General features: G+C 34.1%; 3 protein-coding genes across 9 annotated transcripts; all 3 read right to left on the bottom strand.

Moving 5' to 3' along the window:
• Window positions 1-16,113: 16,113 nt before the first annotated feature.
• LOC149541556 (uncharacterized) lies at window positions 16,114-45,592 on the bottom strand. Its single transcript, XM_089795625.1, has 8 exons — window positions 45,447-45,592; window positions 45,183-45,260; window positions 22,265-22,368; window positions 21,973-22,175; window positions 19,224-19,292; window positions 18,164-18,224; window positions 16,355-16,429; window positions 16,114-16,259 (listed from the first exon to the last, which is right to left on the bottom strand). Exons 1-8 carry the CDS (start codon window positions 45,590-45,592, stop codon window positions 16,114-16,116), a joined length of 882 nt encoding a protein of 293 aa, XP_089651751.1.
• A 3,232-nt stretch (window positions 45,593-48,824) lies between these two features.
• Window positions 48,825-51,667, bottom strand: LOC149541555 (uncharacterized). Of its 4 annotated transcripts, XR_016355143.1 has the most exons (4): window positions 49,978-51,667; window positions 49,567-49,887; window positions 49,358-49,428; window positions 48,825-49,093 (listed from the first exon to the last, which is right to left on the bottom strand). XR_016355143.1 is itself a non-coding variant. In XM_089796082.1 (3 exons), the coding sequence occupies exons 1-3, from the start codon at window positions 50,389-50,391 to the stop codon at window positions 49,875-49,877; spliced, it is 321 nt and encodes a 106-aa protein (XP_089652208.1). In that variant the 5' UTR covers window positions 50,392-51,667; the 3' UTR covers window positions 48,825-49,874. The 4 variants fall into 4 exon arrangements, 1 of the variants encoding a protein (XP_089652208.1); XR_016355141.1 differs by having other exon boundaries at window positions 49,358-49,887; XR_016355142.1 differs by having other exon boundaries at window positions 48,825-49,428.
• Window positions 51,668-61,591: 9,924 nt separating this feature from the next.
• On the bottom strand, window positions 61,592-68,335 carry LOC149541554 (disease resistance protein Roq1-like). 4 transcript variants are annotated; one of them, XM_089796768.1, is made up of 6 exons: window positions 67,579-68,335; window positions 66,716-66,794; window positions 63,970-65,110; window positions 63,609-63,872; window positions 62,503-63,489; window positions 61,592-62,386 (listed from the first exon to the last, which is right to left on the bottom strand). In XM_089796768.1, the coding sequence occupies exons 1-6, from the start codon at window positions 67,670-67,672 to the stop codon at window positions 61,721-61,723; spliced, it is 3,231 nt and encodes a 1,076-aa protein (XP_089652894.1). In that variant the 5' UTR covers window positions 67,673-68,335; the 3' UTR covers window positions 61,592-61,720. The 4 variants fall into 4 exon arrangements, with proteins under 4 accessions (XP_089652894.1, XP_089652895.1, XP_089652892.1 ...); XM_089796769.1 differs by having other exon boundaries at window positions 63,609-63,866; XM_089796766.1 differs by lacking the exon at window positions 66,716-66,794 and having other exon boundaries at window positions 67,579-68,240.
• Between the last annotated feature and the right edge of the window lie 3,754 nt (window positions 68,336-72,089).

Here is a 72,089-nt window from a genome sequence, read left to right as displayed (position 1 = left end):
TGGAGAAGTAGCTACAAGTGTTTGAAAATATTCCTTGAGCTAAATTCAGTCAGTTTGGGCAAGGGATATTACACTGGTATTAGAGCTAAGTCCTACCATCTTGACGGTTTAGAAATCACAAGCCACTTGGGGTTGGCTCTCATAGATTTTTCACTATCAGGAAAGCTTTTTTGATAGGGAACAAGTTTTTATCAAGTAGCCAGACACCATGGGTGACAAGAAAGAGCATAGCCCACCAAGAAACAATAGGAATGGGGATTAGGAGATAAGAGAATTTTTTAGAGCAATGGTTATAGGACAAGAGTGAATGATATAGGCTTTGTAGGCACTCACCACCATGGTTGAGTGCATGGACCCATAGGACAAATGGAATTAGGAACAATGGGATAACATGAGTGCAGTGGGATAACCTAGAGCTCATAGAACTCTTTCCAGAATAGTAGAAAGGCCCATGCATCCTACCTTTGTTAGAGAGGAACTAGTATGGGAAACAATGGAGGAAGTTAAGGATGAAACATTTGTAGATATCCTTATGGCTGCAAATGATGAATGAAAATTATTGGCACCATAAGTTCAGGAGAGGATGACCTTTAAATGCTTTGTGAATCAGAGGAGAGAATATTATAGGTCACTCAGATAGGATAGGAGGCCTAGGGGTCAAATAGTGAGCTGAAGAGGGCTACAAGAAATATTACTATGCCAAAATTTGATGGGAGTGGTAAGATGACAACTCAAGCTTAGATTCATAAGATTGACACGTTCTTGGTACTAAGGCCAATGATAGAGATTGAAGATATCAAATACACCACTTTGCATTTGGAGGGAGTAGCACATGATTGGTGGTACCATAGTTTGGTAACACTTCAGCATAATCAGGTGACAGAGAACCAAGACTTTGTGGATAGCTTGGTTCAAAGGTTTGACTAGAAAGTTCCAGAGGTTTATTTTTGGGAATTAGTACAACTGAAACAAACAAGAAAATTGAAGTATTTTGTTGGTGAATTTTAGTAGTTGATAGTCATGGTGCCAAATATTTTAGAGTGTAGATTGATAGTTCTTTTCATTGAAGGCCTATCTAAATCACTGAGAGGTTGAATAAAAGCATTTGATCCCATTTCTCTATAAGAAGCTATGAAAAAGGAAAGAAGTATGGAACATGTAGTCCCAACAAACAAATTTCAATCCAAATGAGCATCTTCTAGTAAGGGAAAAAAAACATTTTATAAAAAAATAGAGAGGACTGATTTTTAAAATGATTTGAAAGATAAAACTCCATCACCTTTTGATAGGGAAACATTAAATGATTTGAGGAAGAAAAAATGACATTTCTACTATATGGGACCCTATGATGCACACCATGACTATCCTCTTAGACCAAAGGGAAAAGCTAATAGAGTTATGTGGGCATACTATGAGGAATCAAAATTAGATAATTTAGACTACCAATCTGATATAGAGAAAATAGATGGTGAAAAAAAGGAAGACAAGGTTGAAAACTTGTATAAAATGGAGTTCAAGGATGGGGAAGGAGATGGGAAACTTAGGGAAGCTTGTCTCACTAGTATTAAGAAAGAAGGATCATTTTGAATGAGAGGAGTACTTGCTGGATAGTGAGTTATAACTTTGGTTGATACCAGTGTCACTCATAATTTCATTGATTATAGGCTGGTGGAGAGGCATGACATAAAAACAAAGGACTTTGGGGGAATTAGAGTGAGGGTAGCTGATGGCTATGTCCTCAATTGTGATAGTAAGATCACTTAAATTCCATTGGAAGTTAATAATTATGCCTTTAATGCAAATTTCTATGTTGTTCCTATCAGAGATACAAATATAGTCCTTAGGACGAGTTGGTTGCATGATATTTTTGAATTCACTCTTAATCTCAAGGAGATGGAGAAGAGGTTTAAAGTGAATGGGAAGACACAGATTCTTAAGGCAATCAAGGATAGTGATTTCAGAATGGTCTCTTTCCAAAGGTTGCCTAGATTGATTCGACATGATGAGGTAGAGTGGGCAACAAAGTGCATGTTAATGCCACCATAGGAGGGACAATAGAAGACTAAATATCCTCCTAATATTTAGAAGCTTAGAGTTAAACACTCTAAGGTGTTTAGTTACATTCCACCAAGTAGACCACCAGACAAGGGTATTGAGCACATCATTGAGTTAGAGGAGGGGGCTAAGCCCATCATGATTACACCTTACAAGCATTTGAAGAGGTTGAAGGATGAAATCAAAAAACCCATAAAGGAGTTACTTTCTATGGGCCACATTAGACCAAGTAAGTCTCCTTTGGCTTCTTCAATGGTCTTGGTGGAGAAGAAAGATGAGACATTAAGGATGTGCATTAATTACAGGGTGCTTAATAAGACTACAATTAAAAATAGGTACCCCATTCCCAAGATCAATGAGTTGATATATAAGCTTCATGGAGCTTGCTTCTTCTCAAAAATAGATTTGAGATCAAGTTATCACTAGATCAGAGTTAGAGAGAAAGACATCAAGAAGATAGCCTTTAGATGTCATTGTGGCTGTTTTGATTTCGTAGTTATGCCATTTGGACTAACTAATACACCTACTACTTTTCAGGCAACAATGATAAGGTTTTCCATCCTTAGTTGAGGAAATTTGTACTTGTCTTCTTCGATGATATCTTGGTGTATAATAGATCTTGGGAGGAGCACTTGGTTCACCTTGACATGGTGTTGGATATATTGGGTAGAGAGTCCTTATATGCAAAGGAGTCAAAATGTGATTTGGGTATGATAGAGTTGTTGTATTTGGGTCACATCATCAGTGTAGAAGGTGTATGCATGGATCTTAAAAAGATTCGTGCCATTGCATAGTGGCCTTCACTGATGAACCTTACATAGTTGAGGGGCTTCCTTGGATTATGTGGTTTCTATAGGATGTTTGTGGATGGATATTCTAGGCATGCAGCACGCTTGAAAAATTTGATGAGAAAGGGAGCTTTCTTGTGGACTCCTGAGGAACATGAATGTTTTGAGAAATTTAAGGAGTTCATGACTTCTTGTCCAGTGTTAGCATTACCAAATTTTAGCAAACCTTTTAAGCTACACTATGATGCTTTTGGAGAGGGTATTGGAGTAGTGCTTATGCAAGAGAAGCACCCCATTGCTTATGAGACTAGGAAATTGAGAGGTCCAAAGTGGAGCTTCAGCATATATGATAAGGAGATGTTAGCCATCATGCATGATTTGGCTAAATTCAGGCAATATTTGGTAGGTAGAAAATTGTGTATCAAAATAGACCATAACAACCTAAAACATTTTTTGGGGTAGTGAGATCTCAATGATAGGCAACATAAGTGGGTGAGCAAGTGATAATCCTATGACTTTGATATTACATATTTTAAGGAGACACAACATATAGTTATTGATGTTTTATCACGTAGGCCCCATTTGAGCTTATTGACAAAAATATCAAAGGATTGGAGACACTTGATCCTTATAGAGTATGCAAAGGATGTGTGAATAGTCAGCTTCATAGATGGAACTATTCAAGAAAGCAAATACACTCTTGTGAATGAGCTCATCATTTACAAAGGGTGAATATTTTTGGTTCTAGGCTCAATATTGAGGAGAATGGTTTTGAAATATTTTCATGATTCACCTATGGTAGGACATCCTAGTTCCTACAAGACGTACAGACAAATTAGAGAGCACTTCACATGGAATGGGCTCAAAGTAGAGGTATTTCAATATGTTAGGGAGTGTCCAACTTTCCAACAAAATAAGTAGGAACATTCCTATCTAGCTAGTTTAGTTTAGCCAATTCTAATTCCTGATAGGAAGGAGTGTTTATCTATGAACTTCATCATAGGACAACCTAGAGCCCAAGGCAAGGACTGCATATATGTGGTTGTGGATCACCTTACAAAGTTTTCACACTTCTTTCCAATCACTACTACATACACTACTATATAGGTGGCAAAGTTGTTCTTCAAGGAAATATTTAGATCACATGGCTTACATCGGAGCATTGTGACATAGATAGAAAGTTTATGAGTCATTTTTGGTAGGAGCTATTTAGGTTGTGTGTGACATAGCTCACTCTAAGTACTACCTACCACCCTCAGATAGAGATAGTGAATAAATGGGTGGAGGGATGTCTCAAAAATTATATCGTAGGGCATTAGAAGGCATGGGTTATCTCTATGAGTATTTCTACAATACCACTTATCACATGTCTATTATGATGTCACCCTTTATGGCCACGTATGGGTATGAGGCACCCAATTTTATGGATTTGGTTTTGAGTGATAGTAGAGGGCCCACTATAGGTGATTTGTGACAAGAGAGTCAAGACATTATCATAGAATCAACAGAAGTAGTATGCAGACCAGAAGAGGACAGAGCAAACTTTTGAGGTTGGAGATATGGTGTATCTTATGTTGCAACCTTATCATCAATCCACTCTCAAGAAGATTGGTGCCAAAAAACTTAATCCTTGATACTATGGCCCATTAAATATTATTAGGAAAGTGGGAGAGGTGGCTTATGAGTTAGATTTGCTGACAAAGAGCAAGGTGCACAATGTTTTTCATGTGTCATGCCTCAAGAAGGTGCTAGGACATCATATTGTTCCTTCTACAGTGCTCCAACCCTTGGATGATGAGGGAAAATTGATATTGGTGCTAAAGGCTATCATTGATTTTAGGGAAAGGAACTTGAGACAACACACTATAAGGGAGTATTTGGTGAAATGGAAGGACCTACCAATAGAGGATGTGACATGGGAGAATGAGGAGATTTTGTAGCATCTAGACTTGAAGTTGCTCGAGGACAAACAATTTCAAACAATTTCAGGGAGGGTGGACTATAATTTCTCCATATTTTTAGCATCTCAATGGAGTTCTTAGCCTTGACATTCTCTAAAAGCTAAGTGGAAACATAAGGAGACATTAATTAAATTAATTTCTTATAAAGTCATTAATTAAAATAAAATAAAAAAGTTGACTTTATATTTAATTAAATTTATTTTCTAGAAAGTACATTAATTATTGGAAAGGGGGAAGCTTTTAGAGAATGCAATTATTTAATATTTTATTTCCTTCTAGAAGGGTGAAGGAAAAGAATAAATAGAGGTGAGAGATTCATTGTTTATCATCTATTATTGTGAATTACATTTGATAAGAACTTGGGAGAAGAAACTAAGGTTTCTCATTTCAGTTAGCCATTGGAGAACATCAACTCTTTAGTGTTGCAACCATTTGAGATGGTGAAATATCCATTGAATTTGGTTTCGGTACAGCTTCATTCTAGAGTTCTATTTTTTCTTAAATTGGAGAATATTTTTTGGTTGCTACGATACGCATGCACAATGCTGTACTACAGTATTTGTGTTTGATTAATTTCCATTCTTGGGCATCACTATTATTAGGTTCCTCTTTCAGCTATTAGTAGTTATCATTGTAATTTCCAAGCATATGATTTTGTTGTGATAATTCAGAATCAAATTTTGGAATTACTGTAGTCATTATTGTAAGCCCATGAGAATGAATTCAATAAAGAAGATACATGTTACATACCATTTGTTTAATGGAATGTCCATTTAATAGAATATATGATCAGCATAATAGTTGTATGTCAATTGCTTGTCAAAATGTCAATTGGCTATAGGTATGCATTTCATATCTAGTTTCCATGTATATGCATTGAAAATACTAAAAGAATTGCACTTGTATATTAGCTTATTATAAGAGGCATTGTAATATCATTCTAAATTTTTTAGCTTGGAGAAGTAGCATACAAGTGTTTGACAATATTCCTTGAGCTAAATTTAGTCAATTTGGGTAAGGGATATTACACTTTGTTACCTTCATGGAGAGTGTGTGAGATATACAGTTCACTAAAAGAATCAAGAAGCTTCCATATTTGCTTGAAGATATAGGCAACCTACCAATTATATGAAATCCTCTTAATACATGCATTAATTATAACCATGGAATCCCCTTCCAGTTGAACATATTGAAAACCATCTTGCTTAGAGAGAATGAGACCTACAAATAATGCATGTGCTTTTGCCATGTTATTGGTACCAATAGAGAGGTGAAAGCTTTGATGACTAACACATATCCTCGATCATCTTGAGTACAAACACCTAAACTTTAAATACCTAGATTTCCATGTGAGGCATTGTCAAATTTGATCTTGACCAAGTTGTGTGCTCGAGGAATCTATTTGATAGATGCTCTATCAGCTGACCTTTTAACTGAACAACAATAGACCATCCAATTAGTGTATGGATACCTTTCCAATCACAAAAGATAAGCAATCCCAAGTGGAGAAGATTGAATGCTTCATGGTTTTACAATGACTAGCATTGACCACTTCTGAGATTTCCTTTTCTATCTTGACAAGGACATTGTCTATGGAAGAGGATTGGTGATGGAAAATCCTTTTGTTTCATTCCCAAAAAATAGCCCAAACTACTAAGGCTAGTGTACAGTGCCAAATACATGCAAAAAGAGAATTTTAATATAGAAGAGGCCATGAATGAAAAATATCACATAAATTTTTTGGAAGGGGCATGATAAAATGTAGCTTTTTTAGAACAAACATTGAGCACTCAAATATGAATGAGCAATTTACAAAGAGGTGATCAATATCTTTAGGGACTTTGCACATAACACACAATTGAAGGGTTGGAAAATTTGAAGTTCGACCAATCGATCACTTGTTAAGGGCCTTTTTCTAAAGCAAGCCATGCAAAGTAGCCAACTCTAGGCAGTACATTGTAGTTCCAACAAAGGGAAAAAGCCTAAGAGGGGATCTTAGTACATTGATTCCTACTACTGTAGAAGCTAATAACCATCTTTAATATTATACTTACCATATTTACTAGGATCCCAAACTAGTTTATCTTCTTTCTCAAATAGAAAAATAATTTTAACTGCAAGTATCTTGGAGAAAGTTTATTTATCTTGATGAGATAGGGGAAAATTAGAAGGGTCTTTCCATAATACTTTCATAAAAAATATAGACAAAAGATACATAGTCCACAATGTGGCTACCCCAAATATGCTTTGAAGTGAAAACAATATCCTATGATTGAATGTATTTGTAAAGAGGAGTGCGATTTCGAAAATCCCTCCAAAATTTAGCAGTAAAACTGTTATTTACTTCCCAAGATGCATACTTCAGAACAATATCCATAGAAGCAACCATGAAATCCCAAATTATGGAACCTTTAAGAGAATCAAACATAGAAAAGACTTGTTATGTGCAATTGTTATCCATGTATTTCTACTACATAATAATTGTTGGAAATACAATAGCGAAAGTAAACTCTAAGAAGGGGGGGGGGGGGGGGGGGGGGGGGGGGGGGGGTGGTGGTTGAATCAGCACATAAAACTTGAACCTCAAAATCATTCATCACACATCCCTCTCACGATTTATATATGTAAACTGAAATATCAAATTAAGCATATACATCCATACCATGAAAGTAAAATATTCAACAGATGTATGACACAAGATATTTGGTTACCTAGAAACCCTCCAAAGAGAAGGTAAAACTAGGGTGTGGATGACACTCGCAAATCTCCACTATTGCGGTAATAAAGTATATTCAATGAAGGTTATGATGTTTTGATCATGAAACTTGATCTACTCTATGAAAGGTCTACCTTGTTAAAGGCTTACATGATTGTTAGATCTTATCATGTTAAAAGATTTCAACATCCTATTAGAAGTGTGCCTGGTAAAAGGACTTTAACTTACAATAAAATAAGCACCCTATTAAAGGAATTACAACAACCTATTAAGACTACTCTATTAAGGGATTTAATTGATTACCTATTAGAATGTCTCAACAATGATCCTTCAGTTAGAACTCTATTGCTTGATGAATAGATCACCTCTTTCCTGATGTGAACTTGATCCTTCCAAATCAGATGTATCTTTGTTGTCTTCTAATTCCTTTCCTTTGTTCTCCTCTAATTTATTATGTTATTTATCTCAAATCACAACTCCTTAGCCACCATAAATGCTCTATTTGTGCATGCAAACTTCTCTCTTTTCTCCTTTCACATTCATAAAAACTTTAGGGTTTATCCTCAAAAATACCTAGGTGACTTAGGGTTAGGTATGAATCAATGACTGTGATTCATCCATATTTCTGCTTAATCCTTCCCTTTTTCTAATTTTCTATATGTAATTCCTAGGTATTCACAATAAAGATTTGTTCTTAACATCTAAGATCACAAAACAATCATTAAGTTGGCTAAAAAATGGTTTACATAGAATTTTGTGATATTACAAAAAACTATTTCAAAACTGTATTGATCGACACTTGAAGTCCCTAATGCTTGGCATCAACTACAACTTCAATATTGTAACTCAACCTTTGAATGAATCAACATCCATTGATCACTCAACATCTGAATAAATTGGCACATACTATCTGCTTGGCACTTGAGTGACTCACCACTTACTAGTTACTCAGCACATACTAAATATCTCTTGCTTGGTATATACTATCAGACAAATTATACTTGGCAATTATTACTTATTCGACATGAACTAAGTAAACAACTTAAGTATATTGTCACTTATATGTCAAGACCAATATGAGATCAACAATCTCCCCCTTTTATATGAGTGGCAAAATACTTGGTCATGCATGAATAACCTTAAAGCCTTTCAAGCATAACTTTGATAATATCCACTTACATACGAAATTTCAAAACTTAAATTTTTTGCAAAAACTTATGACTCATCAGTCATACCTCAAAATTCAATAACTCCCCTTGAGTTAATTGTGTTGTTCTATATTTGAACCAATTTCACTCCTCCTGTTGAGTAGATTTGCATAACCTAATTTGTGTACTCTGTTTCTATCATTCACTCCTCCTTTCTCAAAAAATAGTAGCTTCCCAAAAAATATTATCTCTTCCATACTTTTTTTTTCTCTTATTTCTCCCCCTTTTTGCCACTTATGTCAAAGGGTTATATGCTTATAGTGTGTTTGTCTAGAAAAGTTTTATGGACACATAATTTTCAAAGCAACATCCCAATTGTCACAAGCTACCAGAGCTAATGATTTGATTTGGATGGTTAGCTTGGCAGCAAGGTGTACTAAGCCTTCATGAGTAGAAAGATGCATATATTTCTTCATGATTGTTTCAAAAAATGCTAGTTCCTTGTGAAATATCTCCATATGTGGAGTCAGTATAGATTGGATGCTAATCAGTTTAACCTTTATGTTTGCTTCATCTACATGTAGCAATTCTAATTGACTTTGGGAGTTCAAGAGATTCCTAACATGTTTCTCACTCTGGGCTAGAGACCTAGGTAGAGATATGCCAGCTGATTGCATAAAACTCTCCAAATTTATTATGTGGCCCCTATCTTCTTGTGTGAAAAGTGTTGGATTGCACAATTTGGTGTATAAAGTGAAAATGTTCTCTAGTACCTTTTTCACATTGTCAACTTTGGTTGCTAACTCAACTTGTGATAGTGAAATAGCACTTGATATCTTTTCATTAACCTTATTTTGAAACTTTCTTTCAGAACATTTAAGTAATTTCACATTTGAATCTAGGTCTGTGTCATTAACCTTCTCAACTAGGCTAGTTAACTGCTCTATGATAGGCTTTTTTTCTTTTGGTGTTGGTAGGTTGAATGCATCAGTAAAACTATCCTTGATGTCTTGCAATGCTTGGTCCTTCCTAGGATCCTTTTTGAGTAGTTCTTGTTCTTTTTTTCTTGCAAGTGAATCATGTAGTATGCCCATCTGTTCAATAGTAATAGTTGCAAGATCAAACTTTGGAAACTCAATCAGATTATCCAAGTTTACATCACCAAATGATGTAACTTCATCTACCTTGGATATGCTTGGACTTGGCCTTCATGATTGTAAAGGTTTAGCTTCTATACTTGGTCTATGAAGAGTTTGATTTGGAAGAGTAGTGGTTTTTGGAAAAGTCACCAGTGTTTGTATTTCTCGTTTCTCCTTAGGTTTTGTAGTCAAACCTATCTCTTTAGTCCTATCCTTTTCTTTCTTTACATTCTCAATTGCACCTTGATCTTGTGTTGTAGGTGCAGGAGTAACATCCTATCCTGTTTGTGCTTTTGTTCCTTCATTCTCTTCTTTTTCATCATTTTCTCTCCATTTGTCTCATCCTTGTCATTTGCTTTTTCCTTTTCATTGCTTGAGACTGGAGAACTTTGTACCAATATAATGAAAGTAGAAGTTGTTGTCTCCTTTCTTTGATATGCTATAATAGGTAATGTATCTTGTACCATGGTGTATTAAGGAGGGGATGTAGATGTCTCTTGTGTTTGAATTTCCTCCCCTATAGATACCTTGTCTGGTATATGATTTTCACAAAGTTTTTCCTAGGTAGTGGATTCTATCACTATCTTCTTCAATTCTTCCTCTATAAGGGGGTTGATGTTCTAAGTGATAGTATCAAAAATATCCTTAATCTTTATAGTATAAGTTTCTATATTCAACTCATGTTGAGGATTGGAACTTGGCACTAGTGTATCTAGTACACTCTATTATGTCTACTTCTCAACCTCAGCTAGTGCCTATGTGTCTATGTTCATTTCAATGCCTTCCACAACTGTATCTTTTTTAGTTTCTTCTTTGGTAAACTCAATTAATTTTTATTCATCTTTTTCCTCATCTACCTCAATAGGTGTCTACCCTATTTCATTGGGTGTTGTCAAACCATATAATGACTTCCACAAATGGCTAGACTTCTGTACAACATCCTTAATATTATTCTGCAATATGCTGAATGCTCTATATTTAGGTGCAAATTTCCCTATGTTCTTCTTTATTACCTTTGTCATTGTCTCCCTATCCAATTTTGGAATCACTTGTGAAAGTGGAATCTATCTAATTTTCTTTCTATATTGAGAATATATTGCCACTTTTGCTCAACTCTATCATATAGATCTTTTGGTAATGAGTTGGAAATTTGAATCAAAGTTTGTTTGAATGTTTCCATCATGGCATATATTGACTCCTCTACTTGGTTTATCTTAATTTTTCCAAGTTTATTAAACTCAATATGTGTGAAATCAGATAAGTTAGCATTATTCTTTATGTTTTCACATATATTGTCTAAATCTGAGGAAGGACTATGAGTTACCACTTTGAATTGGTTGTTGTCATAAGATTTTGTCCTCTCTTCATCAAATTCAACTGAAGCTATGTACTTTCTCCTTGGTCTTTTCTTAGGCTCTTCTTCTTTACTAGCTGATCTATCCCTCTTCTCTTTTGGCTTTTCTACTTCTTGAAGCTTTTTAGTAGCAACTCTTGTGCAAGTTTGAGTAGCTAGAATTGTAGGCTTAGGTTTTACAACCTTCTTTGGTTTGCTAATTGTTGGAGCTTTAGCTTTCCTTTTCTTTTCCTTAGTGGCTATAGGTGCTTCACTAGATTCTTCTCCCTCAAAACCTTCTTCAATTTCTACCTCTTCTTCTTGGTCTTCACCTTGACCTTGAGTGATGGCCAATGGTGATTGGGTAGGTACATCTTCACCTTCATCATCATCATCATCATTATCATCTTCTTCTTCTCCTTCACCAAATTTCTCCTTGAGTTTCTTGATTATTTTATTCTTCTTTCTCATAACTAAGGTAGTCTTTAAATCCATTGTAATCTTAGATTTAGCCACATCATAATTTCCAAAGGCAATAGCCCTAGTATCTACTTCTTCTACAAGAAAAGCTATAATTTTTGTAGATGCCTCATCTACATTGATCTTATATCCTAGAGGTCTTAACCATCTTACCCTTGGAACAACAATTTGAACATATGTGAAATCAGTATCAACTAGAAAGAAAACATAATCAAAATGTTTCTCAACTAGTGACAATGGAATCCTTAGTCTTTTCTTCATTGTCTGGTTAAAATCTTCAAAGTAGGTAGTCATTATAGGCTCAAAATTTTCTCCAAGTTGCTCAATAAATTCACCTATTTGCATTGCAATTGATTTGTTTGTGTTCCATGAAATTTTACCAAAAGTAGGCACTAATACATTTGGCATCAATTTGCAACGGCCAAGTGTCGAAATTGCGATGCAAATGTGTTGCCACGGCGACGGCAGCAGACGTCGTTATTTTTTGGTCACAAATTACGAAGTCTATTCTTGGAAGTCACAATTTTGACGCCTATCCATTGCAAGCTCAACATTCTATCCCATCATTTCTCCCGTCGCAATGGATGTGGTTCCCATCGCAATTCTGACATCTTCACCACGCATTGCGACGGGGTGGCATCGACATCTGCCCACGGGTTCGCTGAGGCGGGAGCCTTTACAGTTCTTCCGTGGGCGTTGTACTTGTGACGTCCATGGAAAATTGCGATGGTGCTATCGATGCCGCTGGCCATCGCAATGTTTGTGAATGTGTCGCAATTGCGACGCAAAATCATCAATTGCGATGGCATCGCTATGCACGCGACACTTATTTCATTGCAATGCACATGCGGATGTCACAATTGTGATGTCCGTGGTTAGCAATATGGCGGGGCCACTGTGGTGGCGACGCCAAATGCTAGCTCTAGCAATGTGTTTGCAGTCATGTCGAGCAGTTGTATTGCTCCTTCATCAAATGCGGTTGCCCATAGCTCCCTAGTGTGGTCTTGCAATTATAGGCAGACCATGTAGCTATAATTGCATTTCGTAAACTGCTTGTTGCATTTTTTACCGTACCATTCTTCATTTGCATTTTTAGACAACTTTTTCTTGCATTGCTTTCCTGTTACTTGGTTGGGGCAAGCTGGGTAGGATAGCTTGTCTGTGTTGACCTCTATAATGGTTTCTTTCACGATGCACTTTATAGCACAAGTACAATGCACAGTTTGATCATGTATGTCATGAATTTTCATTCTCAATACTGCAAGAGGTTGTGGGGTGTAGCTAATCGATGGCTCAACGTTGTCCTTAACATCGTCATCGAACCATGACTTTAACTCTGCTATCTCTGGAATTTGGAGATTGATCATCAGTTGTGTATTACCTATGGTGTTGAGTACTCTTCCATTGAACTCAGTAACATGGCCTCCCTTAACCACTAGAACTGTAGTGTCTTGCAAGTAGTAGCTTTGTTGCAATTCACTTCCCACTTGCTTAGCTGCTGAGCCCCAAAGCATCAGATCATGCCTATTCTCAATTCCTATGCCATTCCTATTCCCAATATTACATGCCTATTCTCAATTCCTATGCCCGTGACCAAACGGGCCCTAAGTTCATTGGATTAGTATAGAATTAGTTTAAGGTTAAAATTATCTTCATAAACCCTACTCTTTTACACTTTGTTTCAGAAATCTTTGTAAGCGTTAAACCCACAAAATTTCAAAAAAACAAAAAAGAAAAGGGAAATTCAAAAGTTAAATGATCAAATCTTGAATAACCATGTAAGTATCCTTGGAGGTTTTCAACAAATCATCCTACTATGATAGTCTATCCTGGACATTAAAAACACACACATTTGGAACCTTGGAGTTGTCTTTGTGATCACACAGTTCATTTGTTTAGAACATAAAGATTTTGATCAAGAGAGGATAAAGTACCCCTTGGTATTTTATTTTGTTTTGTCTGTCATAAAGCTCACACCAACAAGAAGCCTATACACATGTCAGAATGGTTATTTAATCAAATTTATTACATTTGTTTCTGAGGCCATAAAAATCTTATCAGCTTTTAATATCTAGCATTTGTATGATGAATATTCACCATGTTGAATGATGAATATTCACAGTAATTATCTGGATAGATTGATCTGTGCCTACAATAAATAAATATTGACACATCTTCCCATAGTGGAGGTTTAAATACAACATGAAATAGCATAGGAAATTGATACCAACAACAGTTGGGAATACGGATGTGTGAACTGAAATATGTTGCCTAAAAAAATATTTTCTAGATGGAAAAAGGCTTCTTGGCTTTCATTACTGATTTCCTTAGCTATCAAAAAAGATAATGAAAACAAGAAAAGGTTATTGTCCTACAAAAATTGTCATGACAGCCATTTCCAACCATCCACTACAAAAAACTTCTGGCAGCTACTACTTGTTCAATTTTTTCTATAACCTCATTGACGGTCATCATTCCCAGTTCTCCACCATGCCTTGAACGAACAGTTAAAGTTTTACTCTCCACCTCCTTTGGCCCCACAACAGCCATTAATGGTATCTTCTGTGTTTCTGAATTCCGAATTAGTTTGCTAAGACGCTCACTATATGATATTTCTGCTCTAATATTTTTTTTCCTCATCATTTCCACCACTTTCTGATAGTACGGTACCTATTGAATTCCAATATTAATTAGTCAACCTGAAACCCTTTGTAGGAAAAACAAAATATGAACATGCAATCAATCTACAGACTTGGGTGTCTGTTACAGGTAAAAGACGGGCTTGTACTGGAGATAGCCACAAGGGAAAATCACCAGTGTAATTCTCTATTAATATGCCAAAGAAGTGTTCAAGAGATCCTAGGATAGCTCTGTGAATCAACATAGAATAAATCAAATCGCTCAGGCAAATTAAAATCCACCTGCATACAGATGTCCACAGTATTATTTTGATTAGAAAAATCAAAGTCAACTCCCCAAGATTATACTAATTAAAATTCATGAGTATAGGCCAAATATGTTTACCTGAATTGTTGAGCATTGCCACTTTCTTCCAAGGGCATCTTCAATCTTAAGATCAATCTTTGGACCATAAAATGCACCTCCTCCTTCATCAACATAATAATCCCAACCCTTGTCTTGAAGAGCGTCTTTCAAAGTAGAAGTCGCTTTCTCCCAAATATCATCACTACCCACTTCTTTCTCAGGCTTTGTTGATAAGTTGACTTCATAGCTCTTAAAACCAAATTGAGACAATATTACTTCTGTAAGATCTAGAACAGATCTTATTTCTTCCTTGATCTGACTAGGCAAACAGAAGATATGTGCATCATCTTGTGACAAACAATGAAACTCTTAAGCAATATAAAAGAGATAGATTGACTTGTAAATTTCAAACAAATCTTGAAACTACAGCCCCTGACACCTACTAGATTGAAGATAGATTCATTTTATTGGTTTTAAATTGGTGTTCACGTAGATGTATAACAGAACAAGTCTCGTCTCCTTGTAGAAATGATTAAAACTGATACTAAAAGAGAAAATGAACAAAGGCCAAAATAAAGTGGGGTCAAATTCAAAATAATGATTTAGTGTCTAATATTCTCTATTCTCGCCTGTGAAAAATGCTCCGAATGCCTCTTAAGATATTTCTAAATGATTAGCTTAAAATCTATAGTAAACATGGTTTCTCTTGCTTGTTAAAGATTAATTTAGGGAGCAATACCAACTCTTTTTCAACGTCTTTGAATGTTAAATACTTCATGCCTTGAAAATGGGGCAGAATAAGTTATCAAGCATGTGTTCCTCAATATAGTATTATAGACAATTATTTTTAAAACGGTCATAAAAACTGTAGATTTTTGCATATAAAGTATAACTACCATGACAGATCTGTGTAACATAGGATTTTTTATTCTATTACTAATACTGTTCTTTGGCTCTTTATTAAATATGGGTTATTTGATTAAAATTAAATCTATTGCATGAAAAATAAATTCATATATGAAGCTTTGCAGAAGAGACAATTCATCATGCCCATCAAACATAATAATTGTCAAACGAGTTGCCAAACATCACAAAAGCATTCAATTTACTGACAGTGAAATATTGGTTATTTTCTAAAACATGTGATTTGAATCTCAAACTCAATAGGAGACTCTTTATCAATTCTCTACTAAATAGGGCCAACCACGTGAAGGTGGAAGCTCATTTGGCCCCACCCCCCTCCCCCTAACATCACTCTACATTCCCTGTTAACATCTAACATTCATTCATTCTTTCAACCATTAATAAAATGTAACATTCAATCAATATCACACGATAACATTCAATCAATATCACATGATAACATTCATTAACACATTAGATTCGTTAACATGCAACATTCATCAATATTCTGCATTAACACATAATTCATGAACATTCGTTAGCACATAATTAAATTCATTAAGACATAAAATATAGTCATTATCAATTAAGGTATGTAGTGACAATCATTTCTTTTTTTTCTTTCTATTTATTTTTTCTATGTAAGCTCTAAGAGGAGCATTAGTGTCATCATCAATTCCCTCCTCATCAGTTGTTCTGTTCTCTGTTCTTGATGATCTCAAATTCCTATGCTGTTGCAAAGGGGGGTCCTCTGCAATAACAAATAAAAGAGTTAAATTAAAAATAATTTATTATAATTGTTACAAGTATTTAATTATTTTAAATAACATAACTGTGTCTCTTTACCTGATCTGACCACATCATTTTGTCTGGACTCAACGTCAACACGGTCATGAACATCGACCCCTCGATCCTCTACAGCTGCTATACAAAATGTTACATTAATCCAAATACCAATTGCAATTACATATAAAAAATTTAATAGAAAATGTATACCTCCACCACTGGGATGCACATCATGCGAACCTTCGACATCCACAGATTGTGCAGAAGGATTGTCAGGCTGCATTCCAACATCCTACACATTGTTATCATTGCTTGCTTAAAACAGATATACTCACTTTATATTGGAACTTAACATCAAATAGACTAATTGGTAAAGTATTCAATTTGAAATAAATTTCATTTAGCTTATTTACCTGTGGCTCAGATGCATCAGTATTAGAACCTTCCACACTAATTTCAGCTCGTATCCGTTCAGCCACGGCTCTATAGCCTTATTGGAAGCCAATTCTCTTATCGTCTTCTGTGAGGCATCTGTTGAACTCTGAGCCCTGCATTTTTGCGTGGTATGGTGAATTTTACTTGCATTGTTTCATCAACCAATGGAGGGTAGTTAAAATATCAACAAAAAATCATCTATATCCATTATAATATAATAGGAGAAAAATTGAGCAGTTTTGATGGAGCAATCTACTATATAAATGTTGCGTGTTTGTATGCTTTCCTTGTACCAACATATTTTCTCCAAATTTTTAAGTTGGGTAAGAGTTAGTTCAGCTCTTTGGAAATAAAAATGGCTGCAAGTGTTGCTGCATTCCCTCATTCTTTCAATCACTGCCTTTATTCTCAACTATTGGAGGAAAATTCAGTCAAGGGTGAGATTTTAAATAATGTCATATTAGTGAATCACAAGTTTTCTTCACTAATCTAGATTGCAGAGTCTTGACTTCAATTGCTGAATTGTTTATATTGAATATGAAAATCCACTAATGTTATTATATTCTATTGACCTATTTATAACTGATGAGCTAAATAAGGGAGTCCTAGCATTTCCCTTCACATTATATAAAAAATTTGATACAATTTTTCATTTACTAATACTTACAACTCTTGCTTGAAGTTTCAAAAAACCACCAGAGCCAAGCTTGTGTGTCCCGTGCTTTTCTAGTCTTGCCTTTGTTGCCTTTGATGTGTCAAGCAATCTATGAAAAGTTTGAAATATGTTAGATAGTATAAATATGGAGGTTAATTAGTACATAATTAGATTCTCAACAGTATCACATACCTTGCTGTACTCTCCACTGGTGTAATATTATTTTTCTTGTCAGCTTTATACTTTCCATCCAAAATCAGAGCCTGCCACTCAGCCTTAGGAACATAGGGCAGACACTCGTACCTAGGGTTATCCCATAAATTTTTCCTGTACTGGTCCCTAATATACTTCAAACATAAACCAGCTTTTTCAAGGAGCTTGTTTCTCTCGAATGCACAAGGTCCAAAGAGTTGGGTCATGCTCTCTATAAGATCATCCTTCAACGGTTTGCGTTGGTGATTCCACCTTTTAAGTAAAAAAAACATGTAAGACTCATAAATGAAGTGAAGCTACCTTTAATATAGTTCAAGAAATGGATGAAAAAGAAAACTATTATAGCAATGATATGAAATCAAAATAGTGGTTTGGGGTTTTAGTTAGGATATGATGTTCCACCAGGTATGCATGGTGGGCCCAAATATTCGCAAACACTCATCACCAAGTTTTCTCCAAAAAAGATCATTCCCTACAAAACAATCATGGGATCATTAGTCGATGAAGAGTGATCAAAAACTAAATTACTATTATATCACTATAGAATTATAATAACTTTAAAGTACCTGGAACTTTGGCTGCTTTTAATGGAATACCTTCATCATCGCTGACGATCAATGTGACATCCTTCACCGTTCCCGTACTAGGAACATAGGAACATCCAGGAAATGATGTTGTAGGTCCTATTGCAAAAAGTTTCATAAGTTTCATAAGTCTTTGTCATGATCGAAGTATAAAAGAAAAAATGATAATTGATGTTACAAAGTTGTAAAAAAGAAACTATTTGTTGCTGTCATAAGAGATAAAAAGAGGGATTTGTGTACCAGCAGATGGTGCAACAGTCGATGCATGTAAGTTGCGTGTTGCTGACTCAACAGTTGGAAAGAGATTTGTGGTTGTCCTGGATGGAGGCGGCGTCATCATAGATTCAATTGATGTGAAGCTGAAGAATAAAATGATTGGAGCATGCATAAATATAGAACGCGTGGACTAGCATGGACAAGATTGTTAGAGCATTAAAAAAAAAGATTGTTTGAGCATGTATTCTCAATGATTATGATCATTCCTATATATATTTAGTGGAAAACAGAAGTGGGGAATGGAACATGCGATCTACCTGAACCACTTGCAGCACCCTCATCATGGGAACGAGGCTCAAAATCAAGCAAAAAACTCTGTAAAGACAACACATCCATATTTTAATTAATGCCATAAAAGAGCATAACATAAAAACCATTATTGAACTCTTGTTATAATTAAAAATTTCATTAATACTTACTTTTAAGGACTCAGAGGTGTGCAACAATTCAGATGCCCTATCTTTTATTTGTTGAGTCATAGGCTTTATGGTTGCCAAACGTAGAATTTCTTTGCTAATTTTCTTTAAATTAATTTTAATCGAACCGATCGGGTCATCGGTCTCTGCTAAATCGATATAGAAAGGGTCCTCCTCAGGGGGGGCCTACCGAGGGACTGCAGGTTCCTTTCCCTCCCTCCGACCACTAGCCCTCTGTGACAACAATAGTATTAGTATTATCAAAATTACTCCAAAACAATAAAGAAAACAACATTAAAAAAATAACATTTTGCTTCTATCTAGTTTGCACAATTACAAATGAGTTTTACCTGCTCATGTGTAGATAAGCCGGGAGCATCGTCAACATCCCCTCCGAGCGATTGCTCCATATTGTGCCCCTTTGTCAAAGATGAAGTATAAAAATGTTAGCCAAAAATTTATTGACTAAATGGTATGTTGGAGTCATTGATTAGAAGTTGGTTTAATAGTATGAACCACCCCCATGATAGTAGCCTCGTTTGTATCTATGCGGTTCAAATTGGAATCAATAAGAAGCTCTTCCCCTGCACGTATTGATTTTATCACACAGATGAATACACGATTTCCCTCGTGCGCCTCAAATATGGAATTGGGTTGCTTTATAGTTGACCCAGGTCATGTGCTATTTATAAAACCCGCAATATTCCCTATTGCTTTTGGCCTTCCATCAATGTATATAGCCACACTTTTACTTTTATTATTGTCTTGCTATTGTATATAATTTGCCGAGAGGGCATACCTACGTATACTTTTTTTATATTTAACAATATGCATCCAACTTTTGTAATCGTAACATGGTCCAACATACTCCATCAATTCAGAAACTTTGTTGTAAGACACCTTTATGCCATCCATAGAAAATAGGCCCAAACCATGTAGTGATGATGGTGCTATGCGATATATCCTCTCGTTAACACAAAAATCAGTGTTTATTGGAGGAAGTTCCTTGGGTACCCAATGTTTCTGTAGATGTTGGTACCTCAAGGGAACCTCGATGTCGCCTTCTGTCTCATCATCATAAGAACATGACCCCCCTTGAGCAAGGAAAAATTTCATGTGTTTATTGAATTTCCTTCTAGTCCTTTGACCTCTAGTTAATCTCTCTGTTCTAGATAAACTGCATGTCTCACTTTCCTCTTCTATTCCTATATTTCCCTCACTCGAGGAAGACACTTCTGACAAATACCTATTCGCTGGTACCTGCAAATGGGAGAGATCTTAGAAGACATCAATCTTACTATTGATAAGTGTATTAAATAAACTGTCTATAAGGAGTATTGACTTATACTTGTTGATCCATGAGACTGTGCGGGATGCTCCTGAAAGGGGTTCAATTTCCTGCAAATGTAATTCAATTATTGTGAGCATAATCACATCATAATCATAATCACATCCATCATTAGCATCACATAAAAATTAAAAACATTAAAAGGTACACAATAAAACACTTAAATCAGGCTCACATTATAAGCCTACTAGGGAAGTAGGCCTAGTGAAGGGCTAAAACTGGGTTTTTGTATCAGCTAATGAGTTGAGGGCTTAGTCACCTTGGGGACATGCTATTTGAAGTTGTTTGATTTGTGTGGAGGTGGAGGAAACACCTAGACTAAAGCCACTTGCATAACATTTTGAAATTCAGTTAGATATTTTATATTAATTAAGATAACTATAATTTCTTCCAAAACCCATTATAATAATTTTAAAATGGATTACTGGTTTCTTTTTACTTACCGTGTAAATCCCATAGATCCAAATACATGTACTGAAATAAGTTTTCTAGTTTTAGTCTGTAAATCAACATACTGATACAATGTTATTCCTATTCTAAAATGAAATGTTAGAGATACTTGAATTATTAACCAACAAATTGGGTAAGCACTTATATTATGTTTTCCCTATGAATTTTATTCTAGGTACAACTCCCTTTTATAGATATTTAATGAATTCCCTTTTCTAAACTAAACACTTACAAATTCTTTTGACCTGAAAGAAAATAAGGCTCAATACATTCACGCATCAAAATGTGTTTTAAATAGTTTTATTTAATTAATTTAGATTAGCAGTATTCTATTTGTAGTTGAAACTTGTAGCTTTTAAATAGATAATGAATAAACTATGTAACCATATATATAAGACAAATATATTTCTATCAAGAAATGAATATTAAATAGATTAAGGATTGATGGCATACCTCTAAATTCCATCATCATCATCCTTGTCGTCATCATCATCATCATCATCATCATCATCATCCTCGTCATCATCATCGTTGTCGTCGTCATCATCCTCCTCGCCATCATCGTCGTTGTCATTGTCGTCATCATCATCAACATCATCATCAACATCAACATCATCTTCATCATCATCATCAGTAGCAGCATCATCGTCATCATCTTCTTCTTCTTCTTCATGAAAATTTGTGTCAGGAACATCATCCAATAACTGTCGATTGTGATCACCATCTACATCATCTTCTACTTCTTCGATATCTTCTTCTTCCATCGCATTATACTTTATTGCCCTTCCTCTCGGTTCATGTCTAACAACAAATGACCAACCCGGTTTATGTGGAACCTCTGAGTAAAATACCTGCTCACATTGGCTTGGAAGAACATACGACTCATCCCCAAATGGCTCAAATGACCTTGTATTAACCATTGTAAATCCATTATCATGTTCAATAACAGTCCTATCAAGATCATTTGGATTAAGTTGTAGCCTGTACCATTTGACAATGAAGAGTACTAATTTGAAGGAACTAATGTCACACTCAATTATCTCATCCAAAATTCCATAGTATCAATTTTTAGACTCTTGAGGATGTAAGTCGTTTCTAGATGAAATATTAGTCACTTGAAAGACTGCAGTTATTCCTGAATCACAAGTTTTCTTCGTGTCATCCAACACTTTGACGCGAAATTTTTGACCATTACAGAACATAGTCTTATGGTGTTTAACCTGCAATAATATGTGAAACATATCAAAATTATTGTATCGTGAGTTGATAAACATACGAGTGATTAATAAATTTGTACGTACCTGGAAATCTCTTGAACCACGTGCTAAATCTATTTCCCTTTGTGTAACATTGGAATCTCCATTACGATGAGCTTCTTTAACCAATGAAGATACACCTTCCCATGTTAATGTGCAACCAGAATGTTGACATTGTTCAATCCATACCGTCATCCAATCAAGATTGTTTGCAATATACAAATGTAGTGCATCCCACTCTCGAGCACCTGTACAAAAAAAAAATAGACAACTTACAACCGATTTATTTTGAAGATTAAGAAATAATTTATTACAATAACATCTTATAATTTATTACCTCTCACTTTCCTCAATGTACCTTTCCCCATCAAGTACTCCCCTTCTAATTTTTTAAAAGGCTCGAGATCCCAAATGTGATCTACATGGATATTTGATGCAAACCTAGGAAGATATTCAGTAATGTACACCATAGTCTGGTATACCATATATCCCTCTACCATAGAACCCTCAGGATGTGCTCTTTGTCAAACCAAAGCCTTCAAAGATTTCATATGCCTCTCAACCATCCACATTGACCTAGTGTGTACAGGTCCACACAATTCAATCTCCTCAACTAGGTGTATGAGGTAGTGTTCCTGTGCATTGAAAAAAGTTGGAGGTAGACACTTTTGCATTTCACACAGTAAATGAGGAATTCTTCTCTTCCAATAGTTTATTTCTTCTTTATGGATTTCTTTAGATGACAACCACCTACATTAAGAGATTCAAGTCACAAAAAATATATAGATATGAGACTTTACAAAATAATATACAATAGATTAAATAGCAAGAAAAACAAATCACGAATATAATAAATATATACAACAAATTGAACAGATATTACTGCTTACCTCATATATTTTCCAAGATCGTATATCACTTGTTTGATGTTATTGTTGAAGTGCTCTGGGAGGGATAGAGGAAGCACGTACTGCAGTAATTATAAACCAATCATTTCATTGTTTTCTAACATAACATAACGAACAATTCACGTAGTTTATGAATATATTGTAAATACAGAAGAACATAACTTACCTTGATGAAAGTATGCCAATCATGCATTTTGAGCCCTGGCCCAAATTCACTTTTTTTTGATATGAGATTGTTTATGTTCGCAACAAATCCTGTGGGAAATCGAATTTTTCGTATGACTTCTTTTATGGCATCACTTTGCTGCTCCGTTAATAACCATGGAAGGGCACTTATATTAATATGATCTCTGTTGCTATTTGAGTGAATGAAATTTTTCAATGCATGATTGGATTCATGTATGTCATTACAAATTTTGACAATTTTTTCTTTGTCATGCCTTCCATCCAATATTTTCCACAATGTCTCTGTTATATTCTTTCCAATATGCATAGTACCAAACAAATGCACAATTTGTAAGTGCTCGTAGTAGGGAAACCTACTAAATTGTCTGGATAGCTTTTTAGTCCCTTTGGAAGGTTGTCAGTATTGCCTTGATGACCTTCACGATCATCAATTACACAATTAGTCAACAAAAATCACAATAGAAATATATAAATTACAAACATAAACCATTAGGTGGAACGGCATTACCTCAACGATTAATTCTATTATATTCCAACTTCCATAGGCGAGGTGTCATTCTTCATGGCTTTGATGTAGTCTCTTCTTTCCGATTGAAAAGATATTTTTCCATACTTCGATACTTATGATTCCTATGGAGGAAGTGTCTACACTCATCAAACACCTGCTTTCCTAAACTTTTTGAATGACGAGATTTCATCTTTGGACCACAAACTAGACATGCAAATTTTCCCTTTGTTTGAAGACCTACAAGATAATGATGTAATTGGATTATCAAATATGCTGATTTTTATAATTAGAATTATTGTGCGCAACTTGAATTCACTATAACATACCACAAAAATGTGTTAGCCCTGGGGCATCATGTATTGTCCATGCAAGTATTGCATGGAATTGAAATTGTCTTTGTCATATTGGTCTAGACACATCATACATAGTGACACCATTCCATAACTCCACCAACTCATCGATAAGATGCTCAATATATACATTCATATCTTTTACTTGATATTTACCTACTTGAATGAACAGTAACATTACATAGTTATTGTGACCATTTTACTGCAAGATTTGTAAGTACGTGTAAATTAATAACTATCAAATGATAAGATACCTGGAACAATCATTGCCAACATAATGTGCTCCCTCTTTATTGACATCCATGGAGGAATTTTATTGTTGATAATAAAAACAGGCCACACCGAGTAAATAGATCTCATCTCTCCAAATAGATTGACACCGTCCGCTGCCAATGAAAGCTTGAGATTACGAGGTTCTTCTTTGAAGTGTTGCCACTTTTCCTCTATGTGCATAAATGTCGAACCATCCGCAGGGATTCGAATAATGTCATCTCGACTTCTATTACGTGCATGATAATCCATAAATTGAGCCAAGCTACTACACCTGAATAATTTTCGCATCCGTGGAATAATGGGGATGTAACGAAGAACCTTTTGAGGCACCTTTTTTGTTAGTCGATCTGTTTGATATCTACTCGTATGACATACAGGGCATTGTGTTGCAAATTCATGTTCTTTATAATATATAATATGATCATTGGGACAAGCATGTATTGCTTCATACTCCATTCCAATATCTTTCATAACAGCAATTAATTCTCGATATGAGCGAGGTAGAATATTTGATGATGGTAACAGAAACTTGCCTATCAATTTACAACAAAAAATATAAGTTGTTAATATAAACAATATTAGTGGTACATTATTCACCCTTTGTTAACTATAAAGACATATATGACATACCTTAACATATGTGACATTGTTATGTTGGATAAACCATTCATAACCTTCAAGTTCAACAACAAAAATACAAAAGAGAGAAGAGTTGTTTGGGAGTCTTTGTATAGGGGCTTGTATGCCTTCTGAAGTAGAGGTACATTGAGGCTATCATCATCATCATGATTAGATATGCTTGGACTAGATGTGTCATGGATCAATGTATTTATACCATCCTCTTCAATTGTGTTTTCTGACGCATGATCGTCATCTTCCATGGGATCATTATCTTCACCTTGGATATTTGCACCTCCATGTTCCTCCACTTCGAAACCATATTCTTCAGATTGTTGTGGTTCATATCATGTACTTCCCTGGGAAGATCAACCTATATAAAATTGATTAACATAAATAAACCATGATCATCAACTCATCATCAAGTGATTTCATATGTATATACATTGTTAAAATGATATAATGAATGACTTACCAGTGGATGATAGTCATGCCCCCCTTCAATGTGACCATTCTCCCTACAATGTATCTTAACTATTTTGATTAGCAGTCTTCTACGGTTTAAGCCCTTACAAATATTGCAAGGACAATAACATTTTCCATCACCTTTTCTTTTCAAGTTAGACCACAATCTAGCAATTGTCTCCCTATTTTGTTCTTCACTTATATTATCTGACATGATCGTTCTTTGCAGGAAGCAAAAATTGGGCTATGAAAACTTCGGTCTACAACTTTCACAAACTAAGAAAAACTGTCGAAAGCACACAAATCTTCTTAGACCTAGCTAAATACTTTAATATTTTAAAAATACTTTCTTTGACTTTATTCCTAAGATTATTTGTAAAACTTTGACCAACCGCCTGAAGGTCTTATTTCAAGAGACCTTACAACATTAAGCCATTAAAAGAAATTTCAAAACATATAAGCTAAAAGTCTAGTTAAAATATACATTAGAATTAAAAAAAACCAATTTTCATACCCGAGCGCGCAGCTATAACTCGTGCAACGGCCTTCTTGCTTAGCTGTAGAAGCTCTCCAGCAATCAAATTATACAAACTACAAGGCCTAACAAAAATTTGAAAACATATAAGCTACAAGTCTAGTTAAAATATACATTAGATTAGATTCAACAATAGCAAGCAATGTTATTCAGAATTAGATTCAACAAACCTTAGCAGTGTAAATAGCCATCTCCTCTAAACTGGACTCCAGACATGAGGGGGCATTCACATACTCTTCCCCTAAAGGTATCCTGAAGAACAAAAGCCACTATTCTTGAGTTTGTGAATTGCACCTCGAGATGAATGAAGCTTAAAGGGAATAAAAATTGTTTTCATACATTTAAATCAGGATGTAATATTTATTCATAAGTATATACCTTGCAAGCACTTAAAATTGTTGTTATATGTGTTGTGGGAAGAGAAGAAGTTTATACTTATGTGTACTTCCTATATGCGATCTAAAGCTCGAATGTTATCAAGTGTGTCCAATGATGGGGAGAGACCTCTATGCAAGTAGAAGATCTGCAATGAAACAAAAGAAAAGAAAATTTTCTTATAGTAAGAACAAGTTTGTTGTGCTGCACAGGGTACCAACAAAATAGTGTATAATATCTTTTTCTTTACCTGGCTTTCAATTCAGCATGAGAGCCTTTAATAGAAAAGTCAAGTTGATAACATATTTAACAAGAGCTGCAAGGAAACATAGTTCCTGCATAAGTCCAAGAAAATGTGTGAGGATTCACATAGATTTGCGTAAGTTGAAGAAGATGTGTGAGCATTGACATAGATTTTGTGAACATTTTCTATGTAATGAAGATTTTACTGCAAATGGAATGAACCTAGGGGTCGATTGGTAAATTGATTATTTGTATCAAATGGTGTAAAATTGAAACTAAAACCATTTCAACTGGCCACACCACTCATGGACTGTTCCTCCATATGTTATTATACTTTCATCATATATCACAAATATGAAATAGAATATGTAGCACACTGAAATAAAGCATTAAAATATAGTGTCTAAATGTAATTAAATATATGGAATTGGTTATAAGAATTTGTACAAATCAATCAGAATGGGTTGAAATCAGTTCATCTTACTTCAACATTTCATGTAACACAGCCAAATCCAAAAGAAATCTCGCAGACAAACTACCTGAGATTTATAACCTTTATCTTCCAATATCCAATGGCTCCTTATAGGCGTTAATACAAAGAAGCCAACTATCAAAAACTGTGGCAGTGATAAACATTTTGAAAAATAAAATTGTATTAGGTATAAATAAAAAACAGTGAAGAATGGTGTATACTTGTAGCCAGAAGATAACACAATGAAAATTGATGAGCTCTTTGTTATCACCCACCTCAAAGAAACATGCATATCAACTCCAAGTGTCAAATGTCAGCTGTAAGTGCAACAATGCAAGTTTTCATCTATGTAACATGTTTTTCTGCTACAGTCAATGCTGATACATCCTGCTTTAACATAAATAGATTAGTCACCAAACAAATTATCAAGAGACCCTATGGTCATCGTCATGATTATTTGCTAAGCCAATTTCAACATCAAAGCCTCTAATATGAATATAGAGGATCATAACTAGATCCCATATGATTGTCATAGAGTGAGATCTGAAACATTGTGATTCAAAAAACATATACAATCTCTTCTAGAAACAACATCAAGTAAAATCTTGGATAGCAGAAAAACTGTTATGTATAACAGAAAGTTTTTTTTAATTCACCAAATAGAAGGATGTTTACCAATGAATAGTTAATATATTTTGTTACACTGACAAGTGTGGGCAGGAAATTCTTGGGCTGCTACTCCTAAAGTCGAATATGATGATGTTGAATGCCCTGCCTCATGGAAAGTAAAATCCTATTGTGCATGTATCCAAAGGCACCATTGGAATACATCTAATGATGTTATGAGATCTTATCTCTTTGTATTGGGTACCATCTTTGAAATAATTGATCTCTTCTCATTCCTCAGCTGATCGAGACTGTAGCCATAGTACAAATAAGTAACCAATTATTTATGAGTTTGATTCTGCTCTAAAGGAAAATGCCAGAACCACTTCTTTTTCTATTACTGAGTTTTTCTGCATGTAATCACCAATTTTCCAAGTTGTTTGAAGTTTGAACCATGCTCCATATATGCCAAAGTAAAATAATCAAGTAGGATGCATGTGAGCGAGAGATAATTATGTAGAACCTAGATGTAGAATATAATTATGTGCATTCTCTTGCATTGATGTTTTCCTGTATTGTACATATTATTATTTTGAATTGTAATACTGATAGCATGTTCACCGTGTCTTTTCTCTGAATTTGAATATTTCTTTTCATGTTTCATTTGCCGCTTCTTTTCATAGTACCTCTGAGTTGTACTTGTTTACTTAGTAGGTTTTTAGGGTACTTGCTATTTTTAAAGTGATAAAACGTTAAGAGAGATTATGATTAAGTTTTAGTTTGTTGGATAGCCATTACCATCTTAATTACCCTTTCTCACTACTCTTATTAATTGTTCTCTTCTTAGAGTGATAGAGCATGAATAATCATTTTAAAAGTCTCATACCCTCAACTATGGGACAACTTTCTACAAAATTTCCATGTACCACTACCACTTTCAAGTTATCCTATTTTTAGAAATTCTTTGCTAGAAAAAGGTGTTTAGTATACTTGAATTTAGACATACCTAGTAATGGAGACCAATGAATGACTGGAGACATACCTTAGCTTGCACACTATCTTCTTGCAATGGAGTGTGTAGTGCTTTCTTTGAAATCAACTCACTGCATTACAAATTGGAAGAGCCAGACAAGTTTGAGATTCTTCATGCAGGCTACACAATTCATATTCTCACTACTAAATGGGAGATCTTAGGTTCAATTCCTAACTAGTCCATAAAAATATAACATAATGAATGTTGTCATGCCACACTTCTAGGTATATAAACAACTCAATGGTCCTTCTATTGCACAATTTGAATGTTACTTGATGTTAATATAAGAACAGATTAGAGCACTATATGGTTTTCATAAATGCAACTTTTGGTATTAATTTTTTAGCTAAGCTATCTATTGTAAAATAAAAAATTCAAGAGGAAGCTATATCCACATCAAGAGAAAGCTATTAAAAAACTATACTAAATAGTAGAAGCATATCTTTATACAATAATTACACTAAATTTGAATAGGTTAATAGTTGTTTAGTACATATAAGAAATATAAAATGCTTAATACATGTGGCAAAAGAAAAAATGCAGTTAATGCCTCTTAGCCATTTAGAATTGTGAAGTTTACAATTATTGAAAGGCATGTATTGAAGGAGGAATGCCAATTTTCTTACATAGAATAAATAATGGTAAGGTTCCAAAATGGAGAGGAAACTGAGGTTTGTGCTTCAACTCAAAGGAAGGGGGCCTAGATGATTAAGGTATAAGTCCATCATGAGTTAAATCTAGCTTTTATGGACAATATCGTACCTGACCTAGAATATAAAAATCATACTAAAATCCATACAAAAATCTAAAAAATGGTTCTTTGTGATATATAAAATCTTGATATATTCTAGTTCAATATCACCAGTCTAATGGAGTTGTACCACTACCGATCTCCTTGTTACAATACCTGCATTCTATAAAATAAATCTGTATGGAAGAGTATGCTATTACGATGCTATCTTTTCACTTGATTTACATTCAATTTGATGCCTATTGAAAGGATTTGCTGTGTATAATAAATATCTCTTTCTATGAATGTGAATTAGTTTTCTGTCACTTTCTTCAGTTTTTGTCGAGAATGAGTCGTTCTCTTACTCTTTGCTTGGTCTATTTGTTGTGTTAAATTCTATTTTTGTGGGTATCAATAAATGTTTAGAAATATTTAAGCATATATGTAGGAGACGGTTATAGTTAGTAGTAATATTAAGGATTTCAGGAGAACTGAATAAGCCCTGATTCGAAGATAACTTGATAGAATGTCCATAGTTGTGTCGTTGAACCAGACAAAATCTTGTTATTAGTGATTCCTGTAAGGTGTTAGCTAATATAAATATCTATTTCAAATAAAAAAATCTTGTTATTAGTGTACCTTCACTTCCAATGTTATGCGAAAGGCTATCCTGCAATGCGCGCGCCTTTCCTTTCAGAAGAACCTTGTGTCACGCGATTTCATTCAAATGAGGGTTTTTGGCTTTTTTTCCTCTTATATCTCGCTGGCATCGCAATTGCGACGCTTGACGTCGCAATTGCGACGACATCAGGCTAAAATTGAAAAGAAAAAGCCAAAACCACATTACCTTTTCTTGTCGTCGCAAATTAACGTCACAAATTGACCCCTAATGTATTAGTGAGGGAATGTATTCTGTACCTAGAATAATATACATATAAGATTTAAACCAAATTTTTACTATGCACTCTTGGTCTTCCTTATTGCTCCCAAATTTTTTGTCAATTGTTGCAACTGCAACTCAACAAGGTCATAAGTATGATCCTTCTTAACTATATTGTAGCCTATGTCAACAACAATCTAAGGTATACTATTGAGCCTACTAGATTGATAGAATTTGTGTGCTATAATCCTTATTGCAAAAGAAATTAGGGGATCTAAGATAGTGTCAATTGTCATTCCTCTTTTGTTCCACACTGCCCCAGTATTATTCTCAATAACTTCTTTTGCTTCACTCCTCGTGGTTTTAGGTTGGTCTAGGATTAGATACCATGTTACTCTATGTACAATCTTCTTTGTGATATTTATTAGTCCATTTTCTAACCATATAGAATTATCATGAATTCTATGAAGAACTATCATTATCCATTCTATTTTGAAGATGTTAGGGAAATCTAGGGCACAGGTTAACCCTTTTCTCTCTAAAATTTTGAATTCATCTTTCAGTACTCCATTTTCACATAGTTTCCTATAGGTTTCTCTAATATCCATGTCACCTATGATAGCCACCTTGCATGTGTAGCAACATCTCACATCTTGAATCATTAAAAATTGTGGTGGTATGATCGATAATGCACTAGATGGATCTTGCTTGTAAGTAATATTAGGAATAGCCATAAAGTTTGTTTTTTTTATCTCATTGCTTATCAATTATGTAAATTCAAAAATTATTTACCCTTTTTATCCTTAGTAGTTGAAGAACTAGATGCCATTACAAAAACCTAGGGTTTGCAAAAATTCAAACTGCATGGCTCGACACATGATAAATACCTTTCTAAATCTGCTGAGATGTTGTCAGGAAACTATTGAATCCTATTTGTAAATGCTTTTAATGATGTATTCAATTCTCCTTTAGCTCTTCATTCTCTTGTTCAAATTTGAATGATGTCAAATGAGTAAAAATTGATTATATATCCCTTAAAACATTGCATTTAATGCTAAATGCTTACACAATTGTAAGATTGACTTCAATAGAAAATATGATCCACTTGACTTCCATGTATTTTCCTCATGCTTGATAGATACTATGATCTTGACCAAAACTATCACCTTTGATAGCTCAACATCAACTAACATTTCACTCAGTAGCTAAAGTGAAAATCTTCATGCTTAGTATTAACATGAAAATTGTCAAAATTTAAAGATTTCTTCCAAATTCCTAACAACACTTTGCATCTTTCTCTATGCAAATATAATCCTTTTAGAACTACATCCTTGGAACTGATGTATAATATATCTTTTAAATATTAGTCCCACACATACCTCTTGATTGCTTAATTGGAGGTGGTGTGATCACTTTACCCATTAGGTGAAGTGGTCCAATCTAAACTTTTTTTGATGCAATTTTCCTTTCTCTTCCATGTCTTGTTTATCTCATTTCTAACATTTTCAACATATACCTTTCCCTTGCCTTTTTTAAACTCACTTTTTGGTGCATTTGACCTTGTTGGACAATTCCTTCTTATGTGAGTAGTCTTTAAACAACTAAAACACACCTTTTGTAGTCACTCCTGAAATACTTTCTTATGCAATTTTCAGCAACATTTCCATACTTTTGGCAATAGTGATAATTATATCTAGTATTATAATCCCAATTATAAGCGTTTCCATTGTGCTTTACCTTTGTCTACTTGTTTGATGACCATTTAGGCTTGGATCTACACTCATATGCTCTATGTCCATACTTCTAATAGTTATAGAAATATCCTTCAAATATTTGTGCACTTATGGTCTTGGTTCTACATTCATGTGCCCGATGTCCTTATTTATTGCATTTGTTGCAATGACCCATGAATTTCTGCTTAGTATTCTCATTTGTAGACTTGCTCCTACAAACATTGGTAGTATGACCTATCTTACCATAATTATTAAAAGTAGGTTTGGATTTCTTACATTTTTTATTGCTTTCTTCACCACTTTTGGATGATTCTCCTTCTTTAATTTTAGTGTAACCTAATCCAAAATTATCATTGTTGGATCTAGGAGATCTCATCAATTGCTCAAAATACTTGATGGCTTCACTAAGTTTGTTGAAACTTTCAGTAAACTCATTTTCTCTTTTTAGATCATTTCTCAATTGTTCATTTTGCAACTTCAGTGTTGTGAGCTCAATACTCCATTCAGTTCATGATTTTCAATCATCATTTGATTCAATGTTTCCAATTACATGTGAGCAATCCTATTTACCTTTGATGTTTTCTCTTCTATTATGTTTTTCAGTATTCTTTTGTCATTTTCAATCATGACTTTGTCCTCTTCAACTTTCTTCTTTTTCTCAGTCACTTCACACAACAATACTAATTGAACTTCTTGTTCTCTCTTGAAATTTTTGACCTCTTTTGTTAGGGCTCCATTCTTTTCCATTAGATCTTCAGCTACTGCATCAAATTCACTCATGTTTCCATTTGCAAACAATTTAGTAGTGTCAATCTCTTGGTAACATGTGTTATTCTCTTTAATAACTATTTCTTTCCTTCTCTTCAGTGATCACTTTAACTCATTTCTTACTTCATTTAGCCGATGTAGGGAAAGTTGTATTTCAATCTTCTCGTTCTCAATAGTTTTTCCATCTCCATAATCTTTCCTCAAATTTGCAAAGATTAACTTTAAAATAACCAAAGCCTTGATGCCAATTGTTGGCAATACAATAGGTAAAGTAAACTCTAGGGAGGGGGGGTTTGAATCAACACTTAGAACTTCAACCTCAGAATCATTTGCCACACATCCATCTCACAATTTATATATGTAAACTAAAATACCAAATTAAGCATATACATCCATAGCATGAAAGTAAAAACATTCAACACATGTATTACACAAGATATTTGGTCACCTAGAAACCCTCCAAGGGGAAGGTAAAACTAGGGTGGGGATGATACCCACAAATCTCCACTAGTGTAGTAATAAAGTGTATCCAATGAAGGTTACAATGTTTTGATCATGAAACATGATCTACCCTATGAAAGGTCTATCCTATTAAAAGCTTACAAGATTGATAGATCTTACCCTATTAAAGAATTTCAACACCCTATTAGAAGTGTACCTAGTAAAAGGACTTTAACTTACAATGAAGTAAACACACTTTTAAAGAAATTACAACATCCTATTAAGACTACTCTACTAAAAGATTTAACTAATTCACCTATTAGAATGTCTCAACAATGATCCTTCAGTTAGCACTTTATTTCTTGATGATAAATCACATCTTTCCTTATGTGTACTTGATCCTTCCTGATTAAATGTATATTTGTTGTCTTCTAATTCCTTTCCTTTTTTCTCCTCTAACTAATTTTTCTATGTATCTCAAATCACAACTCTTTAGTTACCATGAATGCTCTATTTGTGTATGCAAACTTATCTCTTTTCTCCTTTCACATTCATAAAAAATATAGGGTTTGTTCTCCTTAAGAAAACCTAGGTGACTTAGGGTTAGGTATGAATCAATGACTGTGATTCACCCATATTGCCAGTCAATCCTTCCCTTTTTCTAATTTTTGGCATTTAATGCCTAGGGATTCACATTTAAGATTTTTTCTTATCATACAAGGTCACAAAGCAATCCTTAAGTCAGCTCACAATTGGTTTACATAGAAGTTTGTGCCATTAAAAACAACTATGTCAAAATTGTATCACTCGACACTTGAAGTACTTGATGCTCGACATCAATTGCAACTTTAATGTTGTAACTTGACTTTTGAATGACTCAGCATCCATTGATCACACATTGGATAAATAACTTGGCACATGCTATCTGCTCAGCACTTGGAGTTACTTGACACTTACTAGTTACTTGATACATACTAAATATCTCTAGCTCGACATATACTATGTAACAACTTATGCTCGGCATGTATTACTTGTTCAACATGAATATTGTAAATGACTTAAGTATATTCTCACTCATATGTCAATACCAATCAGAGATTAACAAAGGAACAATTTATTTGTAGGTTTAAAGTACATTTTCTAAACTTACTTTCCCCCAAATGCATAATTGCGCTTTGCCAAATCATGAATACCCACACCCCCAAGAGATTTTACTTGAGCCATATCATGAAGAGAAATGAGTGGGATTTTCTTCTCCCCATTCATATTTTCTAACCATAGGAATTGTCTTATTAGCTTTGTGATCAGATGAAGCACAAATGAAGGAGCCTTTAACATTGAAAGGTAATATTCGGGATAGTAGACAAAATAATTTTTACAGGAAGTAATCTCCTTATTAGTGAGAGTCATCTAGATTTCCATGCTATAATTCTATATTTAGTCCTCTCAATAATTGGAGTCCAATAGTTGATTTTGTTAACCCCCATAAAGAATGAAATACCAAGGTAAAAAAATGGTAAGATATCAATTAAAGATCCCAAGACATTCACAATTTTGTTGGAGATAATGTGAATAGTATTGAAAAAGCTATATTTTTTTACTTTTGGGAATTGATTTTTTGGCCTGAGACTGAGGTATACGTATCCAACATATGTTTGATATGTTTTTCTTCTTTAACATTAGATGCCCCAAAGAGTAAAGTATGATCCACAAATAAAGAGTGAGTAATTGAAATGTCAATACCTTTAATTTGAGCACCTCTTCAAAGAGAAAGATTATGCTTTTTATGTATGGACCAGGGTATACATTAAGAAACCCCTCCTTTAGAAAAGGTGTAAAAACTTGGTGAAAGGTGTAAAACACCTAACAAAAAAAATTATTTTTTGTGGCAAAAAAAAATAGTTTACAAAGAAAAAATAATAATCTTCATTGGAAAATCATTCATAGTCTCTTAAACAATGTGTAAAATCTAGGCAAATTGTGTTATTTTAAAACCACAAAAAATATATACATTAGGAAACATAAAATAATAATCATAGTAAAATTTTATTTTTTTGGGTGAATCATTTCATTGTATTAGATGAAAAATATATACATTAGTGAAGTTCATTACATTAGAGGTTCACAAAGGGTTTCATCAAATTGAAGTTGGCAGTTGCAAAACTGCGAGAAAGACTTAAACAGGTCTATCACAATGTCATTGTCAAAGTGAAAGTTAATAGTTTGTAATAATAGTCATAGTCTAATTGTAAACTCCCCATGTTAATATTAAACCATAATTAAACTCTTAAATAATACTAATTGTGATGTAGACTCTAAACCTTAACATAATCATAAATATAGTCATATTATTAAACCCTAATCCTAATCCTAACCCCAAACCTTAAACCTAAAAGCATAATACCAATGATAATGTAAACCCTCAAGATAATGGAGAGAGAGAGAGATAGAGAGAGATTCTCACATTTTATTATAATAAAAAGAGAGGTGATGATGAGATAAGGGAGGGAAGAGAGTGAGAGAGGTTGATTAAGGGACACACACACACATGGGTCAGTGCAAGAAGTTGGGTCTCACTTTTGGCCAAAAAGTGGAAGTGTATTTCTTGTTTTTGAAATTTTTTGTCAATTGATGTCAAAATTTGAGGCATTTAGAGATTGAATATAAAAAAAATTTAGAAATAAAAATTTTAGGGTTTGAAGTCTAGTTTTTGAATATGTAATTTATTTATGTGTTTTTAATATGGATCTTTAAAAACCACTTTTTCAAAATGCCTGTTTTAGGACAATACCACGCTCGTCTACAAACACCATAATTTGACACAAATAAATGAATTTCCACAAATCCTTTTAAAGAGAGTCACCTAATACACCTAAGATTGATGACAATATTTTTCCTTAATTTTTTATTGAATATTTTTTTTAAAAAAATTTATTAATTGGCTATAAAGGTAAATTTTAAAACCTCTCGTGTACGGACCACATAATTTGATCAAAATCTCACTTTTTTCAAAAAATAATTTTTTTAACCTCAAAAGAATTGTATCTAGATTGATGACATATAAATTAATTTAAGAAAAATTATAAAATAAAAAAGTTATTAAAGTTTTAGTGATTGTCACTTTTTAACCTTTAAGAGATAGTTTTGATTAATAAATAATGGAAAATAGAGAATAAACTAATAACACTATAAAATTTACATTTTTGGAATTAGAATAGGAAGACCTATAATGGAGTTTTGTTTCATCAAAAAATTCAATGGGGACAACTATAAAAAAATTATGAGAATACCAGAAATTGTCGATTAAATGCTTTAGAAAAAAATGGATCATAAAGGCATGGCTTGGTGGGACCAAGCCTATGCCATGCCTTTGGCCCCAAGGCAAAAACCCATGCAAAAGTTGCGTGCCATACCAAATTCCCACTCATGTCTCAAGAATCGGGTACCTGATTTTTAATTCAAAAATAAGGTGCCCGATTGTGTTTCAACCATTGTAAGAATCGGGTACCCGATTATTTAAAAATTGAGTACCCAATTCTTTTTAAAATTGGGTACTCAATTTGTAAATGGGTACCCGATTTTTAAACAATCAAGTACCCATTTCTAATGTACTCGTTGGGCCCCAAAAGCTGTTCCACAGATTGACTTTCAATGATTGAAATGATCGAATAATAGTTTCGATCTGCAACACCAATTTTTTTCATAGTTATTCTATTTTCTTGTCTTCTTATACAATTTGCAAGTTACTAATTCAAATTCAAAATTGGTGCAAACATGGAACCAAAACAACAAAGAAAGAAGAAAGCAAAAGTTCTGATAGATGAGGAGATTGCAGCAAATAAAGAGAATGAAGCATGACGTCAACAAGAGAGAAGACAAAGAATTAGAGACTTGAATAATGTTTCAAAGGAGAAAGACATTGAGGATACCACGATGGATGAAGAGGTCAAAGAAGAGAACCCAATACAAGAAAATTCAGGTGCACATTCTAATCATGCATTCAATATAGATGTGTCTCCAAACCCTGAAATTTTCTCTTGTAATAAAATTGGTGAATTTTTTAAAAGTGGGTTACAATTTAAATGATTTAAATTTTCTTCATGAGAAGCAATTTTCAAATGATCATGCACAAAAAACTCCAATTGAAATGCATGCCCTGAAAGAAATACCAAGAAAAATCGAAAATGAGATTCAAATCCCAAATAACAGCAAAAATGAAATGTCAATTGAAAATAAAAATTGCATGAATGTAGACATAGAAATACCAACTACTGAACAAACATGTCAGAATGATAGTATAGTATCTGGACATAATTTTCATATTCCTAATGATGTGCTAGATAATCTTAAGGGATTGGTTTCATGGAGACAAATTAGGACACATGCTAATAGATTGTATAGACATTTTTTTTATAATAAGAAATTTGGGTTTCAATGTCAGCTAATGTTGCAACTAATTAAAATGTCTAAAATGTGAAAAGTAATTAGAAGGGTGGGAATGTATGCAAAAACCAAGAATAAAAATGAGTTTTTCAAACAAGTTGTATCCACTGTTGCTGCCTTTGATGTTATCGAAAAGAGAAGTCAGTCTAAAGATAAGAATGCAACATTACAAGCAATAACAATAGCTTTAGTTAACAAATCAACATCTAACAAAAGATTGATTAGCAACATAAGTGGATATCTTAGTGTGAATCATAAGAATTTAGAAAGAGCTATAAAGAGAAGGGTTAACTTTGAATGTGATCCAGCCAATATTTTATGGACTTCTAGTGGTAGACTCCCGAGATGTGATATGAAACTTACTAGGGAAGTCAAAAGTTTGATTGAAATTTTTGTGGCATGATAATACAAGAGTATCACCTAATTCAAGAGATGTTCTTAAATTGAGAATTGGGTCAAAAATACATGATCCACATCCTAAACACCTTTTGGACATGACTCAAACTGAATTGTTTCAAAAATTTGTAGATGGTAAGGAATTAAATATTACCATTAGTCAAAGATCTTTTGAAAAGTGTAAACCATGGTATGTAAGGATTAACAAGGAAAGAATCACATGTTGTTGTAAAACTCATATTCAATTTCGTTACCACTATGATGTATTTCGATCTATACATGGTACCATGCATAATAAAGAAATATTGTAGGAATGTGGTATAAAAATACCACCTCAAACTATAAAGGATTTCATATCAAGTTTGTTTTGTAAGCCACCTAATGATCAATACTTTATTTTCAATGCATATCTTTCTGGTACATGTGATATGTGCGGCAATCTTTCTTTGTTACATGAATGTTTACATGAAAATGTTTGGACTACTTTTGGACAACAATTAGTTGAGGTAAAAAGATTTAAAACTATTGAATATCCATTGAAGGATGGGAAGATTGGAAGAAGGTGTGATCTAGTTATAGATAAAGTTAGTTGTCATGCATTTATTGATGAGTTTAAGAGTGTGATCATACCAAAATATGTTAAACACTCTCAATATGCTAGATGGCTTGATGGACAATTTCGCATATGTAAGAATACATTTCCAATTGGTACTATACTTTCAGTTGTTGACTTTGTAGAGAACTACAGACTTGCACTGCAAGAAGAGGTACAACCACAATATTACAATTCAATGCAAGTAACAATTTATATTCATATATTTTATAGGCATTCACGTGATAATACAGAGGAGGATCAAAAAATATTGAGAGAGTACCATTTTTATGAGTGATAATAAACTCTATTCATCTGAGTTTGTCCAATATTGTTTCAAGATCTTTTATGATAATTTAAAAGAGAAAAACATTCAAATGACACAACATTGGATACGGTTAGATAATTGTACAGGACAATTCAAGAATGCTAAAATGTTCTATTGGTTGACTAGGACACATAGGCAAACTAACATCCAACATGTGTGGAATTTTTTTGAGGCTAGACATGGTAAAGGAGAACATGATGGTGTTGGTACATGTGTGAAGAGAGCCCTTAGTAGAGAGCAATTAAAATTTGAGGAAAAAGCTAAATTCAAAAATGCACATGAGATTGTCAAATGGTGTAACAAATATTTATACATGGGATCAAGTCAAAACTTTACAATCAAATTTTTCTTCTACCTAGTTGAAGAAAAGAATATCCTTTCAAGATATGACTGTGATACATTTAGTGGGTCAGCTAAATGGCATTCATTTAGTAGTTCAAATTCTAACACTTGGACTATATGGACTAGGGAGCTTTCTTTTTTTAATCAATTTTGTCTTGCAGGTGAATGGGAAGAATGTGAGAATACATAATGGGTTGAAGATTGGCAAAAAAAATTATTAGCACCTAATGACATGCATTTTCAAGATGATATAGTAAATGAAGGCTAGAATGTTACTTTTGCATCAGAAGACTATGATCATATTCTAGACCTCATAGAACTTGGTATGCACAATTTAATTAGATTTTGTTGTGGTCTCATGCTTCAATTTATATAATTTGCATATGTACTCATGTGATTAAAGTGTTTATGTACTTTATCTTATCTTGTAGGACATGTTTATGTTGTTATTGTGCCTAGTAATAATGATGAACAGACTAAGTATTGATTTGCTAGATGTGTGGAACATAAGAAAAAATTGATACATCATCAAGTAGATGATGATGTTTTTGAGTATCCAGTTGGGTTGTTGTTGTAGCTAGTGTCTGGCTACGTAGATACCTAACAAGAAGAAATGGTTTACCAGCATTTAAAGACTACCAAAGAAAAAAGAACATTTTACACTATTCTCATTTTGTTGTGGTAATGAATATCAAATTAGAAAGATACAAAGGGAGACCCACCAATAAGGTATTGTGGACAATTTTAATGGACGAGCGCAAGACAATCATAGATGCATTGCAAAAGAGAGAGGATACAGATGGTATAGTGGGATAACTACATTTAAATCAAACACATGTAAGTTTTTTCTTTATTTTGTTATTTTTATATATGTACTTATGTAATTTAATTACATGTATGTATTTTTATATATGTACTTATATATATTCCTCTTATTCAGGTCTCAATTACAATTTATGCAAATTTAGGTTTTAAAGTGGATTGAGCATCAACATCTTGTGCAATTCCACATAGTGAGTACTTATGAATTACACATATATCTACATAGTTCAGCTACCTCATATTAATTTATGTGTTTATTAACATGTGTTTTTGTTTTACAATTTTATTTTATAGGACCTCATTTGAAGAGATGTGTTGAACCAATTTTATATTTTGAGTTTGTGCTTCTATATATTTATCATTGTCATTGTCTTACATATATTATGAAATATGTTGTACAAACAAATTTAAAAATAGGATTTTACTTCTATTTGAAAGTTAAAGGTGTGCACTTGATATTATAAATTAATTGTCAATTTAAGTAATGGCCTCCTATTTTTTTCCATTACTTTTACATTCAAGCATGTTTAAATTAATGTTTGTTTGAAGTTTCAAATTACTATTGATTGTAATTAATAAGCTTTCACTTGTACATGATAATTTAAAGATCATTACTCATTGTATTGATTATATGAGCTATTGTTATGTTGATAATTGACATGTATGTTTAACCATGTTAACCATGTTAAGTGAGAGGGAGGGAAGGAGGAAGAGAGGGAGAGAGAGGGAGGGAGGGATATGGGGAGGGTTATAAGTGCTTGTAATTTATCAGAAAGGGGTCCCATTATAACACCTTAGGAAAAATTAGCACCTCTTAGGACCCCTTACAACACTTTAGTTATTGTAGTCCTAAAAGTAATCTTTTCTAATGTGTCCTAGTACATTCTAGTATTTCCAAGAGGTTTTGATGGGTCATATGTGGTCATAAGAAACCTTAGGACCCATTATGACTCCTTGGAACTCATTCATACCATTAACACACTTTATGAACCCTTAGAACATATTAATCATCATAGGATACACTTTAGGGTTGTAATGTGTCCTATTCAATCCTATTTTTTCCCAAGGAGTTTTAGTGGGTCCTAAGTGGTTCTAGGAATCCTTGAGACTAATTACAACCTCCTAAGAACTATTATGACCCATTATGAGCCTTTATAGTCATATTAGCATGTGTTCTAAAGGGACATTAGGGATTTTTAGGACCCATTAGTACACATTAGGTCTCATTAGGACACATTAGGATCCACTTGCACACATTAGGACCCATTAGACCCCATTAAAACCTCTTATAACACATTAAACATTGCAAGACATAGTAATGTGTCCTAAGTGGTCCTTATATCTCACAATGGATCACAATTGGTCCTATGTGTTTTGAAAGCCCATTAATATTGTTTAGGATGCACATTATGACCATTTAAAACATATTGTAAGAATTTTCCTAAGGGGAAAATTCACCCAAGAACTAAGAACTCAAACACAAGCACAACTGTAGACCAAAAATGAAGAGAGTATGATCAGAATAGCAATGTATTCAATAATATGATGCATGGAGTACACTAGGAGTGCTTGATTATATAGGCCTCAAGAGAGCTTCTAGAATGCATAGAAGTTAGCATCATGATGTGTCACACAACCAAGCACATGTCCACCAAATATGGATTATCCTCCATTAAGCACGGAAGTAAGTGCGATGATGAGAGGATAAGCCTACAAGGGTGGGACACGCAAAACAGTGTTGTAGACACCATGTGCTCAAATAGAGGTGCATACTCTTGTCTTGTTAACATGACAACTCACAAGGTTGCACAAACTCCTAAGTGTCTCATAAATAAAAATAATAAAATAATGCAATATAATTAAATAATGCATTAACCTAAGTAAAATTAAGTGTAAATAGTAAAGTACTAATTTACACCAACACCCCCCCTTAAGTGCAACTTAGGGGAATGCCCTTAAGCTTACAAACTAGGATGAAGATGCATAATGGGTCTCGGCTACTAGGCCATGTTAGGTACCCATGTACATAATGAAAAAGAAAATCTCCCATAAAGTAGGGAAAGAGGGTAAACCTCATGGGAAAAACCCTCCCCCAAAAATAGAGATAAAGGAAGATGCATTGATGGATGGAGTAATCAAGACCCCCCCATTACGACATACATCCAATATATACAAAAGAGAATAAGAGAAGGAAGAGAGACAAAATAGGCTCCCCCCCCCCCCCCCCCCCCCCCAAAAGAAGAATGCCAATAGGTGAAAGTTGCTCCAATGAAGAAGCTGGTCCAAGAATGAATAATGGTGTTCCTCCCCTTAGGAAGAAACAATGCCCAAGGTACAGTCCTAAAGATGTGTGCTGGCTTGAAAACATGCTCAAGTATCCCTGTACTGATGCTGAAGTTCACCCCTTCCAACTGTGCTGAAAAGAATGAGTGCAGATCGGTCAAGGATGTCTGTTGAACCTATTCCACTGAACTATCTATCTCCTCTACTAACAAAGAGACCTCCACTAATTGTTGTTTATAAGGATCCACAATCACGCCAACTTGTTCAGATTGATCATGTAGAGAATGGACATGAGGGTTAGAGTGAGCCCTTGCAACAACTGTAGAAGTATCATCATCAATGAGAAGATGTGTTTCGTCAAGTTTGTCTCCCAAGTCAAATGAAGCTGGAGCTGGAAGACAAGATGTATCATGCGGTGATGAACCTTTCACTGTGGCAATGTAAGCATGTGGATTGGACTGATGTGACCTGTCACTGCAACTGTCGACAGAACCCCACATGTCTGAACCTGTTGAAGCACTATTGCTGGTGTCGCTATCAGTTTCCACTGTGTATGATGTGCGGAGAGGAGTAGAGGATAAGCTCAAAGAACTTTCCTCAAAGTGAACATCCTTCTCCAAAAAAATCTCATGAGTCTCTAGATCAAGAAGTCTGTAAGCCTTCACATTGTCTTCATAACCAATAAAGGTACAAGGCCTAGGTGTCGGTGCCTTGCAACTCCTAGAAGAAAGGTTTGCCCATGCTGGAAAAATCGAAGACTCTAAGGTGATTGTAGCCTTGGCTGACTGAAGTCACTACAAACGGTCCTGCTAATACCATGTGAACTAGCTGAAGAACAACTGGAGCTCGAGAAGAATTCCCTTTATCATACTTCTCCTTGAGATGCATATCCACTAAACAAGATGAACACTCCCCCCTAGAAAAGTTGATATTGGGTAGACCTTTGACCATGCATTTTGAGCAAAGCTGCTGAAGAGAGCGAAAGTCAAGGTGACCAAACCGCTCATGCCATAGGTTGTTGTTTGAATGTGAGTGAGTTAGCAAGGCTTGAGAAGAACTCTTAGGAACAAAATGGGAAAAGGAATAAAGCCTCTTGTCATCATTGACTTTCCCAACTGCTACCAATGAATCATCTTTTAGACTTCGCACCATCACAGAATCGAGAAGGAACTCAACCTTATGACCATCTCCTAGGTGAGTGATTTGGTAAACTAAGAGGAGATTAGAGCTTAGATTTGGAACATAGAGAACATCTTTGAATTCCCCATCTTCCATTTCAACATGTCCTTTCCCTTCAACTTCCATTTTAGTATCATCTCCCACGAAGATGTGTGGTACCCGTGACTACTTCAATGAAGAAAAATCTTGCTTTGAAGAACCCATGTGGTAAGAGGCACCTGAGTCAAGTATCCATTCCGAAGAACTTGAGTTGGCCATAAGTGCTTGACCTTTACCCTTCAAGAGTTAGGAGTAGAATCCTTGGAAGTACCTGGCACTTGAATCTTGTTCTTCTTGAGTAGATTTTCTAACTCGTCGATTCTTTTTGTTTTGCAATGATGCTCGTCATGATTTGGCTTTTTATAGTATGCACAAAAGAGTTTGTCCTTCTTGTCATTACTTCCCTTCTTGTTTGAAGAAGAACAGGCTTGTTGAGAGGAGTCATGTTGTGTCTCAGATTGTGTTTTCTACTTTCACTACTTTTTCTTCTTGTTGCTTTTACCCCCTTGACTAGATTTGGAATCATCACTAGCCACCAAGGCTTTGGTCTTAGATAACTTGAGAAGTCCAAAATCCACCTAGTGAGATTGTTCAACAATCAATATGTTTGCAAATCCATCAAAGGAAGGCTTCTGGTAAGCAGATCCCATGGTCAACTTGTGAGTATTAAAACTCGAAACAAAGTTGGCATACTCAGTAGGTAGCTTTTTCAGGATGTGATGTATCAACCTATCATCCTTCATGGGATTTCCACAATCATTTAGAAGGGCCCTATACTCATTGACTTTGATGATATAATCCTGAATTATGTCATAATTCTTAGGATCCAAGAGAAGTAGATCATCCTCAATCTGAAATCCCTTTTCTTCATCCACTTTACCATACAACTGTTCAAGTTTGTCCCAAGCTTCCTTAGTTTCTGAACAATTTTTAATGTGAAAGAGAAGATCCCCATGTACACAACTCCTAATTACACCTAAAGCTTGTCGATCTTGACTTGTCCAATCAATGAGTTCTTTAGCATCAGTAGGTTTGGTAATAGTACCATCAACATACAAACTATATCCTTTTTTCATTAATCTACTCCATGTAGAATAGTTGCGTGAAGTTAGAGGAGGACATTTAAAACCCATGATGCAGAAATGAAAAGAGCACAAAATAGAGACACAAGAACACTATACACACCCCCCCTTTTCACTCAATCAAAAGACCCCCCCAAAAAACATGATTTGGTACTTTATAAGTAGTGCGTTTACAATGAGCCACTTGTCAAAATGAATAAAGTGGACTTTCTGATTTGGCTGTTACAACTACCTTATAAGGCTGAAATCCGTCACTTAAGCACTACAACTTTGTTTTACAACAATTCTGAAAAAGAATGAAAGCTTACAATGCCAAAGAAGGCCTAATTCTAAAAGTGAGAAATTTGTCCACACAACCCTAGAATCTAACTTTAGATCTAAAAAGTAGACAAAAAAAAAGCACTTTCAAAAAAAATGAAACCTGAAAAGGTGACCAGATGTGCCCGTACGAAGCTTCTGAAATTGCAAAAGGCAAGATTATGCAGGTACAGTTGCCAAAAAATGCAAATTCTGCAAAATCTGTGCACCAAAACCAGAAAACAACACCACCACTAGAAAACTCAAGAAATTCTACCTGATTTCAAAAAAAATTGCACCTAAATCATAGTCCGAATGTCCAAGTTACAAGCTCGCAAAGTCAGGCTGCAAAACTGAAAAGCAATCTGGAGGAGAAACTGCAAAGTTAAATTTGACAGTCAACCAGCTATCAAAGCAATTTAAAATTGCCCCAGAAAAATGTCATGGGCATCAAATTTAGCCCACTAAAATGATGATGTCAGCAAAGAAAAAAGCCCACTGGATGACAGGGCGCTGACTCAAAAGTCCGTACTGTATGAAAATTACATGTGGCCTCCGACTCAGCATACAGATTTGTTGACTGGGAACTTACGGAGGTGGATCTGACATGTCCTTTGTGTCAATGCTGACTGGGACTTCACAGGGGCTAAAATTTGCATGTCGCTGGTTGATTGGCAAAGATGAGGTGGGCGAATGACTAAGTGTCGTGTGGCACAGTCGCTGGTCTGCTGTTGGCATCGTCGAGAAAGAAAATTTGTCGCCAAAATGTCATTTTCCGTCACCGAAATAACATGGGAATTATCCCACATCGATGGGAACAACAGAGTCTACAGTGTTTAAAATATACCGTCCATAATGTTTAGTCAAACAAAGCGATCACCGATGGAAGGCAGCCGCTGGGAGTTAGGGTTCCTTCGCCAGTTTGGGATGTCGGTATGGAGATCACTGTTTTTCGTACAGATATCACTGCCTCTGTGTGTCGGCTGGTGGTAGAGTGATGCCAAAATGTTTGATAGTCCGGTTGGATATGGACTAGCCGGTGGGTTGGGAATGCTCGCCGAAATATGCAGAAGTATTCTGCGAAATTAATCCAAAGAGAACCCTGCGAAAAATATAATACATCCACCACCAAATGTGCAGTACGGGATCTGACAGCCCATACTGCAAAAAATTTTTTTTTTCTGATGAACTATAAAAATTTCAAAAATACTGACAGAAAATATGAGAGAGAAAATAAAAATGACAGATCTGAAAATAATTAATAAGATCTGCAAGAGATCATACCCATACTACAAATCGGGGCCTCCAATTTCGATTTGCAAAATTTTTTTTTCCTCACGATCGACTATGGGCCAAGGTAGGCATGCTTATAGTCAATTTTCACTGATTCAACATTTCGGATGCAATGGAGAGGTCAAATCTGGTGTTGGATGCTCCCAATTTCTGCAGCACTCTGGATTCAGGCTGAGGTGATGAAGCAAGCAAGAGGTCTCAAATGGCTTGTGAAGAGAAAGTCTCCAAGCTCTGATACCATGTAAGAATTTGCCTAAGGGAAAAATTCACCCAAGAACTAAGAACTCAAACACAAGCACAATTGTAGACCAAAAATGAAGAGAGTATGATCAGAATAATAATGTATTCAATAATATGATGCATAGAGTACACTAGGAGTACCTGATTATAAAGGCCTCAAGAGAGCTTCTAGAATCCATAGAAGTTAGCATCATGATGTGTCACACAACCAAGCACATGTCCACCAGATATGGATTATCCTCCATTAAGCACAGAAGTAAGTGCAGTGATGAGAGGATAAGCCTACAAAGGTGGGACACGCAAAATAGTGTTGTAGACACCATGTGCTCAAATAGAGGTGCATACTCCTATGTTGTCAACATCACAACTCACAAGGTTGCACAAACTCCTAAGTGTCTCATAAATAAAAATAATAAAATAATGCAATATAATTAAATAATGCATTAACCTAAGTAAACTTAAGTAAGTGTAAATAGTAAAGTACTAATTTACACCAACACATATTAAAATCCATTGATGCCTCTTAGATAATCTTAAGGGGCATTTAAGAAACACTAATGGGTTATAATATGCCCTAATGTGTCTTAAGGGGTTCTAATGTGTTTCAAGTGATCCCATGACCTTTTAGGACCCGTTAGGAACCCTTATAATCCACTAGGGGCCATTAGGACTCATAAGAACTAGTTATAACTCTTCTGAACACATTCACCATCATATGATATACTACTATGTCCAAAGGCATTATAATAGATCCTAAGTGGTTGTAATCAGTCCTAATGTTTCCTCTTGGATTTTAAACTATGGTCTTAATATATCATGAAGGGTCATAATGGGTTCTTAGTGGTCCTAGGACATCTTAAGGTCTATTAGGATCTCTTAGAACACATTAACTATAATAGGACACACAAATGGGATGTTAATGATTCTAATGTATCATAAAGGGTCATAATGGATTGTAAGTGGCCCTAGGACCCATTACAAAACCTTAGAATATATTAGGACCAATTGGGACACATTAAAACTACCTCAATTTGATGTGATATTTGTCCAATAATCTTTTTGATATCAGTACTAATGCTCTATAAATAGTTAAAATTATGTCAATTAGGATTAGTAATTTAGGTCATACATGTGTGTCATAAGGGGACATAGGAGTTCTAATAGGTCATAATATTTTTTATAGGTTCTAATAAGTCTTAATATGTATTATTAGGATATAATAGGTCTTATTAGGTAATAATAAGTTTTACATTACCAAACAAAACATAAGAGCCCCTTATGAAACATTTCTAGTGTTAGATTATGGTGACTGATTAGGAAAGTACTGCACATACTTTATAATTAGCGGGGTTCGAGGCATCACCCCGAATTTATTTATTTTTGGTACTATTCGTAGATTCGCCACTAAAGTTATGGCTAATTTATGGCCGACATGTTATAACCCTAAAGTAGTTTAATACTTGTATAAAAGGGTTTAGGGTTGGGTATTTTCTTTATGTTGTGATGCGAAATTGGTTCTTGCGGCGGTATTGAGCTGTAAGAGATTACAAACTGTAATCAAGTTGTAATCACTGGATTGTAATAAGATCGAACTTGCTGTTTGGTGGACGTAGCCCAGGGATTGGGTGAACCACGTTAAATCTTGGTGCCTTGTGTTCATTTCTGTGTGATCTATTTTTTTTCTTCTGCTATTGGTTATATTTGCATGTAGTTTTTATTTATGTCTGTGGTTTATCCTAACATCTAGGTACTTAGATCCATATTTGTATTAAGGGGACCTAGAGAGTCTTACTCGGTCCTAATATGTGCTATAGGTTCTAATAGGTCTTAACATGTCTTAGTATGTAATAATTATTCTTACGTTAACATAAAACACATAAGGACTCCTTATGATACATTTCTAGGTACTTCGATTCATATGTGTGTTAATAGGACTTAGGGAGTCCTACTAGCTCCTAATGTCCAAAGGCATTATAATAGTTCCTAAAGTGGTCTTAATATACCATGAAGGGTCATAATGGGTTCTTAGTGGTCCTAGGACATCTTAGGGCCTATTAGGACCCCTTAGAACACATTAACTATGATAGGACACACAAATGGGATGTTAATGATTGTAATGTATCATAAGGGGTCATAATGTGTGAAAGGAAGGGTATCATCCATCATTTCAATTTTATTTATTTAATAGTAGATCAATTTTATTTGTATGAATCTCAATGCATAAATTTGATGTGATATTTATCCAATAATCTTTTTTATATCAGTACGAATGCTTTATAAATAGTTAAAATTATTGTTCATCTAGCATATATATACTTATAAAATGTGCCATGTGTTCATGAATAAAATATGTCACAATAAAGAAAATGGTTTGAATACTTAAAACGTGATGAAACATAATAATATATACTACATAAACAAGCATGATAAAAAGTCATAAAAAAATAGTACATGGTTTAACATACATCATAACATGATCTATGAAGTTAAAAAATACATATATAATACAGTTTTAACTATCCTAACACAAAGTGTATCAAAATATACAATATGTCATAAAAATACAATCTACATGTGCCAACAAGACCTAATATATCTGATCGAATGTCCTCTTTACTCCACGTGAAGAGGACTCAGATGGATCATCCTATGTAATATGAGCTATCCCATCATGTGGGACATCCTGTGAGGTAGACGGATCACCTTCTGTAACATGAGGCACGTCTCATCATGTACATGCTTAATTGAAATGGGTTTCAAAATCTAGTTTGCAAATAAATTGAATATTCACTACATAATAAAATAAATACCACATGAGATGGGTGTCCCTCAGTAATAGGAGGAGGCACACTATAAAAACTACCAAATGTAGTAGTGGTGAGGTCTTATAATTTACAATACATACATTTTTAACATTTAATTTTAGAGCATAATGAACTATACATTATGTACATAAATCACAATACTGACCTCCAAGGATGATGTAGGTACCTCCATTTGGCTAAGTCTTGTGCTCTTAGCAACACTCATGGTGACGTAGTCTTAAAATTATGGATACATAAATGTTGAGTCAAAATTATATATACATGAATAATTACAAAGTATGCGAACTAAAAAGTACATAATTTGTACATTACATTTTTTATACACTATAAATTTAACATGTATATATACCATACTTGAGTACTAGCCAATGTCACAGATGTGTCTATAGGTATGCTAGCATGATGGTCATAAGATGGAGTCAAAAATAGACTATATGAAGGCTTGTATGGATGAGTACGATCCCTCTCCCATTCGTCAAATCAAAACACATAAAATATATATACATGAGTCAAAATTATTCAAATTGTAAGTTAATAACAATGTACACACATAAAATAAGTACACATTATTTGTCTTCAGTCAAAAGTTCATACCGTATGTATTTGAGGTTGTGTCTCAGTGGTAACTGGAGCAAGACCTATACTGACATCAAACTGTGTAGCTACGAACAATCCCTACAAAATTAGATAAAAAGAACATATGAGTACATGTTATTAAATTTGAGTTCGAATGTACATTTTTACAATGTAATTCAAAGTGCATACCGTATGAGGGATGCCAACGTCTGTAGGTCTTGAAAAAAGACTACACTACCTCCTAGGAGGAACAATATCATCCATCCTCTATTATTTCAAAAGTACAAATTAATATGGTTAATAAAATTACACATGTATGTAGAAAGTAAATAATTATGTGTACTTTATATTTAAATTGAAATTGAAATTTTACCTGCTACTCTTGACTGTCTCCGGGCTCTCCCTACTGCATGAGGTCAACAAATGATGACACATCAATCTTGTCACTACATCACCATGGGCAGCATATATGTCATCATCAAAATCAGCACCCTGAACATAATGGTCATCATGTGCTGCATTAGCATCGCTCTGGGGACCTGTGCATATGCCTCCACAGCTAGTACAAATATGTCCAAGTGGATGAACATGTCTTGCTTGCATCCACTGCTGTACTAAATTGCCCAAAAGGGCACTCAAAGAGGTAAGAGCAGATGAAACTACTCGATGATGGTGTGGAGCTAGTACAACAGGTGTAGGAAGAGGTACAAGGGACTGAGGTCACTTGCAGTTTCTCGTTCTATCACTCAACTTTTCCCCAGGCCTCTCCTGAGGCATCCCTCCACCAACCCCTTGAAATGATTTCATATCAAAATAATTGGGTTTCAAACCCAATTCAAACTCAGCCCATAGCTTCCTAAGGAAGTACGTGGGCATCTCATGATTAGCATGTGGTGGATGGTCAAATACCATCCACCACTGCTCCCAAAAATGTGCTGCTATACGTGGATGTGTGCACCACCTAATAGAAATGTGAAGCTTCTCCTCATTAATCTCCTGACCTATCTTAGGGTTTACAAAATAGCTTAAAATTTTTCTTTTACCTATATTGAGGTTATGAATCTCTCTATATGATAAGCCATCAGAATAGAAGGCATGCATGTTTTTCCTCCATAATCTGAATGAATCAATATCCGAATCTAAATGTTGTATAGAGTGAATGATGCCTTGCATGCTATCTGCAAGGTGTAGTAGGTGAGGAGGGGGGTGGATCTCGCATCGGATAGACTCAATATCACGCATGAGGTCATTAAGATTATGCCTCATGCTCTCACGGAGATCATCTGTGGTGGGTGGTGGAGGTGGGGGTGGAGGTGGAGGTGGAGGTGGAGATGGAGGGGCAAAGGCGGTGGTGGGGAAGGGGGAGGGGGTGGCAGCGGGTCCATCAAATATAATATGCATATATGTTTAAACAACATAAAAAATGACAAAATTACTATTTAATAAAATTTAAATCTAAAATATCAAATATATAAATGCACAGATCTTTAAAATCATATCAATTAAGTAAATAAAGTTAAACACTTAAGTCTAATTGAACATTAAATACCAAATTTAAGTCTAATCATAAAATAATACTCCATAAAAACTATATAGGTTACTTCAAGGTTTCTTTTCTAAAAATAGGAGCCACCTAGCTAGTTGCTTTCATGTACACTTATTCTATGACACTGGGGGATTGTATTCTCATTATGGATTATATGTTCATCTCAGGATCAAACAAAGTTAAGATTATGGCAAGGTTATGGTTTACAATTTTGTTATGTTTACAGTTTTCATGATGGCTAAGCTTAAGATTATTATAATGACTATGACTTTAATGTTAGGGAACTTACCTAGGATTATGGTTTTGGTTAGAATTATATTTAGGTTTTGGATATTTATTATGGTGCTATTGTTTAAAGGATATATAATAGATGGTGTTAGGATGAGAGTTAAGGTTACAAGTAGAATGAAAGCTTAGAGATAGAATTATGATTTGATTATTATTTATGATTATAGTTCATCCTAAATATTATCCACTTTATGCAAACTGTTGTTCTAGATCATCCTAATTCTAATACATGAACCCTATCCCTAACCATAATAATCCTAATTCTAATCATAATACTTAAACTTATATTTAATAATTTCTTTAGTAATTTAAATCCTATCTTATCATTTGACAATTGTTATGAATTGCTAATAGAACTTTTCTTCCCTCGAAATCTCTATGTTGGAATGTGTTATATTAATTGGATTTTTAAATTATGACCAAAGTCTTTTTACTATTAGAAAAATTTGTATTATATTACTTGATCACATTTTTATAATTACTTTTGGATGCTTACTTGTCTTCCACCTGCAAACTACTCTTGGCTCATCCAAACATTAGCTTCAGTAGTTTCAAAATTAATAAAATATGTTTTCATAATCCTGATTTGTAGGTGGAAGCAACTTCATAAATTATCATTTTTCTTAAGGTGTTTTAATGAGTTGCTGGATATAAACCTTAATTATAAACCTTAATCATAAATCTTAATTATAAACCTTGATTGTAAACCTTAATCATAAATCTAAATATACTTATAAAATCTAAATTATAATACTTAGATCCTATTTATATTCTAGAATTAAATACAAATCCTAATACTAGATCCTAATCTTAAATCTTAAATGTTAAACCCTAACCTTATACATGTAAATCATAGTTAAGGTCAAGATTAGGGTTTAACATTTAGGCTTAATATTTTTATTTAGAATTAGGAGAAGGGCTTAGCATTTATGATTATTTTTAGAATAAACATTTAGCGTTTAGGATAACTTAGTTAGTCTAAGGGTTAAGAATTTAGGATATAAAGGTTTAGGATATGAGTTAGACTTGACATAATTAGAATTTAAAACTTAATGTCAAGGTTTAATATCTTGTAAATTAGGTGCATGTAATCATAAAATGGATGTAATCATGAACTCAAGTCACACTAAATAAACCCTACATGATGCTAGAAAGCTATAAAGTGTAATGATATTATGATCTTGTAATATGGATTAGCTCTCAATGCCCATAATTCACTCAGAAGCACTTGCAAATCCCCTAGAATGATTTGCATAACCTTATTAGCAAAATGTAGATATCTCAAAAGCTTGAGTTGATGGCACATTGATAGAAATCTTTGAGAGTTTAATGGTTTGGATTCATTCTCCATGAATGGTGGAGGTTGAATCCTTGATTGATCGATACATGATTAATCTTTATTGGTGGGAATTAATTTCATTTTCCATTAGTGATGATATGGACAATTGATCATTTTAATTAATTCATTTAATTAATAGTTCTAGCCATAGGATTTAAAAATTTGATTTGATTAATTATGTTAGGATTAATTAATGAATCAATGCCTCTTTTTTAAAATTGATTTTTTATATCAAATTATTGATGTTTTATCATGGGCCTTTGGAGTAGGAAGCCAAAGGAGAGCCCACATAAGAAGATGTCATTAGGGGACTCTAGAGAATATTGAGAGTAGCATAGTACCAGGTGATAGTCTAGACATAGGTGGTCATCTGAGCTAGCATGGTAATTGATCATGACAAGTAGATTGCAGAGCTAACTTCTCAACTGAGGATTACACAAGGTGAGGCCACTTATCATAACTCTAGAGAGGCTTGCTATTATGATGAATACTCAACAACTATTCTAGTGTAAAGACAAGTTATTCACTTCTCTATATATTCTAAGGCATCCAAGGGTGTATAGTCCCTTGTACTCGCACTAATGTTCCACCTCCACCTCTTGATGGTGAGGGAGGGTTATTTAATTAGATGACTGATTCCTTCTTCTCTTCTAATTTTTTTAATGATGTATCATTGTCTTTGTATCATTTTGAGACCTTGATATTGATAATGCTTCGATATCACTCATTTTTTGATATTTTGATTATATCACCCACATACATTGATAGTATATGCGATGATTACGAATATTATTTGATCTCATGACATGTGTCATGATCAATTTTCCTAGTTTATACATGAGATGCTCCTATATGGTGTTTTTCTTTTCTTATAATATTGTGTTATATATAAATTTACCTAAGTACCCTTCTTGATTATCTATGATGGATGTAGTAAATGACATGTCTCTATATGATTCTTTTGATATGATATGCATGGATAATATAATGAAAATTTTAAATCCTTCCTATGCAATAAATGATGTAATTAAATATTTAAATGTTTTTAGATTCATATGACATGTAGATGTAGATATGATGCTCCTCTAGGATAATAGTTTATCATTTAAGATTACAATTATGGTTTGACATTTATAATTAGTACTTGGTTCTTAGGATAGTTATTCAATTATTTATATATTAGATTGTATGTTTTAGCAAATTAAGATTATGGTTAGGATGATAGTAAGGGTTATGATTAGAGTTTTGGTAAAATTGGGATTATAGTTAATCCTAAATGATGCCCAACCAAGGGATCCAAAGAGCTAATATAAAGTTTTACTAAGCAAGCAATAACATGTACAATAATTTACATAAAAAAACATAAGAGATTACATTCCTTAATGAGCACATTTACATTTCATGTTTAAATAATTATAAGTACTAGAAGTAAAATAAATAAAACATCCACATGAAAGAATAACTACTTGAGTTCAATCCATTTAAATAATATACATTTGTTCTAAATGCCACTTGGCAAATTAATTCAAAATGCACAACCATCCACTCTACATGTCATAGGGTATGAAAGGTTGAAAGAATGTACATTTTTAAAATAGTTTACATCATCCATTTTCAATCCATGAAACAAAGTGCAATACAATAAGTAAAATCATTAAATACTAAGTTTTGTGTTTGGATCCCTTGGCAGGGTGTTACGTAATTAAATACTTAGTTATATGTTTAGGGATTTATTGTACAAAACTATATGGTTAGATCAAGGTTATAGTTAGTTTAAATAATTTCTTTTTTATATGATTTACAAACTAATCTAGATAATTAATCACTAGTTATTTGAAATCAATATTTATTTGTAATTACATGTTTAAACAATGAATTTACATCTAATCTAATCATTCAAAATTGTAATAAATACCTAAATTAAATACATTTAAAAAATCTAAAATAATACTCATTAACAATGTAAATTTACATATGAAAGTGATAATTAGAACTATTCGAATCACTATGGCTTCCTGCTCTTGAAATTTTTCAAACCTCCTTGCGCGCATAGTGGACTTTCCTGTTTCTGCCTCTGTGCTTGACATTGCAGATTTTCCTTCATTGCCTTCAGGGCCTACTGTAGCGGACGATGTTGTTTGGGGGGGGGGGGGGGGGGGGGGGATAGGGCTTCCCTCACACCCTCTCCTAGTGACGTCAGTTCTCTCTTCGTCCCTGCTACTGCTGTGGCCGGAGCTAGTTTTGTGCCTTCTCCTGATGGCATCTGTGTTCTTGTTGCTTTAGCCCCACCTATTTCATATGCTAATGTGGCCACTTTTGAGGTTGGGTTGTATGATGTTTTTCCTCCTACAAGTCTCTATTTTAGGCCTTCTTGTTCCCAAGAGGCCTTTTTGGTGAGTTTCTCTAGCCTTGCTAGGGTTGTTTTAGACCAAAATATTGATAATGAAATTTTTTCTATGGTAGAGGAGTTCTCTGCCTTAGCTGCTATCTTCTAATTCTAAGGTTTTTAGCCCTCTTTTTCTATTCTTAATGGATGGATCTCTAAGCATTGGGAACCACTCATAGACAATGGCGTTCAAATCTTCCTAATTGCTAAAGGATTCTTCATTGTTAAGTTTGCATCTACTAAGGACCGAAAGTCTATTCTATCTAGTTCTTTCTCATGGCAAGGTCATTTCCCTCTCATGGCCAAACCGTGGCATATGGACGTTGACCCATTGATGGAGTCCTTCAACAAGGATCCTATTTGGGTTAAGCTTCTAAATCTTCCTATGCATCTCTAGCTTGACTCTGTTTTGGAATCTGTGGGGAATGCTATTGGAATTTTTTTGTTTGTGGACTCGGCTACTTTTGATATTCTCCATTCAACTTGTGCATGTATTCTTGTTGAGTTAGATGTCTCAAAGGGCCTCCTTGAGCATATCTACTTGGCCTCTTCACTAGGCTCTTGGACTCTAAGACTAGATTACAAAGGTATCCCCTTCCGCAGTAGGAAGTGTCATTTGACAGGTCACTTGGCTACTTGTTGCTTTTCTGTGAAGAACAAGTTGAGGTGTCCTCCTTCTTGGTGGCATGGGGTCTCCTCCGAGCACTATTTGGTGCACAAGTCCGATCTTGAGGATGGCTCTTCCCCTGGTCTTTTCCTAAGGATGGCTCTTCCCCTGTGGCTAGTTCTCGAGCTATCGATTCTTCGGGGACATTGGATGTTGTGGATGTCCAGCCTTTGGATCTAGATCCTGTCCCTGACTTGGTTGCTTTCCCTAGTCCTAGTGGGGGCATGTCTTCTTCGATTTCTCCTAGGGAGATTGATCTATTGGGTGCTTCTATTTCTCCTAGCCTCCTCTCTACTTCTTCTGGGGATTGGCTTGGTGAGGCAGTAGGAGTGGAGGAGGGATGGATTGTAATAAAAAGAAAGAAATCTAAGCCTTCTCTTCCTCCACTAGATATGATTCTCAAGTTGAGCAAGGGAGTCTCTAAATCAAAGGGCAAATCATGAGCTCCCTTGCTATGCCTGGGTTTAGGTGTTGGAGCCCATTGTTGGATTCTTTGGCTCCTTTTTGTTGATGATAGGTTTTGTCACCATGGTTACCTCCTTTCCTGAAGGGTAACTGGTTCCATCTTTGGTTTTGTGCTTATTTAAAATCCTAAGATTTGTACAGGGTTTCAGGCACCCTTCAAAACCTATTTTCCTTAATTAAAAAAATGTAAATTTACAATTTTACGTATATTAAAATTGAAAAAAATAAAAAATTGACGTACATATAAAACACAAAATTGAAAATAATTAAGTAAAATAGTACAAAACAAATTAAAATACCTAGTATGTCAAAAAATAGTAGTAGGGGGCAGTTGGTAGAGGTAAAAAAGGGTCTCTTGTATTGCTCTCAAATTGGGCTCTTGTTTTCCAAATGGTGAAAATGACCCCAAAACGCATAAAAATGGGTATTTGTAACTCTTACAAATCGAGTACCTGATTTTAAAAAAATTGAGTACCCAATTTGTAAAGGTATTGGGCACTATATTTTTAAGTGGTTCAGGCACCCAATCTACTTTTCAAAAATCAGGTACCTGATATTTGAATTGTAGCTCGGGTCCTCGAAGTGCGATTTTAGAAATGAGTACCCAATTCTAAGAAAATTAGGTACCCGTTTCTGAGAAGTACAATTCTGTGGATTTCACTTCCATGGAATTGTGACCCCCCATATATATATATATATATATATATATATATATATATATATATATTAGGGAGGATAACTAGAGAGAGTAGAAACCATTATACTAATGATAATGTAAATCCTCAAGATAATGATGTGTGTGTGTGTGTGTGTGTGTGTGTGTGTGAGAGAGAGAGAGAGAGAGAGAGAGAGAGAAGGTCATTAGGGGCATTTCTATAGATAATGAGAATGGAGAGAGAGGGGGCGGAGTATTTAGGGGGCATATCTAGAGAGAGTTTTGAGGGATCCTATTACATTCTTAATAGAAAGATAGCTTGTAGATAGGGATAGAGAGGGTGACTAAGGGGTGTATATATAGAGAAAGAAGAGGGGCGGGGGGGGGGGGGGGGGGGGGGGTGTTTGGTGGGGGTTGAAAGGGGGAGAGTGTGAATGGAGGCATATCTAGAGGGAGTAGAAATGGATGTGTATGTGTTGCCATGATTTTAGTCCCCTATATTTTTCAAACTTCTAGAATTAGGGTTGAGTCAATGTGATGTCATGTGTGTGTCTAGATTGCCTTTAGGGAACTTCTATTCTCATCTATTCCTTTGTGTACACCTAGGTGGGCATTCAAAAGAAATCCAATGCATTCATTCATATTAGGTGATTAGGGAAAGGAGGATAAGTTTATGCATTTCCTAGATGAGAAAAAAGTTGTTCAGAAACCCTAACTCTATGATCAAGTAATTTATTGAAGGCATGATACATCTAAAAGAAGAGATCACAATACATTTAGAACAGAGGGTGACTAAAGCATTTGGATCGAAGCTCAAGACCAAGGTATTGATCATAGGGACATCATGAAAACCAGAGAAGTCAAATCAAATGTAGGAGAAGCAAAATAGTTCTCAGAAATGATGAAAGAATTCGGTCAAAGGTGGTGTGACTTTCTTTGAAATCCAATCGATGGATTATATTTAATTTGCGCATCTGCATTGTAAAGTTGACAAGTCAAATGGATCAGAGATAAAATTCAGATCGTCAGATGAAGACCAGATTGATGACTGGCATTTTAAGATGGAATTATAATGGCCCTTAGAGATGTATCTTCCCAACCACTAGATCTTAGCAGATCAACGCTTATCGCATGTTCGATGGTGATTAAAGGTAACCCAGAATTAACATGGAAAAGTAGCAAAAACCATTGTTCACATGGTCGTAGGGGGTTAAAGATGATCTGAGGTTACTGTCACGATGGAGTGAAAAGTCATTGATCACATGGTCGTGAGTGGTTAGAAGAAACCTAGAGTTAAGACAACAATAGAGCGAAAACAAAATGATCACATCATTGTAGATGGTTAAGAGTAACCTATGGTTAAGGCCATGATGTAGCCAAAGGCTTAAGGTTGCATGGTCGCAAGCAATTAAAGTTAACCTTAACTTAAAGTGGTGAAGCTACAAAAAGTAACCCGGGGTATTCAAATATTGAACAACCACATTATTGCAAGTGAATAAAGTTAACTCAAGGTTAAGGTCATGAAAGAGTGAAAGCAGGTATTTATGACATCGCATGGGTTAAAAGCGAGTTAAGGGTTTAAGCTGCAAAATTGTGATAAAAAGAAATAGTTAAACCAAACAATTTTTATAAAGTCACACACGGTTAAAGCGTACTTGAAGATACTATTGCAAAGATGTGAAGAACTATGGCAGTTAATTTAGGCAATGATCGCAACATCGCTTAGGTTAATGTTAACATTCAAGTCCAAGCTGCAAAGCAATGAAAAGCGATTAGTCACATGGTTACAATGGGCTAAAGATGACTTGAGGTTAGTGTCATGACATAGTGAAAATTGAAGATCGCATGGTTGCTGACAGTTAAGGGTAACTTGAAGTTAAGGTTGTGATAATGCAAGAGACAGTAGCAGTTAAGGTGAATAGTTTTTGCAAGGTCGCTAGCTAAGAAGCATTCGATACATTTTAAGTTGCGATCCGACGAAAGTGTTAAGAGCTAAACTTTAAACTAAATAGTCACATTATTTCAGGTAATCAAGAAGTTAAAGGTTTTAGGCTATGAAATTGCGAAAAGTAACCCAAGGCATTCAAATACTAAATAGTTGCATGGTTGATGGTGGTTAAATGAAACCCAAAGTTAGCACGGCGAATTAGCAAAAGTCATTAATTGCATCATTGCATCAGAAGAAGACTCACAGAGGAAATCATAAAGGAAAAATAAAGGAAGGTTTATTATGTTTTAATTGTGATCATTGATTCAAGATCGATGATGATAATTCAAACCTGCAGTGACCGTTGAGATTGAAATTATATGAATTTGGTGCTAACATATCAAAGAAGAATATGAATCATTCTAAGAGTTTTTAATCATTTATGTTTTATTTCTCTGATGCATTGAATTTTAATTGTTGACTATTGGAAATTTGAGCAATTCAAGTGCTCTATTAATGTAATTGATGAATTTGTAACTAGCCAAGAACCCTAAGAGGGGGCCTATATATGTAATTTTCTAAGTTAATAGAAAGAATTGATAATTTTATGCAACTTCTCCCCCTATATTTCCAGATACTAAGTGAGAATCGAGAGGTTGTATGAAATAGAGGATTTGATTGATATCTGCAACTAGATTTGGTGTGGTCTTAATTTCATTTAGGATCAATATTTCCAATGTTTTGTTGATTGTCTCCTCTAGCTGAGCTAACCATGCATAGTAAAGTAGTCTCTATGGGATTGTAGGACAGATGTATTTGAAACTGAGGATATCTTACTAGATTCCATTTTAGTAAAGGGTTATTAGTCATGGTGGATACCATTTCATCTTTCATGTGCATCTATGCTCGCTCCCTAGATTGCATTTTAGTAGGACTAATGTTCATTCATATTAGATTAGGAGTAGTATTAAAAGGGCTTTTAAGTAGCTTGTGATATCGATTCCATTGGGTGTTACAGGTTGCCCAAATCTATTTATGCCTAGGGTGTTTTTAGTTATGAGCATCCTAGTTTATCCTCTTCTACTTTCAGGTTAAGAGCATACCCCCCATCCCAATGATATATTAAAAACAAAATTTATTGCTTATAATGCATATAAGAGAGTTATACCTTATAATTCAAAGGGCAATGATATAACACATATGTTGACCCATTTGTTGGTGACATTCTTTTGTTTCCTCACATTCTGGGCATCTAGAGTCAAGGTAAAGCCAAGTTAACAAGAGGGACAAACTGTTAACCAATAGTGTGCACGTGCATGTGTGTGTGTGTGTGTGTGTGTGTGTGTGTGTGTGAGAGAGAGAGAGAGAGAGAGAGAGAGAGAGAGAGAGGTTTGTAAGTCTAAACCTAACCCTAACTATAATCCTATTTGTAACCTTACCTCCAACTCTAATCATAGTCCTACTCCTATCCCTTACATACCTATAGTCATGAGAATATACCTAACTTTTATTGGTCACCCAACTATAACTATAAATCTAAGCTAAAACCCTAGCCCTAACTCTACTCATAACTATAAGCCTAATTGTAATCATATCATTTACCTTATCATAAATGTGTCCTAAACTATAACTATGAATATAACCCTAATTCTTATGACTAATCATGGTCCTAACCATAATCCTATTCCTAAACCTTCACTTATAATAATAAGTTTAACCATAACCCTAACGCTATCCCTATAATCATAAGTTTAACTCTAAACCAATACATAACTCAACTACTAAACATAAACCTTTCCCCTAAGTCTAACTATAACCTTAACCATATGCTTGATGCTAAGTGTAACCATAACCCTACTTCTAACCTTAAACTAAACCCTAACCCTAAATATAAGTCTAACTACTTTCATAACAATTATGTTAGGGAAACACCTCACTCTAACTTAATCCTAACCCTAGCTCTATTTTTAAACCTAAGTCTAATTGTAACCCTAATGGTATTCATGATGTTAAGGCAACCTATATCCCTATCCATGACCCTATTCTTAACCCTAACTAAAGAACACATAAATATCAAATAAAATAAAATAGTAACATTATACTAAATTAAAGAAAATCAATCATGCACTCAAGTTCTACAACTAAAACACAACATATATTTAAGATTTTCATCAGGTAATGCAAACTTAAATAAAATTATTATCATCGATATTTCTTCAAAAATGTCTTCCATCATTCATTGCTACTACTACTAGCTTATATATATATATGCTGAGAGTCATCCTTCTCAATGCACCTATTTTATTTAAATCCTACCCCACACAAAAAGAATCATAAGATTTGAATAAAATAGGTGCCTCAAGAAGGATGACTCTTGACATATATATATATATATATATATATATATAAGCTAGTTATGTTGAATTAGATTTATTTTTAATATCTTATAAAAAACAACATTCTATTTTGCACAAAAATATTACAAAAACTTTTCCTTCTTGTACAAAGGCTAACATCTACATGTTCACTATTATTCTTCAAGACGGGGACTTTCATTGCACCGGAACATTGGATAAGTCTACAGTAATATTATATTAGTTCATATACAAGTACTACTCAATAAAGTCTTTTATTACAATTGCAAATTTTTGAATTGGAACTAAGACACATTATCCTCATGCTCTTCCTCGTCACCATCGGCCCGATCGCCATCATATTCTTCATCATCGTCATCTACATACTCAGCCAAATCGTCAAACTCAATCTCGTCCATTCCGTCAAGATAATCCTGCTCGCAGTCATGTGGTTCACATGAATCATGAGGATCTTCATAATACTGATCTGGATTATCCACGAATAGTTGAGCAAATAAGCTTTGCAAGATGGGGAGAGTTTTCCTTTCTTCGCCTTCCTTCACCCCCATTAAAACCGCCCTTTCTAAACGACAAGATGGCATCCAGGAGTCATATTTCGAGAACTTTCTTTCATTAACCACACACGCATATAACATCCCTTTACTTTTCAAAGAGAGAGATATTGGTCTTAAGCAAGGATACCGCTCAAGCGTGATTTTTGTCCCATTACAGATGTCGCTACCTATGCAAGGAACCCCATAGAGCATAGCGCAAGATATGAATGTACTGAAGGTATGGCGGGTTTTATGAAACGAATGGATCTTCTCCTCTACTTCTTCCCTCCTGAATCTACTCGGGAAACTACAAGGTCGTTCACAGAAAACATCTGCCATGGGCAATCTCCTTGGCAATCCATCTTCATCTGACATAGCCGATTTCCCCACGAGAATTGTAAGCTCCGACGGCAGTCCCTGAAATCACAGTGCTCTCCATATATTATTTACGGAGCATTCAAAACAATTTTAAAATTAAAAGGACTCAACTAATGGACAAGTAATGAGCAACTACACGTGTGTGGGTTTGATACCTGCAACTTTCCAACGCAATTTATTATAGGAGAATCTGCAATAATCATCTCCTTCAGTCCTGTCAATTCTTCAATACCTGGTATATGCCGCAGCTTCCGACATTGAACAATGATAATACTCTTCAGGTGTCCTAAAAATGCAATGCCTTGTATATTCTGCAGCCCTGAACAATGCCCAATAAAGATTCTCTTCAACTCTTTTAATTCCTCAAGACAAATTACAGCTTGCAGCTGTGGGCACTCCTCAATCCAGATTCTGTTCAATCCCTTCAATTGTTCAATAGCTTTTATACTCTTCAGCTCTGGACAATGAGCAATCCAGATCCTTTTCAATCCCTCCAACTCTTTTATGGCTGATACATCCTGCAGGTTCTGACAACGGCTAATATAGATCCTCTTCAGACAACTGACATGCCCAAAATTTGGCAACTCTTTGATAACCGGACATAATTTTATACGGAACATTTCAATTTCTATCAGATTATTGCACAATACTTTTCCCAATTCTTCACATTTCAAGAGCACCAAACTTTCCAGTGTGGTTACACTCGATAAATCCACTTTAATGAGATCTTTCATAGAATAAAGCTTGAGACATTTAAGGGTGGGACAGAATTTTCCATGAATTGAGACCTCCCTTGTTCCGAATATATTACACAGAGTCATAGCCTGAAGGCTTCCCATACCAAATCGACCATCGGTTTCATCTGCCATGTTGCTTAAAGCACATTTTCCTTTTACCTTAAAGGATGTCAACTCTAAAGTTTGCAGATTTGCCAGTTTACTTATAGATTCTAGCAAGCAATCCCATTCAGTATTCCAATGTAAGATCTCCGATACAAATTCTAAATGCAGACTTTCCAGATGTTTTAACATTCCAAACGAACGCACCAGTTCGTTTAAATCTGTCATGAACACCTGTTGGGTGGAGCCTGGGAAATAATGACCCTTAAAGCAGTAATATAGCTCTTTCAACTTGAGTGGGACCTGGAAATTACAAACAGTTTGTTTCAAAGTGTTGTTTCTGAATGATAGAAAGTCTTAAAAGAACAAAATATTTGTTGACGCTGCTAAAATGTAAGTTTTGAATAAGAAAAAGCATATACCTCGTATAGCCTTTCCCACAATCTCGCATGCAATGGTCCTTCAACTCTTAAACCATGCAGAATGTGAAGAGGAATCCATTCAGGTATGCATTGATCGCTGGAATTAAATTGAAATTGAAGCAATTGTAGATGATCAGTTGATGTCTTTGAACTCTCCAAAAAATATGCCATATGAAGACCGGACTCCTCAACATAACCGGAACATCTGAAACTAGATACTACGGGCTCCGTGAGAATGCTTTGCAATCCCTTCATATTCTGCATCTGGATAGTTAGAAAATGTTCATTTTAAGTTACACGTAAATGTTCTAACAGCTTAAAGAAAATGAACCTTTAATTTAAAACCGCAAAAAGAACATACAAGATCTTCAGGACGCCACGACCGCCGAGGACGACTCATTTCATTATCTGCCATTTCCCTGCCCAGATCGCGCAGGTGGTCATGCATTTTCAAAATAAAAGTTGGCTCTTGATGAAATGCCATTTCGGAATGTATCGGATGGACCATGCGGTCATATAGACCAAAACGTGCTTGCTCTTCAACGAGGCATTTGTCTTTGAGGGTCTGAAGTGCATGTTCGGCTCTCCACCCTGAAGCCTTCCAAATACCTATGGCCCTCCTCGTATCTCCTCCAATGAAAAAACACGCTATATCCATAAAGATCTGCTTTTGATCCTCTTCAAGAGCATCAAAGCTTATTTTAAGTTTCTTCTTTATGTCATTGTGTAGTACTTTTTTAAAAACACCTAATTGTAACTTCCAGTATGCCTTGTCACTACCAAAAACATGTCCGCCCATTACTTGAAGAGCAAGGGGTAATCCTCCACACACTTTTACAAAGCTCTTTACCAAATTGTCAAATTCACGTTTACAAGATTGCCTATGAAACGCATGCCAGCAAAACAGCTCTCTGCTATGTTCTGGATTCATTTCTTTCATCTCATAACTAACTCTCACTCCCGCCTGTTTAAGAAGCCTCTTGTTACGAGTTGTGACAATCACTAAACTCTTGCTATTAAGGGCATTTATGGGTATTAGGGCATCTAACTGCTTCAGATTATCAACATTATCTAGAACTACAAGGAACTTCGATTCTGGATACTTTAGAAGGCAATCCTTGATATACACAATTCCTTGTTCTATATTACAAAATGGATCATGGTTTTGAGGAAACAGGTATTTGAGAAGCATGTTTTGCAGGGCAGTCAACTCACCTTTCTCATCATTTTCCTGTACATCAAACAGAATAGTTGATCCACTAAATTCTGAACATTTGCGATTGAATAATTCTTTTGCAAGAGTGGTCTTGCCAGACCCTCCCATTCCATAGATGCCAATTATTTTGTCTCTCATCTGCCCATTTATTTGGCAACGGCTGTGGAAATCTTTCACAAGTTCATCAAGTCCAACAGCATATTTTGCCACTTGAAACGGGAGTTTTCTCTTTTGTTTCTCTTTAACAACGGTAGACACGACATCATCACACAACTTACTTGGATCGCTGAAAATAGGCAAAATAGAAAGAGAAATACAATTTAAATGAGCTTATTACTAATGATGGAAACAGGCAACAGAAACAAAACAACAGAATCTCCTCCAAAATCTTTTTCAAAATCTATTTTAGGAACCTGTTTCAAGGACAAATCTAACTTGAATAGTTGGAATAATAATGTCGATCAAATAATCTAATTTTGTTTAATATTTTTGAAATGTAGCATAAGAATAGTAAGAAACCCACACAATCAAAGGTATAATAAAAGGGGTTTCTTCACAAGTGGTTCTTTGGTATATTTGACATTAAAAAATTAAATATACTTTTGGAAGGATCATACTGTTGAAATTTCATGGTTTCTGTTTAAATAATCTTAAGAAATTTTCATTGAGATGTTTCAGCAAGCTTCATTCAATAAGATCATAATTTTAATATATTAACAACTGTTTTGTTAAGATAATCTTTTACTCTTAAATATATATTTAACCCCATGTTTTCATAAGGTTGTTTAGACATTGTTTTTGCTTAATTTTAAGCAAAAGGAGTGTGGAAAAAGATAGATTTGATTACTTTTCCATTTTAGTAGACTATAATTTATAAACTGAAATTAAACATATATTATTGAAAAAAATTAATCTAGTTTCACAAATTTGTTTCCCTCATTTCTTATTACCTTCTTTCAACTGTCACTTTTATGTCAAAAAATGGGTTACTAATTTTATTTAAAATACAATTAAAGATAAAATAAGCAGCTTGAAGCAAGATTCAAACCCTTACCTTGTGTTCCTACGAGACTGCTCAAGTTTGTTTTGTGCTGAAATTTAAACACTTAAATATTCTTATGGACATTTTAAATTGTCTAAAAGGATAATCTACCCCATATCCCAATACTACTGCCTTAAATTTAATCATTAGAGTGTTCCAAAGAAATTTTAGAATCTTTTCCCATTTTTGTGGAGCATTTATTTTTTAGCAAATGAAAATAAACTCTAGGGAAAAAAAGGGGGGCTAGGAATAAGCAATTGTTGCTTATTGAAAAAAGAAACACATGTCTTCACCATATTTTCTGCGGGTCCTTTTTATTTGCCTACAATTTTGTTCCATAATTATTTACAACAGAAATGATTAAATTTTTTATTTAAAAATATTTTAAAACATTGCTTAAAATTAAGCAACAAAGGTCAATACCCATGACTGGTGGTGGGTGAGGTCACAAGCTCCACAAATTGTACTAAAAAAAATGAACTGGCTACTGCTAGTATGAGCAACTATTGTTTAGTGGAGCTATTTTAACTATTGTTGGTAGAGGAAAAGATGAGTGACTGCTTATTGCAAAAAAACAAAATGGCTCCCCAAACTATTTTCCATCTCTTTAAAAAAAACTTATTTCTATTTACTAAAAAAGTTGAGCTTCTACAGTTAGTCAAAATAAGTGAACCAATAACATTAGGAATATACACTTAGACGCGTTTGGACACTTACAAATTTGACCAACAAAATCTAAAATCTCCCTATTTCCATAGGAAAAAAAACATATTTGGCCAATAAAATCTAAAATCTCCTTATTTCCATAAGAAAAAAAACATAGCAACTGCATTAGAAACCTAACCTTACCCAACAATTTCCACTTCATCTTGAAAACTATAAAAAAACTTCCAACCAGCAATCCAGTGCAACCAAGAGAAAGCAAGACCTGTAAGTTCAAATGAACAACTATATAAGGAGCCAAAAGCTAGCAATACCAATGCTAAAATATTTGGAAGTCAGATCGAAAGGCAGTTTAACGCTGGCCGAAAGGAAAAATCAAGGCAATTTCATTTGAAATCGAACTAAATCCCTCAAAAAAGTCTTGTGCTTACCCCACAAAACAGCGGAAGGAATTTAGAAACGACACCAGTCCCCTCTAAATAGCTTAAGAGCTTAAACGGAAAGAGAGGAGGCTGGAGCCATTGCTAAAGGGCAAAAAACCCCAACTAAACCTTTCCAAATATGAATGAAATATATTCAAATGAAACAAGTATAAGCTGTCCAAACCAACCCATAAATCTGCGAACAAAACTTGAGTCCTCATTATAAAGGAACAATTCAAAATACTTTGCAAGGACTGAATTTGGAAAATTTAAAATAAAAAAAGATGAATCCACGATTTTTTGAGGGGAAAATAAATCTCCACGCCAACTTTAAAAATCTGAAATTCTCCAAACCCGAAGCCCCGGCCTTGTCTAGTTACACAGATTTTATTCCATTCCAGGCCAAAAAGAAAGTTCAAAATAATCTCCTCAACCTTCCAAGAGAAAGTCCCTTTAAAGAGTTAATTTCACTATTAAACGTTTAGACTTGCAACTAATACTTTCTCCACGTTGAAGCATAAATGCTAAAATAATGAAAACAAAACATTTTTAGACTAACTGAACCATTCTAGAGAAAAAAGGGTTACGAAAAAATATATAGATGGAAAGCACAATATGATGCCTTACTCATTCTCTCCATTGAGTTGGTAGCCCATGACCCCTGAAACATTCTGCAGGCAATCCTTCCACTGTTGAATGTCATGATTCGGATATCTGCCATTCTCTTCGTGTTTGGAAAATGCCTCTGCTACTCCTCCTGTGACGTGGCGGAAGTCTGAAGGGTCAACATCGTAAAACAGGGGAATAATTCTGGCTTTTGTTTGAAACATCAAAGCAAGCTCAGCTAAGCACCAAGCAGACTCTGCATATTGCGGCGATAAGATGGCTATGTGTACTCTGGCAGAGTATATAGCATTCTTTATAGCCGAAGGGAAATAATCTCCCAGTACAGTCTCTTCACAATCTAGATATGCCCGGATCCCTGCTTTCTCTAAAGAATCATAGAGCCGCCGAGCCAGAGTTGATTTAACATCTGGGCCTCTATGGTTGATGAACACATCGAACTGTTTTGCAGGCAAGGGGTATTTTATCATATTCTTGGGGGGTTGAAATATCAAAAATGGATCGTGATTTTGTTCCCCTCGACCAGATGTCGAAGTGGAAGCCATTAACAGAAAATTGATGCTCTGCAGGAAAAGCACACAAATAAATCAACAATAGAGGGAGAGGAAGAGGGAGTTGTTATGTTAGAAAAGCCCTCTGGTGGAAAAAAGGGAATATGGTGGTGAAACGGGTAACAAAGCGTAGAGATAAATAGCCGAGAAATCCTTGGTAAATTGTCTCCACCAAAGTTATCGCCTTGCAACGTGGTTGGTTGTAATTTACCCAAAGTTCGAAGCTGTGACAATTAAAATACACCGCGGCAGCACGGACTAATAATGTCAAACAGCTCCCCTGAAAACTAATGTCATGCCCATACGGCACCGGCCTGGCCCCTCCACTCCATGCTTTCGTCCTTCGTCCTGGCTGGATGCCATGACATACCATCACATGTTGCCATCATCCTTACCTCGGTCAGTATGGGTTGTCTTGTCAGTAAACTTAAAACATTTAAATCAGTTTTAAATCACAGACAGGTTGTTGCACCATCCAATGTTTTTTTATTAACTTTAAAAAATTAAATCCACATTCTATCATGTACTGAGTTTTCATATAAACTTGTTTTTTAGAAGGTAAGTTTTATAATATATATTATAATAAATTAAAATTTGAATCTGTATATTAAGTTGTCTCATATATATATATATGCTACACTAATATTTTTAAGTGATTCTAATATATTTTATTTTAAGTTTATATCTTTTTTAAAAATTAAAATTTTATGTTTTTTTCAATAACTTAATATCTCCTCCCATCTACAGCAATAATAAATAAATTGTAATGTTAAATGATAATGTGTAAGATTTTAAATTCAAACAAAAATTAAAAACTATATATATAACAAAACATTTATATTCTATAATTTTAAATTTTGTTTCTGTCTTAAATAACCATAAATATTTTATAACAACATATACTATAACACTAAAGATAATTTAAGTCTTGAATTCAAATCCAAAATCTAAACATAAATATATGTATAAAAGTTATTTTGAAAATTAGAAATATTCATATTTTATTATTTTAAATTTCAAGTTTTTCTCTTAATTTTATAAGTATTACAATATTAAATAGTGATTAAAATTATGATTGGTGGTGAGTTATTTTATGTTTTTCAAACCATTCTTTCACTTATTCAATTTATATAATATATGTTATTTGATAAATATTTCATTATAAATAAATTGAATTTTTATTAAATAAAATATGTAACTATTGCATTTAATTAATTTATTTATTTATTAAATATTACTAAAAATCATATATTTAAATTTACAATTTTACAACTTAAATAATATATAATAGTAATCTTAACTCTTTATCTATAAAAAATAAATAGAATTACTATTAGCTAATAGAAGGAATTAGAATGGAAATAAGTCATGCCTTCCCAAATTATAATAGATCTTACTAGTCAATTCGTGTCTTCTAAAAATCCTTTATTACTTTCAGACATTAATAGAAAATGTAATATTTTTTCATATATATATTTTTAATATATCATTTTAAATATTATTAAATATTAAAAAAATATTGTTTTAAAAAAGAAATTCTCTCTATTATTCAAATATCAATATTTTACTAATCCACATTTTGCTTAAATATATTTTTTACCTTTCCAATCAATTACTAAATAAGTCATCTATACGCTCTAAATCACCAAATCCATCTAAATAAATAAGAATATTCACACAATATTAAAAAACATTAATATAGAGATATATAATACTCACACAATATTATAAAACAACATAGAGATATATAATACTCAACCAAAATTGAACAATTTTCATTATATAAAATATAATATTAATATTAAAAATTTAAAAATTTAATTATTAAAATATATAACTAATAATTTGAATAATACTATAAAGAAAGTATGTAACACTAACTTTTATAATTTATCAAAATATATAAATGATAATTTGAATAATACTAAAAATAATAATTTATATAACACTAATTTTTATAAAATATGAATGTTTCTAATTTTTAAAATAACTTTTATACTCATATTCATATTTAGATTTTGGAATATATAAGTAATTCAAGTGTGTTGTTATAGAATATTTATAGCTATTTGAAAAAGAAAAAGAAAAAAAGATAGAATATATATGTTTTGTAATATATATTTTTAAAATAGTTTTTAATTTTTGTTTGAATTTAAGGGGATGTTAATTTATTGGAAAAAACATAAAATTTTAATTATTTTTAAAGATATAAACTTAAAATATAAGTATATTAGAATCACTTAAAATATTAATTTAACATACATACATACATGCATGCACGTATGTATGTATGTATGTATAAATAAATAAACAAGTGTACACACACATCTATATATGTATGTATGTACACACACACACACACAATATAGACAACTTAATATACAAATTCAAAATTTAATTTATTAAAAAATATATTATAAAACTTACCTTCTAAAAACAAAAAGTTTACATGAAAATTCATTACATGATAGGAATTTGGATTTTTTTTTTTTAAGTTAATAAAAATGTTAAATGGTGTAATAGCATATCTATGATTTAAAACTACTTTAACTATTTTAAGTTTACTGACAAAACAAGACAAGATACATTGACTAAGGTAAGGATGATGCCTGCATGTTATGGTATGTCATGGCATCCAGCCATGATGAAGGCATGGAGTGGAGGGGCTTGACTGGTGCAAATATGTTGCACCGTAGCCAGTGCCTGCCCATACCACTACAATCTAGTCCCAACATCTGGGATAGTCAAATCATTCTGGACGGTGGGGCCTATATCCTACTGTGGCAAACTAAAGGCACCTACTTATTTTTGCCCTTATATTTATGAGTTTTATATTAGGTATAAAACAATATTGTTCTATTTTAAGATATCTAGATTGTAATGATTAAGGGTATGGTCTAATAATAAGCGTCAGAGTTTTCTCATAGTTACTTCTAATTTTTTTTAAAACACATCTATGAACCCAGTCAATTTTGGGTGAAGTTTTGAAATGATATTTTTGAACCACTTTGTGCTCCACAATTCTTATGAGAGATCCATGAATAACCAAAAGATGAAGCCTTAGCTTTAAGGTCTTCACTCACCTAAGAAGACACATATTAACATTGTAAATTAATTCTTATATTGACTTGACATTATTTCAAAATATTGACATTGTAAATTACTTATAAAAACATATAAAATATATTTAAAGAATGTTAAGAGATTTATTTATGATATATTTGTTAGAGTAAAATAATAGTATGATAAGTTATCTCTCTTTATCATTTTAAATTAATTTTATTTATGGAGAATTCTTTTAGTATTAATTTATTTTTTTAGAACTTGGTTTTTAAATTTTTTTACCATTACATTAATACATTGCATTCCAGAAATAGTTCACATCTTTCTAAAATATTTCATATTCAAATATTTTTATATATACTTTCTTAATTAGTAATATTCTTTACAACAAAAATAGAAATGACATTAATAAATTAAAAGAATTATTTTGGCCCATTAATGGGCTCTTAAGGGTTAATCCTTTGGGTTCAAATCAAGTAATTAGGGAGTAGGAGTTTAGGGTAGAGGATGGATGGTTTAGAGTACACTTTGATGAGGCCTTGAAAGACAACCTGGGACATAATAGTGTAGTGTGTGGTATCTTAGATGCAGTTAATAATTTTTTGGTATTAGGAGTGAAGGAATTAGTAGAGGGAACAAATAACATGGCTAGATGTTAGGCATCAATCTTCACTCTCAAAGTTGCCAAGAAATATGGGGGTAAGAAGATTCACCTCTATGGTGGCTCACAAATTATGATCAATGGAATTATTAACTTGGTAAGATGGATGCTTGGATCTTGGATAACTTTATTATAGGATACAAAGGTTACTTGATGGATTTGATAGTTTTTGAGTCTCCTACACTAGATGAGAAGGGAACAAGTTGGTTGATAAAGTGGCTAATGTTGGTGTTAACTCA

This window comes from Cupressus sempervirens, chromosome 8 (assembly GCF_028749045.1).
Source record: "Cupressus sempervirens isolate cs-2001-9-10 chromosome 8, ASM2874904v1, whole genome shotgun sequence".
In the NCBI taxonomy this organism is placed as follows: domain Eukaryota; kingdom Viridiplantae; phylum Streptophyta; class Pinopsida; order Cupressales; family Cupressaceae; genus Cupressus; species Cupressus sempervirens.
The sequence above is the reverse complement of the archived record's forward strand: the minus strand, read 5'-3'. Positions and strand labels throughout refer to the sequence as shown.

Bases quoted from the DNA above. Each gene is read 5' to 3' on its own strand.
- LOC149541556 (XM_089795625.1), bottom strand. From the start codon at position 45,592: ATGCCAACAGCAGACCAGCGACTGTGCCACACGACACTTAGTCATTCG. The intron at 22,369-45,182 runs GTAACTTGGACA...ATATCTTCCTAG, and splicing joins CAGCCTGACTTTGCGAGCTT to GTTTGCATCAAATATCCATG. The intron at 19,293-21,972 runs GTACGTACAAAT...TCTTTGACAAAG, and splicing joins GTGGTTCAAGAGATTTCCAG to GGGCACAATATGGAGCAATC.
- LOC149541555 (XM_089796082.1), bottom strand. From the start codon at position 50,391: ATGCAAGCAAGACATGTTCATCCACTTGGACATATTTGTACTAGCTGT. The intron at 50,056-50,161 runs GTAAAATTTCAA...TTGAAATAATAG, and splicing joins GAGACAGTCAAGAGTAGCAG to AGGATGGATGATATTGTTCC.
- LOC149541554 (XM_089796766.1), bottom strand. From the start codon at position 68,120: ATGGCTTCCACTTCGACATCTGGTCGAGGGGAACAAAATCACGATCCA. The intron at 63,873-63,969 runs GTATGTTCTTTT...CTAACTATCCAG, and splicing joins CGTGGCGTCCTGAAGATCTT to ATGCAGAATATGAAGGGATT. The intron at 62,387-62,502 runs GTATCAAACCCA...CTGTGATTTCAG, and splicing joins ATTGCGTTGGAAAGTTGCAG to GGACTGCCGTCGGAGCTTAC.